Raw genomic sequence first — 72,089 nt, 5'->3', positions numbered from 1 at the left:
AGCTGCATTCCTTTGCCTACTGCCACAACATGGTCAGGCAAATATTGTAAATTACACACCCCACTCACAGTTCTGCATGCTACATTCAGGGAGTAGGGCACCTCACTCTCTCAATCATGGCTTCACCACACTATAAAGCATAGCTCCCAAATGTCCCTCATTTAAAGGAGCTCTTTAGTTTTCTGGACCAAATCCTTCTATTCCTCATTACTTCTCAGTAGGCCCATTTTTTTATTCTGAGCTATAGACCACCATAAAGAAATGCACGTTGAACTGATACAAATTTTATACTACACTAAACCTTTCATCCAACATAAATTTCATTGCATTTGTTGCTTCGAAAAGCAGATATAAAAAAGTAGTGGTGAAAAAGAGCAAAAGAGCACTTGTGAGTTTAACCAATCAATTTGCATGCATTTGCTCTTATATATCCCAGTAGCATGTGGCATGGCAGGGATATCTTTGTCTGTATATTTTGTGCTGTAAGATCTCCTTTTTTCTCATTTTAGAAAGTTGGAGGTAATGATTGAGTCTTGTGTGCAAAGGCATGTGACCCAGAAGCAGGTCAAACACAACCTAGAGACCATGCTTTTATGTTTTTAAAGGCAAAAATATATTGTATTTGAGATGTGCTTACAATGTTACTGTTACGCTCAGCGCTCCAGGCCCCCTGCTGGCCTCGAAGCGCTCACAGCGCACCGGGACTCTTAGATCTAAAGGACCAGTGCACAGGTGATTGGTACCTGGCCCAGACTGGTTATTAAGGGTTAAGGTTTGTGAAAGGCAGTGCTGACTTAATTAGGCTTCACCTGTGCACTGCTCATTAATACCTTCTCCTCACACAGCTTCCTGCCGGATCTTTGTGCCTTGTGCCTTGTGCCTCTGTGAAAGCGTTCCCTTCTGTGTTTGTTTGCTTTGCCTGTTGCCGAATCCTTGCTACCGACATCTCGCCTTTGAACCTCTGCCGCCTGCCCTGACCTCTGCTACGTCCGACTACGCTCTTGCCTACTCCCTGTGTACCACGCCATATCAGCTGCCAGAGAGATCGAGTTGTTACTAGGGGACACGACCTGGTAGTTACCGCCGCAGCAAATCCATCCCGCCTTGCGGCGGGCTCTGGTGAAGACCAGTAACTGCTTAGAACCGGTCCTCTAGTACAACCCGCGCCATCGTCTCTCTGGTCCAGAGGATCCACTACCAGTCCTGCCGGTTCATGACAGTAAGATCCGGCCATGGATCCCGCTGATGTTCCGTTGCCAAGCCTAGCGGACCTCACCACCGTTGTGGCCCAGCAAGGTCAACAGTTGGCTCAGCTGACCGCTATGTTTCAGCAGTTCCTGCCAACTCAGCAACAGCCAGCTCCTCCGTCAGCATCTGCTGCACCTCCCACACAAGCAGTTGCCACCAGGTCCAGAATCCGCTTGTCTCTGCCGGACAAGTACGATGGAGATCCTAAATTATGCCGAGGGTTCCTGTCTCAGTGCTCTCTTCACCTCGAGCTACTGTCTGACCAGTTTCCGTCTGAGCGAGCCAAGGTAGCCTTCATCCTCAGTCTGCTTTCCGGGAGGGCCCTGGCCTGGGCTACACCATTTTGGGACCGCGCTGATCCAGTCACCGCATCTGTCCAGAATTTTTGTCAGGAGTTTCGTAACGTATTCGAGGAACCTGCCCGAGTTACCTCCGCAGAGACTGCCTTGCTAAACTTGTCCCAAGGAACTTCTACCGTGGGTGATTATGCCATCCAGTTCCGTACCCTTGCCTCCGAGCTGAACTGGAACAATGAAGCTCTTTGTGCCACTTTTAAGAAGGGACTCAATAGTGACATTAAGGACGTCCTTGCTGCACGTGACCTGCCTACTACACTGAGTAACCTCATCTTGCTGGCCACCAGGATCGATAAACGTTTCTCCGAGAGACAAGAGGAACTCCATCTTGAAAAGGAAAGAGCTCGTCCTAAACGCTACCCTCGTCTGGCCCCTGTGTTCCAGCGTCCACCTCAACCTGTCTCTGGGTCTTCCATTGTGGAGGCCATGCAGGTGGACCGGTCTCGCCTGACCCCGCAAGAACGAAGCCGTCGTAGAGACGAGAACCTGTGTTTATACTGCGCTAGTACCGAGCACTTCCTTAAGGACTGTCCTCTTCGTCCCCAACGTTCGGGAAACGCTCGCACCTAGTCAATGTGGGAGAGGCATTACTAGGTGTGGATTCTTCCTCTCCACGTCTCATCATACCCGTGCAGTTGTTCCTGTCGTCCAAGTCCTTTTTTTCTGCTGCAGCCTTCTTGGACTCCGGCTCAGCCGGCAACTTCATTCACGCCTCCTTGGTCGACAAGTACCGAATTCCTATAATTCGTCTTCCCAAGCCGATCCTCATTTCTACGGTCAACGGGGAGAGACTCTCTGCTACGGTACAATACCGCACCCAGCCTCTGCGGATGGACATTGGGGTGTTTCACACAGAGACTCTGGAATTTTTTGTTCTTCCCTTTTGCTCTTCCGAACTCCTGCTGGGTCTACCGTGGTTGCAACGCCATTGTCCTGTCCTGAATTGGTCCACCGGTGAGATTTTGCGTTGGGGTTCCTCCTGCTCTGACCGGTGTCTCAAGCCTGCTCCTATCAAATGGGACCCACTAATTCCTCCGCCACCAGGTCTCCCCAAGACTTACCACCGTTTTGCGGATGTCTTCTGTAAAAAGCAAGCTGAGACTCTTCCTCCTCACCGGCCTTATGATTGTCCTATTGACCTATTACCTGGCTCTACTCCACCTCGAGGCAGAATTTATCCTCTCTCACCTCCAGAGACTCAGGCCATGTCAGACTATGTACGTGAGAACTTACAGAGAGGGTTTATTAGGAAGTCTTCTTCCCCTGCTGGAGCCGGTTTTTTCTTTGTGTCTAAAAAGGATGGTTCGCTCCGCCCCTGCATTGACTATAGAGGACTCAATAAAATTACCATTAAAAACCGTTACCCACTGCCTCTAATCTCTGAGTTGTTTGACCGTCTCCGAGGAGCCAAGATTTTCACCAAGCTGGATCTCCGCGGGGCCTACAACCTGATCCGCATTCGAAAGGGAGACGAGTGGAAGACTGCTTTTAACACCAGGGACGGTCATTTTGAATACTTAGTGATGCCCTTTGGGCTCTGTAACGCCCCTGCAGTCTTCCAGGAGTTAGTGAACGACATCTTCCGGGACCTTCTTTACACTTGTGTAGTAGTATACCTGGATGACATCCTTATTTTTTCCTCTAATTTGGAGCAACACCGAGTCCATGTCCAACAAGTTCTCACCCGTCTCAGGAGTAATCGCCTCTATGCCAAGATTGAGAAGTGTCTGTTTGAGCGTTCCTCCTTGCCCTTCCTGGGATATATCATCTCTGCCCAAGGACTTCAAATGGATCCTGCCAAGCTCTCAGCGGTTCTGGACTGGCCACGCCCCTCTGGCCTCCGAGCCATACAGAGGTTCCTGGGTTTCGCCAACTACTACAGACAATTTATTCCTCATTATTCCACCCTGGTGGCCCCCATCGTGGCCTTGACTAGAAAAGGTGCAAATCCCAAAACCTGGCCTCCTCATGCTGAAGAGGCCTTCCAATCCCTGAAAGCCGCCTTTGCTTCTGCACCTGTTCTGTCCCGGCCAGATTCTTCCAAGCCATTCTATCTGGAAGTGGATGCATCCTCAGTGGGAGCCGGAGCTGTGCTAACTCAGAAGTCATCCAGAGGCAAGACCATAACTTGTGGCTTCTTCTCTAAAACCTTTTCCTCCGCCGAGAAGAATTACTCTATTGGGGACAGAGAACTGCTGGCAATTAAATTAGCCTTGGAGGAATGGAGACATCTTCTCGAGGGTGCTCCTCACCCTGTGATCATCTTTACGGACCACAAGAACCTAGCCTACCTCCAGTCAGCTCAAAGACTAAATCCCCGCCAAGCCCGTTGGTCCATCTTCTTCGCCCGCTTCAATTTCCAGATTCATTTCTGCCCAGCTGCTAAGAACATCAGGGCGGATGCCCTTTCTCGCTCTTCAGATGTGGTGGGTGACATACCCACTCCTCAACACATTATCCCTCCAGAATGTCTCATCTCGGTTGCTCCTGTGGACCTGCGTCTTCTTCCTCCCGGCAAGACCTACATTCCTCCTCGTCAGCGGTTACAGATTCTCAAGTGGGGCCACGCTTCCCTTTTTGCCGGTCATCCTGGAATTAAAAAATCTCTTCAATTAATTTCCCAAAGATATTGGTGGCCCACTCTGGAGAGAGACGTCACAGAATTCGTCCAATCCTGTGTGATCTGCGCTCGTGACAAAACTCCTCGTCAGAAACCTGCGGGTCTTCTTCTGCCTCTTCCTGTTCCTGAGACCCCTTGGTCGCACATCGCCATGGACTTTATCACTGATCTTCCCTCCTCCCATGGTAAGACGGTCATCTGGGTCGTGGTGGATCGATTTTCAAAGATGGCCCACTTTGTGTCCCTGCCTGGTCTCCCGTCCGCGCCTCAGTTGGCCAAACAGTTTTTTCTACACATCTTCCGCCTCCACGGCCTTCCCAGACACATCGTCTCGGACCGTGGGGTGCAGTTTGTTTCCAGATTTTGGAGGGCTCTCTGTGGTCAGCTCGGAGTCAAGTTGGACTTTTCTTCCTCGTATCACCCTCAGTCCAATGGCCAAGTGGAACGGGTGAACCAGATTCTGGGAGATTATCTACGCCATTTTGTGTCCTCCCGTCAAGATGATTGGTCGGATTTACTCCCTTGGGCAGAGTTTTCTTACAATTTCAAGCAATCTTCTGCCTCCAATAAGTCCCCATTTTTTGTGGTCTATGGTCGTCATCCTCTGCCACCTCTGCCTCGGACCTCTGCTCCCTCTTCTGTACCAGCTGTAGAGGACCTCCTTCAGGACTTCTCTTCTATTTGGCGAGAGACCCACTCAGCCCTCCTCAAGGCCTCGGCCCGTATGAAGTTCCAGGCCGATAAAAGTCGCAGAGCTCCTCCGGAATTCAGTCCCGGTGACAAAGTGTGGCTCTCCTCGAAATTCATCAGATTTAAGGTCCCAAGTTACAAGTTGGGCCCTCGTTACTTGGGTCCCTTTAAAATCAAGAGCCGCATTAACCAGGTGTCCTACCAGCTCCATCTTCCACCCTCTCTCCGAATCCATAACTCTTTCCATGTCTCCCTTCTCAAACCTGCTGTCTTTAACCGCTTCTCTCCTAAACTTCTTTCTCCCACCCCTGTCGCTGGTACCTCTGATATTTTTTCGGTCAAAGAAGTCCTAGCGACCAAAGTCATCCAGGGGAAAAGATTTTTTTTGGTCGATTGGGAGGGCTGCGGCCCTGAGGAGAGATCTTGGGAGCCGGAGGAGAACATCCTGGACCGCAGCCTCATCCGCAAGTTCTTGGGTTCCAAAAAGAGGGGGAGACCAAAGGGGGGGGATACTGTTACGCTCAGCGCTCCAGGCCCCCTGCTGGCCTCGAAGCGCTCACAGCGCACCGGGACTCTTAGATCTAAAGGACCAGTGCACAGGTGATTGGTACCTGGCCCAGACTGGTTATTAAGGGTTAAGGTTTGTGAAAGGCAGTGCTGACTTAATTAGGCTTCACCTGTGCACTGCTCATTAATACCTTCTCCTCACACAGCTTCCTGCCGGATCTTTGTGCCTTGTGCCTTGTGCCTCTGTGAAAGCGTTCCCTTCTGTGTTTGTTTGCTTTGCCTGTTGCCGAATCCTTGCTACCGACATCTCGCCTTTGAACCTCTGCCGCCTGCCCTGACCTCTGCTACGTCCGACTACGCTCTTGCCTACTCCCTGTGTACCACGCCATATCAGCTGCCAGAGAGATCGAGTTGTTACTAGGGGACACGACCTGGTAGTTACTGCCGCAGCAAATCCATCCCGCCTTGCGGCGGGCTCTGGTGAAGACCAGTAACTGCTTAGAACCGGTCCTCTAGTACAACCCGCGCCATCGTCTCTCTGGTCCAGAGGATCCACTACCAGTCCTGCCGGTTCGTGACAGTTACTATGCTGTGCTTACCACATATCATATATTTATTATATGTTCAAATCTACTTCCTATTTACACTTATGCTGTAATGAAAGCAATACAAATACAGCAGAACAGGAAACGTTTCATTTACAAAATACAGCATGATGCACAGCAAGAACATCATCAATCAAAAGACACCATTGCTCCAATTAGCCAGTTTAAAAATTACCACTATATTATTAATTCATCAAAAATGTTCATAGATGCAGTTTAATAATAAAACACAATCATGTGTACAAACCATAAAAAGAACCCTACTTTTTCTATTTGTAGTATGGGTTTGTAATAATTATTGAATTACCAAGAACTTAGTATTAGTTGTAATCCTATTATTTATGATATGGTAATAACTTTTGTATATATATATGAAGCCCACGTCAGAGCCTCATCTAGGACATATTGGTGAATGTGCCAAGAACCTTGTGAGAAGATTGTCAACTCCAGGACTTACTGATGTTTCCAGAAGTTGAGGGGATCCCTGGATTGAATTTGAAGGTGTATTTATCCAGTTTATCCTCTGTACTCCACCTTTAACCAAAGCTAAGTACATTTATTTTATTGATATACTATCTGTGCATTGTTTAACCTCTTGCTGACTGCTGACATATACAGTATTTCACAAAAGGGAGTACACCCCTCACATTTTTGTAAATATTTTATTCTATCTTTTCATGTGACAACACTGAAGAAATTACACTTTGCTTTGCTACAATGTAAAGTAGTGAGTGTACAGCTTGTATAACAGTGTAAATTTGCCGTCCCCTCAAAATAACTCAACGCACAGCCAGTAATGTCTAAACCACAGGCAACAAAAGTGAGTACACCCCGTAAGTGAAAATGTTCAAAATGGGCCCAATTAGCCATTTTCCCTCCCGGTGTCATGTAACTTGTTAGTGTTACAAGGTCTCATGTGTGAATGGGGAGCAGGTGTGTTAAATTTGGTGTTATCGCTCTCACTCTTTCATAATGGTCACTGGAAGTTCAACATGGCACCTTATGGCAAAGAACTCTCTGAGGATCTGAAAAAAAAGAATGTTTGCTCTACATAAAGATGGCCTAGGCTATAGGAACATTGCCAAGACCCTGAAATTGAGCTGCAGAAGACCATACAGCTGTTAAACAGGACAGTGTCCACTCAGAACAGGCCTCGCCATGGTCATCCAAAGGGGTTGAGTGCATGTGCTCAGCGTCATATCCAGAGGTTGTCTATGGCAAATAGACATATGAGTGTTGCCAGCATTTCTGAAAAGGTTGAAGGGGTGGGGGGTCAGCCTATCAGTGCTCAGGCCTTACGCCGTACACTGAATCGAATTGGCCTGCATGGCTGTCATCCCAGAAAGAAGCCTCTTCTAAAGATGATGTACAATAAATCCCACAAACAGTTTGCGTAAGACAAGCAGACTAAGGACATGGATTACTGGAACCATGTCCTGTTGTCTGATTAGATCAAGATGAATGTATTTGGTTCAGATGGTGTCAAGCGTGTGTGGCGGCAACCAGGTGAGGCGTACAAAGACAAGTGTGTCTTGTCTATATTCAAGCATGGTGGTGGGAGTGTCATGGTATGGGGCTGCAAAAGTGCTGCCGGCACTGGGGAACTACAGTTCATTGAGGGAACCATGAATGCCAATATGTACTGTGAGTGACATACTGAAGCAGAACATGATCCCCTCCCTTCAGAGACTGCACCACAGGGCAGTATTCCAACATGATAACGACCCAAAAGCACAACCCCAAGATGACCACTGCCTTGCTAAAGAAGCTGAGGGTAAAGGTGGTGGACTGGCCAAGCATGTCTCCAGACCAAAACCCTATTGAGCATCTGTAGGGCATCCTCAAACAGAAGGTGGAGGAGCGCAAGGTCTCTAACATCCACCAGCTCTGTGATGTCATCATGGAGGAGTGGAAGAGGACTCCAGTAGCAACCTGTGAAGCTCTGGTGAACTCCATGCCCAAGAGGCTTAAAGCAGTGCTGAAAAATAATGGCGGCCATACAAATTATTGACCCATTGGCCCAATTTCAACATTTTTACTTAAGGGTGTACTCACTTTTGTTGCCAGTGGTTTAGGCATTATTGGCTGTGTGTTGAGTTATTTTGAGGGGACAGCAAATTTACACTGTTATATAAGCTGTACACTCACTACTTTACATTGTAGAAAAGTGTCATTTCTTCAGTGTTGTCACATGAAAAGATATAATAAAATATTTACAAAAATGTGAGGGGTGTACTCACTTTTGTGAGATACACTATATACTGCGGGGTGGCATCTCCTACAGGCAAAACCACGTACCTGTACGTGATCACCTCTTCCAGGTTTGTGGCACGCATGTGCTCCACCGGTAACCAGCTTCCACTGTGATTGGACACAGCAGGAGCCAAGCAGCGGGACCCAATCCCACTGATTGTTCCCGACAGAGGTAGAACACTGGTCTGCCTATGTAAACAAGGCAGATCACTGTTCTGTGACAGGGGAAGACAGAGATCCTGTGTTTATGCTAAGCAGGAACAGGGATCTCTGCCTTCCCACAGTACAAGCATCCTCCCACACACAGAAAGCCTTCCCTAGGGACACATTAAACCCTTTGATCACCCCTGATGCTAACCCCTTCCCTGCCAGTGTCATTAGTACAGCAACAGTGCATATTTTTTAGCACTGATCACCGTATTGGTGTCACTGGTCCCCAAAAAGTGTCACTTAGTGTCCGATTTGTCCGCCGCAATGTCACAGTCCTGCTATAAGCCAATGATTGCTTCCATTACTATTAAAAAAATAAATAAATAACAATTCCCTAAAAATATCCTATAGTTTTTAGACGCTATAACTTTTGCGCAAACCAATCAATATACACTTATTGGATTTTTTTTTTTTTACCAAAAACATGTAGCAGAATACATATTGGTCTAAACTGATGAAAAAATTAGATTTTTTAAAAAATTTTATTGGGTGTGATTTATAGCAGAATGTAAAAAATATATATTTTTTTTTTTTTTATTGTTGCTCTTTTTTTGTTTATAGTGCAAGTAATAAAAACCATAGAGGTGATCAAATGCCACCAAAAGAAAGCTCTATTTATGGGGAAAAAGGACATCCATTTTATTTAAGTACAGCGTCGCACAACAGCAATTGTCAGTTAAAATAACTCAGTGCCGTATCCCAAAAAATGGCCTGGTCATGAAGGGAGTAAACCTTCCGGAGCTGAAGTGGTTAACTTATTGCACTACATCCATAAATCTGAAAGGGTAAACATATGAATCTGCCAATAAATAAATGTAACAAGTGTGACAGTACGAGGCTATGTCACTGTGAAAATATAGCAAAATGTGACACAGGATTCACATTAGGGTCAATGGGATATTGCAGTCTAGTGTTTCTGGGCAGAGAAAACTGTGTATTTGGCTTTCTCTGGATTCTGAAATACTGGATCAGAACATTCAATCCTCTGACCAGGTTTTACTAGATGCCTGCAACCTGGCTGATAACAAAGGTGTGAAATATCATTATATACACATGTAGGAGCATATAGCTCAGAGGTCCCAGTTTGGAGACTGCTCCGAGTTTGGAGACCACTCCCAGTGGGGGAGACGAAAGGTCTCATTAAGGGGTCTGAAGGCCCAGCCAGCAGTCAAGAGACAAATTATCTCAGTTCAGATGTCAGGTCAGCTCTTATCATGAGGTCAGGAGAGAGCCAAGTATCCAGGGGAGACTGGTAAGAGGAGCAGCATTGTGCTGCAGTTGAAGCTGAGTGAGCTTATGAGCCAGGTGGCTCGGCGTTGTCCAGTATTTGTATTCTGGTCAAGCTGGAGAAGATCCCCTGCGTGGAAAACTTTATATTGGATTGTCATTTTGTTTTCTGCCATTTTAATTAAAGTAGGCTTCTGCCGCCATTAACCACTTGCTGACCGCCGCAAGTACATATACTGCGGCGGTCAGCCCCGGCCAGGCAAAGTGATGTACCGGTACCTCACTAGCCTTCGCCGCTCTGGTGCGCGCGCGCTCCCGAGGTCCCGCCGATGACACGGTTGGGTTCAGAACCGATCAGTCATCAGGTCCAGGCCAATCATTTTTGGCCTGGACCTGTTCATCGGTCCCGCCCAATCAAATTACACTCTAAGCCTGTGAAATGTAAACACAGGCTTAGAGTAGATGTGCCCTCCCCTCCCATCGTCCTTTTTGGATCCAGCGTGAGAGGAGAGCACATCTAACTGTGAGTACTGAATCAAACACACCCACACACAGGTATATAGGCACATTTAACCCCCGATCGCCCCCCAATTAACCCCTACAACCCCTGACACAACACACACTGTATACAGCATATAGCATTTTCCTATATACCTGTATAATTGTGATTTGTGGTCAGATGTAGCACTTGCGACCCCTCCCTTTGCCACTTAAATTACCCGCCACCCCACCAATAAAGATTTAACCCCCTGATCCCCCCCTGATCAACTCCAGTTAACCCCTACCCCGCTGTCACATTCAACACTAATACAAACGTAATATACGGTGTTTTTATATTTTTGTATTAGTGTGATTGTGATCAGAATTAGCGAAGGCGACTACGTTTCTGTCCCAAGAAGGTTAAGGGTCCCCGCCACCCCCCCCAATAAAGATATAAAGATTTAACCCCCTGACCCCCCCCCCCCTGATCACCCATAGACCCCCTGTCACAAAACACACCGTATACAGTATATAGCATTTTCCTATATACCCGTATAAGTGTGATTTGTGGTCAGGTGTAGCGCTTGCGCCCCCCCCCCCCCCTTTACCACACACACAAACACACACACGCACATACACTTCCATTACTAGTATAGTGTTTGAACAGATCAATATCTGATCTGATCAGAACTATACTAGCGCCCCCATAGTTTAGGGTTCCCAAAACGCGGTGTTTGCACGGTCAGCACTGATTCCTGCCAGCACCTGCGTTTAACCCTTTCACCCAGGCAAGTGTAGTAATCAATAGATTACTGTCACTTACAAAAAAACACAACACACAAAACTGCTGTGTTAGCAGAGTCAGGCCTGATCCCTTCTAGCATTAGCAGTTTTTTTGTAGCTCTTGAAATAGTCCTTGACAACCAGGTGCTTTTATTACCTGTGAGTCAACACCACTGTACAGGTAAATGTAGTTACCAAAATGTCCAAACGTTTGTACAGTGGTGAAGAGGCTTTTAATATACTGTTCGTGTCAGATGATAGCGATGGGGAAGCTACACTGGCAGAATCAGGGTCAGTATATGAACCAGATGACGGCAGCGGCTCCCTGACAGATAGCTCCGACGACAGATGGGTCCCTGTTAGACCCAGGCGTACCCGACGATGCAGTTGTTGAGATGCAGGAATCGCAGGGTGCTCGTATGGAGCAGAGTGTGGGTACTAGTGCTGCTCATCCTTCTGGCGACCTGGTAAGCGCCAGCGGCCTAGTACACCCTGGACCTAGTACAACCAGCACTGCAGTATCACCTGGTGACGTGGCGAGTCCCCTAAGTGCAGTTGAAGCTGGTGCGGTGGCTAGCACAAGTAGTGGCCTGCAGCCACCACGTATTCGTAGACAGGCCCGTAGAGCCCATAGTGCCCTCCCTGATGCGCTGGCATATCCTAATTGGCAACCCACTGATTCTACAGCGCCAGTACTTCCCCCATTCACTGCCCAACCTGGAATCCACATGGAGACAGCTGGTTTTGCACCCCTGAACTTTTTTGAGCTGTTCTTCACGGAAGATCTTTACAGATCTATTGTGATCAATCAAATTTATATGCACGACAATTCATTGCCGCCAACCCAAATTCGCCCCTTGCCAGACCATTCGGCTGGAAACCTATATCGGTTTCCCATTTTAAAATCTTTCTGGGCCTTTCCCTCCACATGGGCATAACTAAACAGAGTGAATTGCAGCTATATTGGTCCACTAGCCCAGTTCACCATATGCGCATGTACTCTGCCTCCATGTCCAGGGCGAGATATGAGCAAATTCTGCGATTTATGCATTTCAGCGACAATGAAATCTGTCGTCCTCGGGGAGACCCTGAATATGATCGGCTCCACAAAATTCGGCCCCTCATAGACCACTTCAATCAGCGGTTTGCAGCCTTGTTCACCCCTGAACAAGTTGTCTGCGTTGATGAGTCCCTGATTAAATTTACTGGCCGCCTTGCTATAAAACAGTACCTCCCCAGCAAGCGTGCCAAGTACGGGGTCAAGCTGTATAAATTGTGTAACAGGGCCACAGGTTATACAGTTAGTTTCCGGGTCTATGAGGGAAAAGATAGCTGTGCGGAGCCCCCGAACTGCCCAGACTCCATAGGGAGCAGCGGCAAAATTGTTTGGGACTTGGTGTCACCCTTATCCGGAAAGGGGTACCATTTGTACGTGGACAACTTTTACACAAGCGTGCCACTATTTAGTCACCTGCTTGAATTACAAATTGGCGCATGTGGCACCGTGCGACCTAATCGCCAGGGCTTCCCCCAACTGCTTGTAAATTCCCGTCTTAGTCGGGGGGCGAGAGCCTGCTTGAAAACGGACAAATTGCTTGCGGTGAAGTGGAAGGATACACGGGATGTTTATGTTCTGTCCTCCCTTCACGCAGACACAACGATCCAAATCCCTACGGCAACTGGCGTTATGGAGAAACCCCTCTTTGTCCACGAATATAACCTTAATATGGGAGGGGTGGACCTTAACGACCAGCTTTTGGCGCTGTATTTAGTTGCCCGTAAAGCCAGATGCTGGTACAAAAAAGTGTCTGTTTACCTTTACCAATTGGCTATTCTGAACGCCTTTGTCCTATACAGGGCGTCAGGACGAACTGGATCCTTCCGGGAATTCCAGGAAGCGATCATCCTTGCCTACCTGTACCCAGGAGGCATGCCTGCCCAACTTCCCCTTCCAAATGCAGTGAGCCGGCTGCATGAGAGACATTTTCCTTATGTCCTCCCGAGTACCCCTACCCAAAGACACCCCAAAGACGATGTCGTGTCTGTAGCAGGAGCGGATGCAGGCGTGACACGCGTTATTATTGTCCCAAATGTCCTGACCAACCTGGTCTCTGCATCAGGGAATGTTTCGAGCGCTACCATACACTAGTGAAGTTTTAGTGTAGGGTACAGCACGACACAGTGTAGGGCACACAAACACAGGGTCTCGAAAGATGTTGCATGTCCATCGACATTTTGAGAGACCCAAGCTGGAAGATCGCAGTCCCAAATCAAGGAACAACAGTTAGAAAGAAAAATAAAAGGATCCAAAAACTGTTGTTGTGTCAGTCATTTTATATGTTCTTCTACTCTTCCTACTGTACTTTTACTGTACTTTGTTTGTTTTTTCATTCTTTTGTGACCAGTTTCTCTTGCAGGTACTCGTCGGCTGCCACGGCATTGATTTTATATATTCTGACACAAACAGCGTTTGCGCTCAGCATATATGGATACCTTTGCTGGCAGCAGCTGTGGTGATTTTCTGATTTCAGCACTGCAGTTAAAATCCTATTTTGGTATACGTGGATAGTGTCGTGTATACCCATCATTAAATTCAGTGGGTGGTTGTTTGGGCGGTTAATGATGCGTAATACTACACATTATTCCTGTGCTGATTTCGGATAGGCTCTCTTTTTTTTCGTTCAGCCCACAGGCTGCATGAAAAAAAAAAAAAAAAAACTATATGCCAAACGAGGACCAGCAATGTACTGGTACGTTGCTGGACTTTGAGTGGTTATACCAGGATGATGCCTGCAGATTTAGATCTTGGTATCGTTTTTTACAGCCAGCAGTCTGCTTACATGTAAAAGCAATCCTAGAAGGTAATTGGCCGCTAGACTGCTTACATGCATGGGAGGGGACTCCCCCCCCCCCCCCCACCGCCGCCTTCCGCAGCCTTCCGCAGCCTTCCGTGGTTTTTCTCAGGCTCTCCTGTCCCACCGGTTAACCCGAGAGTGCAGCCAGTGGTTCAATTATCTAACCATAGAGCTAATTGGAGATGAGAATGGCTCCAATCATCTCTATGGCCTAAGATACCGGAAGCTACGAGCATTTCATGACTTCTGTTTCACCAGAAATAAATAGGGCCATTGGGAAATTGGGAAAGTATTTTATCACACCAATTTTGGTGTGGTCAGATGCGTTAAGGTCAGAGGAGAGATCTAGAGTCTAAAAGACCCCAATTTTTTAAAAAAGAGTACCTGTCACTACAGATTGCTATCATAGGGGATATTTAAATTCACTGTGATAACAATAAAAAATAATTTAAAAAAAAAATAAATGAAAGGAAAGGTGTCAAAATAAAATAGAAAAGCAAAATAAAAAAAATAAAAAATCAAGCCCCCCCCCCTGTCCCCCCATGCTTGCGCGCAATGGCACACGCAAGCGTTGGTCTAGTGACATATGTAAACCGCAATTGCAGCATGCATGTGAGGTATCGCCGCGAACGCCAGGTCGAGTGCAGTAATTCTTGCAGTAGACCTCCTCTGTAAGTCTAAAGTGGTAACCTGTAAAGACTTTTAAATGTTTTTAAAAATGTACGTACTTTGTTCCCGCTGCAGAGGCGTGCGCAATTTTTAAAGCATGTCATGTTTGGTATCTATGTACTCGGCATAAGATCATCTTTTAAATTTTACCAAACAAATTGGAATTATATAGTGTATTTGTGCAATAAATTTTAAAAACATGTATTTTTTTCGCAGAAATTGCGTTTGGAAAATCTGTGCGCAAATACCGTGTGAAAAAAATTTGCAACATCCACCATTTTATTCTATAGGGCCTCTGCTTTAAAGAAATATAATGTTTGGGGGTTCAAAGTAATTTTCTAGTAAAAAAAAAAAAAATAGTTTTTCATGTAAACAAAAAGTCACAGAAAAGGCTTGGTTTTCAAGTGGTTAGAAGAGTGGGTGATGTGTGGATAAGATTGAGCATAAAATGCCGGGACAGTTCAAACAGCCCCCAAATGACCCCTTTTTGAAAAGTAGACACCCAAAGCTATTTGCTTAGAGGCATGGTGAGTCCATGGAATATTTTATATTTTGCCACAAGTGTCGGGAAAATTATTATTTCTTTTTTTTTTTGGTTTTTTTACAGAAAGTTGTCACTAAATGATATATTGCTCACACATGCCATGGGTATATGTGAAAAGACACCCCAAAATACATTCTGCTGCTTCTTCTGAGTACAGGGATACCACATGTGTGAGACTTTTTGGCAGCCTAGCTGTGTACGCGACCCTGAAAACCAATCCACATCTTCAGATTTTCTAATGGCGTAAATTGCTGCTTTTACCCCTGACTACCTGTCACAGTTTCAGAGACCCTGAAATTTCAAGATAGCACAAACCCCCCCAAATTACCCCATTTTGCAAAGTAGACACTCCAAGCTATTGGCTGAGAAGCATGGTGAGTCCATGGAATAGTTTATGTTTTGCCACAAGTTTCGGGAAAATTATTTTTTTTTTTTTACACAAAGTTGTCAGGAAATTATATATTGCTCACACATGCCATGGGTATATGTGAAATGACACCCCAAAATACATTTTGCTGCTTCTCCTGAGTACAGGGATACCCCATGTGTGAGACTTTTTGGCAGTCTAGCCGCGTACAGGACCCAGAAAACCAATCCGCACCTTCTGGCTTTCTAAGGGCGTAAATTGTTGATCTCACTCCTTATTACCTATCACACCTTTGAAGTCCATAAAAAGCCAAGATGGCACAAAACCCCCCCAAATGACCCCATTTTGCAAATTAGACACTCCAATCTATTTGCTGAGAGGCATGGTGAGTATTTTGCAGCTCTCATTTTTTTTGGGAAAATGAAGAAAAAACAGGAAAATTCATTTTTTTCCCTCTTTTTTCAATTTCCAAAACTTTGTGACAAAAAGTGAGATCTGCAAAACACTCAACATGCCTCTCTGCAAATAGCTTAGGGTGTCTACTTTCCGAAAAGGGGTCATTTGGGGGGGGGGGGGGGGTTGTGCTGTCTTGGCATTTCATGGCTTCCGAAACTGTGATAGGTAGTCAGGAGTGAAATCAACAATTTACGCCCTTGGAAAGCCTGAAAGTGGGGGTTGGATTTCGGGGTCCTGTACTCGGATAGACTGCAAAAAAGTCTCACACATGGGGTATCCCTGTACCCAGGAGAAGCAGCAGAATGTATTTTGGGGTGTCATTTCACATATACCCATGGCATGTGTGAGCAATATATCATTTACTGCCAACTTTGTGTAAAAAAAAAAAAAAAAATATATATATATATATATATATATATATATATATATATATATATATATTTCCCGGAACTTGTGGCAAAATATAAAATATTCCATGGACTCACCATGCCTCTCAGAAAATTGCTTGGGGTGTCTACTTTCCAAAATGTTGTCATTTGGGGGGGTTTTGTGCTATCTTGGAATTTTAGGGCCTCCGAAACTGTGATAGGTAGTCAGGAGTGAAATCAACAATTTACGCCCTTGGAAAGCCTGAAAGATGGGATTGGTTTTCGGGGACCTGTACTCGGCTAGACTGCAAAAAAGTCTCACACAAAGGGTATCCCTGTACTCAGGAGAAGCAGCAGAATATATTTTGGGGTGTCATTTCACATATACCCATGGTATGTGTGAGCAATATATCATTTACTGACAACTTTGTGAAAAAAAAAAAAATATATATATATATATATATATATTTCCCGGAACTTGTGGCAAAATATAAAATATTCCATGGACTCACCATGCCTCTCAGCAAATAGCTTGGGGTGTCTACTTTCCAGAATGGGGTCATTTGGGGGGGGGGTTTATGCTATCTTGGAATTTTAGGGCCTCCGAAACTGTGACAGGTAGTGCAGAGGTGACATGCACAATTTACGCCATTAGAAAACCTGAGAGTGTTGATTGGTTTTCGCGGTCCTGTGCACAGCTAGGCTCCCAAAAAGTCTCACACATGGGGCATCCTCATACTCAGGAGAAGCGGCAGAATGTATTTTGGGGTGTCATTCCACATATACCCATGTCATGTGTGAGAAATGTATCTTTTAGTGACAATGTTGTGTAAAAAAAAAAAGAAAAAAAGAAATTGTAAAAAAAACTTGTGGCAAAATATAAAATATTCCATCGACTCACCGTGCCTCTCAGCAAACAGCTTGGGGTGTCTACTTTCCAAAATGGGGTCATTTGGGGGGGGGGGGGTTTGTGGTATCTTGACATTTCAGGGCCTCCTAAACCGTTATAGGTAGTGAGAAAATGCAATGAAAAATGTACGCCCTTTGAAATTCTGATGGTGGTGATTTGTTTCGGGCTCCCGTACACTGCTAGGCTCCCAAAAAGTCTCACATATGTGGTATCCCTGTACTCAAGAGAAGCCGCAGAATATACTTTGGGGTGTAATTACACATATACCCATGGCATGTGTGAGCAATATATCATTTCAATGACAACTTTGTGTAAAAAAAAAATGAAATATTCAATGAGCTCAACATTCCTCTCAGAACATTTCTTAGGATGTCTACTTTCCAAAAAGTGGTAGTTTGGGGGGGGGGGTTGTACTGCCCTGCCATTTTAGCACTTCATGAAATGAGATAGGCGGTCAGAAATTAAAGCTGCGTAAATTTCAGTATTTACACCATAGTTTGTAGACGCTATAACTTTTGCGCAAACCAATAAAAATACGTTCATTGAATTTTTTTTTGTCAAAGACATGTAGCTAAATATATTTTGGCCAAAACAAATGACATAAATTGAGTATATTGGATATTTTTTAAAAGAGAAAGTTAAAATTGTCATTTTTTTGCAAAATTTTCGCTCTTTTTTTATTAATATCGCAAAAAATAAAAAGCGCAGAGGTGATCAAATACCACCAAAAGAAAGCTCTGTTTGTGGAAAAAAAAGGACGTAAATTTGGTTTGGGTACCACATTGCATGACCGCACAATTGTCAGTTAAAGTCACGAAGTGCCAAGTTGAAAAAAGGGGTCTGGTCAGGTAAAAGGGGGTAAAATCTTCCGGGGCTTAAGTGGTTAAAGCAGTAGTAAACTGCAAAAAAAAAAAAAAGAATCTTCTCCCTGCAAATGAATGTCATAATCTCCTAGTATGCATCGCATACCAGGACATTATAAAAGACTTACCTGAAAACGAAGCCCCCCAGCGGCACACTGTCACTGCTGACAGGGCTTTTATCTTCACCCGGTCTTCCATCTGGATTCGTGGGTAGCCACTAGCCTAGCAGCATGGCCATCCATGGAGAGCGCAGTGCGCATGCGCCGGTGACATGACCTGTGCTGCTAAAGTAAATAGCTATTAAACCTTGCACGTTTGGGAGATATTAACAGTACCTACAGGTCAGCCTTACTGTAGGCTTACCTGTAGGTATACATTTTAAAAAAAGCCTTTACTACCATTTTAAAAATAGTTCCCAACTGCCTTGGTCTCAATGTATTAACGCATCTACTACGGAGCTAACTATCAAATGTGGCAGAAGGAATTTAATCCTTTGTTGGACTATTACATACGCAAGCCCAACATATTCTTGTTTATTAGGAAACAGGGTATCAAGAGCTGCTAATTTGTTATTTTTTTAATATAAAAATCTATTAAAACCTTGTATTCAGAGGAACATATAGTAATGGGGAAATGCTTCTAACATCTCTTGTGAAGTACAACCCTATCGAGAGTTATTCTGCAGACTCAGCCAGAGCTTAGGAAGATTTTGGGCCCAAGGATGTAAACATAAAGAAGGCCACCGCTGTCAATGAGTGGTCCGTATTCCTTCTCTGGATCAGTTGAAGACAAAGATTACAATGATACTAGATCTGTTTCTTTCTTTCTTTCTTTCTTTCTTTCTTTCTTTCTTTCTTTCTTTCTTTCTTTCTTTCTTTCTTTCTTTCTTTCTTTCTTTCTTTCTTTCTTTCTTTCTTTCTTTCTTTCTTTCTTTCTTTCTTTCTTTCTTTCTTTCTTTCTTTCCTCTATTAATAAAGATGGAGAGCAGATAAGTGTTCGGCCGCAGGCCGGTATTTGTGGGAGGAGCTAGCGGGCTATATAGCGCCGCCCCTCCGCTATGCCGGCCTGCTGCTGCGCTGTACGTCATTCGGCTGGTCAGGTGTGCTTTGGTGGTCACCTGACGTCGGCCGGATATCGCGGTATCGTGGACCGGACTTCCGGGCAGGACGCGAGAGTCACCGCTGCTGGCTCCGAGCCCCGCTGGTCCTGCGGCATCCCAGTTATTCCTTGCCTGTACTGGGGCAGCCTTCTCGGGCATCCGCCCCATCTTCTCTGCTTCCGGCCGCCGCCTGCTCGTCCAGCTGCCAGCCCTGCGTGGCTGCTTCTCCCCGCTGTTCAGCAGGGGATCAGGTACCTGTAGGGCATGGGGGGGGAAAGGGGGGGGGAAGTCTTCTGCACACACTGCCTGCCTCCTGTAGGCCACGGCTAATTCACAGGCTCTCTTGCACACACTGCCTGCCTCCTGTAGGCCACGGCTAATTCACAGGCCCTCTTGCACACACTGCCTGCCTCCCTGTAGGCCACGGCTGAACCACGCAGACTCTCTTGCACACACTGCCTGCCTCCCTGTAGGCCACGGCTAAACCACACAGGCTCTTTGCACACACTGCCTGCCTCCATGTAGGCCACGGCTATTCCACCTTCTGGCTCACGCACACGCTGCCTGCCTCCCTGTCAAGCCACGGCTACCCCCTTTTTAAGTATTTATGTTCTGTGCACTCACTGCCTCCTGCCAGCTTCGGTACCTCTGCCCACGTCCTCCTGCATTTTCGGTGCCCACCTTGTCACTTAGGTACCCTGCGTGGGGGGGGGGGGTTGGTGCTCGGGGGTTGGGGGGGGCCTCCTTGGCATGGCAGGGTTGTGTTGTTCCTGGTTCCATGTCATGTTCCGGTGGGGGGTATGGGTGACCCCCCCTTGACCGTTGCCTTTTCTCCTGCAGGTTCTCATCATGTCCTTCAATGCCGGCATCAGGTACTATGTCAGGTCCAGGTTCCTTTGTGTACCACACGGTTCCGGTTATCTAGTCTTCACAGACGCCGCTGGCGTCACCCATAGACACCGTTAGGCTACTTCTTCCCTTTCCTCCACTCACTTAGTCTTCGGTCTGGCTTGCGCCCGGTGGTTAGGCCCCCGCCGGTTGCTCTTCAGGCTCATTCCACTCTTCTGTGATCCACCTGGTGATGCATCGGTGCCTGGGCACCGTCACGGCTTCATCACCACTGTGCTACCGCACTTCATGTCGTTGTCCTCTTTGTTAGCACTGTCGTTGTTGCACTCCAACTGTGTTGTTCTTGTCTCGTATTGTCCCCCCCCCGCAGGGCAAGTTCATACTGGCTGTCAGGGTTCAGGTGCTGGCCCCTAGCCCCCCCCTTCATAGCCGGTCCCGCGAGGCCAACTCCCCATCTCGTCGGAGATTCCCCGCCCCTCGGGCCAAATCAAAGCTAGCGCCTCGCTCCACCCTTCTCATGGGTTTATAGCTAGGGCCTCACCTGTCACGGCCACTCGTTTTGATTCTGTACTGTCACCGAGAGGCCAACGTTCCCGCCACCACGTCAGTGGCTCATGCCCCTCGGCCAGAATCATAGGTAGAGCCTCTCATCAGCCGCTTGGCATCTAGCAGGGCCTCACCTGTCACGGGGTAGTTAAGTTCTTCGCCTTTGGGCTTTAGCTAGCCAGCCAGTGATTCTTCCAGCACGTCACGGTATTAATCGGACTTGGGCTTTTTGTTCTTTGTTTTCTTCAACAGCGGGCCTCAAGGAGCCATCCTGGAAGAAGGATCTTCATCCCCCTCCACGCCAGCCAGGCCCTGCACCCCCGCCAGATCTGGTACCCCCAGGGGTCGTCGGGTTCCATCCTCGCTGGGTTCATATGGGTCTTGGACTATTCCGAGAATTTCGGCGGTGCTACGCCAGAAGGGGATCCCGTTCCCAGCCACGGCAAGGAAAGCGGAACTTTTTAGGCTGATGACGGAACATCCAGAAGATCCGGGATTGGGCACAAGCTCTCAGGGTTGTACGTTAGCTATGCAAGGGACCTTGGACTCTATCCTGTCTTCCCTGCAGTCCATCGGAGACAGGCTGACTAAGCTGGAAGACGCCAGTCCAGCTCAGAGGGGTCCTCCTCCTCCCTTGCCGGTGTTGTCCCCAGTTCCCGCCAGTGATCAGGGTAGGCCCCCAGTTTCCCTTTTCCCCTCTTCTACGGTTTCTCCTATAATCACCCCGGCCCACATGGTCCCCCCAGCTCTCCGCAAGGATATCTTGGAAGGGAAGGATGTAAACTTGGTGGCTCTCCTTATCGCCTCCCAGGATATGGTGGAGAATAAAATCTATAATTACGGGGATTTGTCCGTTGTTATGAAGGCCAGGGACCCCAGGCTCAATAAGAAACTCACGATCCCAGAGTTTGTCCTGGCCTTCGGTATCTACAGGGACGTATTGTGTTCCGTATACCCACAGCGGCGGGAGGAGTTAGATCTTTACCTGCATAAAATCGTGGATCTAGGGCACAAGTACGGAGGTTTCACCTTCTTTGACTTTCACAAGTCAGTCTCGGCCAAGGCGGCAGCGGCCTTGGCTCAATTTAACGTACGGGTCGATTGGAGTCTTTTGGACACCGAGCTGTTCTGCAGGCACTTTGCAGGCTTGGCACCTCCCTCCTGTGCCACATGCTCCTCCACTTCACACTCTGCCAGCCTGTGTCCCGTGGAGGCGGAATCCTCCCCGGCCGGGGTTCCGGGGGCGGGGGGAGCTGGCAGGTCAGAACAGCGTGGCCTCAGGGATAAGCTGGGTCGTCCTATCGTTTTCCTAGGTAAGGCCCAGGTTTGTAACAATTTTAACGGGGGTGCATGCAGCTTCAGTGCCTGCAGGCTGCTCCACGTTTGTTCCATTTGTTTTAGGGCCCACACCAAATCCATGTGCCCGTCCAGGATCAACCCTAAACAATGACTAGCCGGGGTCAAGGTTGAGGTGTTGGAATTTTACCTGCAGGCTCATCCTTCTCCTCACCTGGTGGAGTATCTGGTTCAGGGGTTCTCGGGAGGGTTCCACACGGGGCTGGTGTCTCTTCCTTCTGGGACTTTGGAATGTCCCAACTTGCTGTCGGCCAGGGAGGATCCGCAGTCGGTGGACCTTTTGCTCGAGAAGGAAGTGCAGGAGGGGTTCATGTTAGGTCCCTTCCCGGCCCCCCCCTTCTCCTCCTGGCGTACCAACCCCATCGGGATCTCTACGAGCAAATATACTAATAAAAAACGTTTGATAATCGATATGTCGGCTCCTCATTCTTCCACCAACCCTAGCCTTAATTCCCTTATTCCATCAGCCGAGTTCTCTCTCCACTATACCACCGTGGACAACGCCATCCAGGCCATTCTAGGGGCAGGTAGGGCCGCTTGGCTTAGCAAGACGGATATCGCCAATGCCTTCAAGCTCCTGCCCATTCACCCCTCCTTATGGCATGTCCACGGTGTTAAGTGGAGGGAGAAATATTATTTTGCCATCAGGTTGACTTTTGGGTCCAAAAGCAGCCCGAGGATTTTCGATACATTCGCAGAGACTCTCTGCTGGCTCCTCCTGAACATATCCAGGTGCCCCACGGTGTTGCATTACTTGGACGATTTCCTATTGGTCGAGCGAAGTCAATGCACGCCGGTCAGTTTGAGGAGCACCATGGCCTTGTTTTCCACCTTGGGGGTCCCTCTGTCACCAGGCAAGACGGTCGGTCCTGTCACCAGGTTGGATTTCTTGGGGATTACCCTGGATTCCGTGTCCATGCAGTCTAGCCTCCCTCAGGACAAACTTAATCGCATTCGCGAGGTAGTTGGCAGGTTTTTGGAACTAGGGTCGTTTTCGAGGAAAGAGTTGCAGTCCTTGATCGGGTCATTGAACTTTGCCATGCGCATCATCCCCCAGGGCAGGTCCTTCATCTCCCGGTTGCTGCGGCTGTTGCCAGGTCTTCCGGAGGGCGTCATTTCCCACCTGGATCCTCCTGCCAGGGCGGACCTGGGTATGTGGGTTGAGTTCCTGGAAAGCTGGAACGGCATCTCCATGTTCATCCCGCCCATCTCCTCCCAGTCCCCCGTGTTTTGGACGGATGCGGCTGCCAATTCCGGGTTCGCGGCCATCTTTGGGGACTCATGGTTCAGGGCTAGTTGGCCGGCTGAATCACTTGCCTTACCAGCTTTCCAGGAAACCTCAGCTTTGTTTGAGTTATACCCTATTGTGGCGGCTGCTGTCACCTGGGGTAGGTGCTGGTCAGGGATGGCAGTCAAATGTTTTAGTGACAACATGGCGGCCTGTGACATTGTCAATAGGGGCCGGTCATCATCCCTGACCATCATGAGGCTGGTTCGCAGGCTGACCTTGATTGCTGCCACTCACCAGTTTTTTCTGTACTGTGAACATATCCCGGGCCACTCTAACTCAGCCGCTGATGCGCTTTCCCGGTCCAAATTGCAGGTGTTTTTCGCCCTTCACCCGACGGCCGACAGATGCCCCACGCGGACCCCAGAGTTCGAGGAACTGGTCCTGGACTAGCCCGGATCGTGGCGCATGGACGGGAGCTGGCCCGCATGGCTCTGTCAGCCAACACCAGGAAGGCCTACGACCGGGCCTGGTCAATCTTCCAAAGGTTCTTAGGGGAATTCGGGTTGGACGACCATTCGGTACAGACGATGGTCGCCTTTGCTGCCTTTTGCCACCTCCAGCTCAAATTGTCCGCCAGTACTGTCAAACTGTATCTGGCGGGTGTCCAACACTTTGTCCTAACGCACCAGCCGAACTCCTTACCTTTTCTCAGGGCATATCCCCTTAAGAGCCTCCTGAAGGGTATTGGCAAGGTGGATCGCCATACCTCGGTCAGGCGGTTGCCGATTGATGGGGAGAAATTCCGGGCTCTCTCCAACTTGCTGGACTCGGCCCCTTTTGAGCCACTTACTAATACGGTTGTGAAAGCTGCCATGTACCTAGCCTTCTACGGCTTTCTCAGGCCCGGGGAGTTTACGGTTACTTCCTCAGCAGAGGGGCGCTCTTGTCTCCACAAACGAGATCTGGTCAAGCGGGGGGATCATTATGTTTTGACGCTCCAGTGTACTAAGACCAGGCAGGTGGGCTGCCCCGTTACCATCCCGCTTTACCCATCAGGGAATCTTTGGTGTCCGGTCAAAGTGTTGGATGAGTTCATGGCCCAGTCCCGGCGCTCTCCCAGCCATGCTCCACTTTTTATGTTACTGGGCGTTCCCCTCACCACGTCCAAGTTCATTTTCTACATCCGAACTCTTTGTATCAGACTGGGTTGGGACCCTGCAGCGCACTCTGGTCACTCCTTCCGGATAGGTGCGGCTTCGGCTGCCTCCGGGAATAACACGCCAGGCCATATCATTAAAAGGCTTGGTCGGTGGGAGTCAGACGCCTTCCAGGTCTATATTCCTCACCCAGAGAAGGAGTTGAGACTGGCATTTCATAGGCTTGTGACTTAAGTTGTATTGAATAAAGTGTGTTGTTTTGCTTCCTCTTTTGCCCTCTTTATTTACAGGCTACCCCCCTTACGTCGGTTCAGGCACACCACACCGACTTTCCACACTAGGGACTCGACTTTAAGTGTTGACCACAAGTGTTCGGCCGCAGGCCGGTATTTGTGGGAGGAGCTAGCGGGCTATATAGCGCCGCCCCTCCGCTATGCCGGCCTGCTGCTGCGCTGTACGTCATCCCACCCTCCTTCACCCCTTTTTTTCTCAACCTCTTACCTTTGGGGTGCCCTCTTTATTTACAGGCTACCCCCCTTACGTCGGTTCAGGCACACCACACCGACTTTCCACACTAGGGACTCGACTTTAAGTGTTGACCACAACTTTCATAACTATCCCTTTTTGGTTGTGTTTTGTGGGCACAGGATTTTCCAATAGACACTTGAAGTGCCAGTTTTATGATCCTGTGATGCTCTGTACATTGCTGTCCATCAAATATTCCTTCATTCAAGGCCACTTACATGGTGATTTTCTGGGCACATTTTCTATAGCACCTCTAGATTCAAACATAAAAGGTTTCTTATCTCAGTGGACTGGAAGCATCCTCAGTGAGGCTTAATCAAGCATGAAATGAATAGATTACTAGGTGTTTTAAGAGCTTGTTCCCAGCACGAGGTGGGACAGAATCACACAGCATCTGCAGCCAGCATGAGTAGCAAAGATAAATGTTATTTAAATTGTCGTATAGCTCGCACCATCAGACCTGCCATCGGGATTCATGTACTTAGTGGTTTTACTACTGAATGGTTTTTGTATAACTCAGCAGTTAGGAAGCTCAACATGAGATAGAAAACAATAGTCAATACGATATTGCTAAAATCCACCCATGCACATTTGTCACGCCAGTTTTCCATGTTTGTCAACTGAAAATGGAGAATACTAACATTTGATTGTAGACTGGATTGAAATATATGAAACAAACTGAAGCTACTCCTAAAAATGTTTATACTGCTGTATTCCAGAGATGAACAAAATCTGACAATAGCTTCTTGTAGTTGCTGTTTGCTCTTTTAATAGTCGTGTTCTGGAAGCCTACTAAACCATGAAAGCAGTAAATATGATTAAAACTGACTAAGCTGCCTCTAGAATGGTTTTATTGGATTAATGTTAGGACCTCTAAATTGTGAACGGGGAGAAGGACTGAAGAGTTAATAGCAGATGTACCGGCATTTTCAGATCAGTTCCAATGAAATTGAGCGGAAACATTCAAAGGACGTAAGGCAAACAGGCCCGAAGCTCTCCAACTCAAATTCAAGGCTTGAAGACACCCAAGGGGAAGCTCTTCTATCTGATTAACGTCTCTGTGCGCTTGGCAGACCTCGACAATGCAAAAATGAGTCAGAGGAATGTGATCTCGCAGGATCTTAAGAAAGATCAGTGGCAGAACTAAAGGAGGGAACAGCAGTTCACCGAAGACACAAGGCAAAAAACTAGTAATATAAAAAGGATACATTCATTGACAGGAACATAGACTGGCAGGCAACACCCACTCCGGAAACCTTTACGCATGTTATAAGCAGAAGATCTAGTAAATACATATAGCTTGTTATACTTCCCAGATCTGCACCGTGGTGAAAAAGGTCACATACATAATGAATGCTTATTAGTTTGCAATAGTTTAGGTATTTGCATCATCTAAATGAGAATGACAGAAAATAGGAATCCATATGCAGAGTCCAGAAGTATGAAACTTTTCTTTTTTTTTTTTTATGAATTTTGAATTTTTAATATATGTCCTATATTGATATTCTCAGAATCTAATACTGTAATATCTGGAATCTTTAAAATATATTAATTAAAATCCAAATTAAATTCTGTTTTTACATATTAGTAAGCTGCAAGATGTTTAAAAAAAAAAAAGTGTTGTACTGTCTTATTGGTCATTAAAACAAAAATTATTAGTTTCTGGTTACTTTTCCTAAATATCTACTTGCCGACCAAGCTTTTTCTAGGGCTTTTTGTTTACAAGTTTAAATCAGTATTTTTTGCTAGAAAATTACTTATATACTTATATATTTTTTAGCAGAGACCCTAGAGAATAAAATAGTAATTGTTGAAAAATTTACGTCATTCTGTATTTGTGTAGTGGTTTTTCACACGCAATTTGTTTTGGAAAAAATAGTTTAAAGAGGAAGTAAACCCTCCTCAGGAAGTTGTACCTATAGGTAAGCCTATGATAAGGCTTACCTATAGGTACTGTAAATATCTCCTAAACATGTACCGTTTAGGAGATATTTACCTTTAATGCAGCCAGTGACGTCACTGGCGCATGCGCTCTGAAGGAACGGCTGATCGTGCCGTTCCTTCAGAGCCCCGTGCCGTGACCGTCGGCTCCCGCGCGCGTGCGCGGGAGTGACGTCACCGCGGCTCCGGCCAATCAGATGACCGGATGCCGCGATCCCGGAAGACGAGCGACATGTCATGTCGCCCGTCATACAGGTAAGAGAGCGGCACGGAGGGGGCTCGTTCTAAGGTAAGTATTTCATAATGAGCTAGTATGCGATGCATACTAGCTCATTATGTCTTTCTCTTGCAGGTTTTAAAAAAAAAAAATTTTTTAAACAAGTTTACAACCTCTTTAATACATTTTAATGCAAAAAAAACATAATATATAACCCAATTTTTTGGTAAATTATAAAAGATGATGTTACACAGGGTAAACAGATACCTAGCATGTAACGATTTAAAATTGCACACGCTCGTGTGAATAGCAGCAAACTACAATACTTAAAAAAATCTCCATCCTTTAAAACGTTTTTCAGGATACCTGTTTAGATTTACAGAGGAGATCTTGCACTAGAATTATTGCACTCTCTCTAACGTTCATTGCAACACCTCACATGGATGGTGTGAATGCGTACGTATACATTTGCTTCGGCGCATGAGCATAGAACTGTGATGGCGAACCTTGGCACCCCAGATGTTTTGGAACTACATTTCCTATGATGCTCATGCACTCTGCAGTGTAGCTGAGCGTCATGGGGAATGTAGTTCCCAAACATCTGTGGTGCCAAGGTTCGCCATCACTGGCATAGAGGAATAGGGGTGCTTTAAAATGTAACATTCCTTGTAATAGAAAAGGGGGTGACTGGTCCTCTTTATGGAGGGATCTGGGGTCAATAAGTCCTCAAATCTCTCCTCTACTTTTAAAAGCGAGAGATTGAAAGAAAACAGATCTTTTAGCTTTAAAAAAAAATAATTGTTCACTTCTGCCCTAGACTGAAAGTGACGTCATGATGTCGCTCCAGTCCTCTATGACCAAAGGGGCTATCAGAGATGATCTGGTCTCTGGGAACCTCTATGGCCAGCCCACAGAGGCTCATCCGACCCATCAGATTGTTTCTCCAGCAGCCTGGAAAAAACAGTAAGCCCGAGAAACACCGGCAAGCGGCGGGGGGCATTCCCTCCCGCTGCGTCTGAAAGCGATCCAGTGGCTAATTTCATGAGAAATCCAGTCGCCGTCTGAAATAAAAAAATACCGGGGTTATGGCTGAAACCACTTGCAAAGCGCAACGTGTATATATACGTTATGTGTTCAGCAAATAGATATTCTAGATACAGTATATGCATATATGCAAGTGTAGCCATTTTAGCTATGCTCATTCTGTGCAGTTGCATATAGATGGATTTTCATAGTTTTCACAGTATATCCATTTATTTAAATCATTATAACATGTATGGAAAGCACACTTTTAGGGCCGGTTTACACCAAAAAAAAAAAACATGTGATCCAGGTGCAGTGCAATTTCCGCCTATTCATTTTGCTACCTTACCGTTACTTAACTCATTCTCTTTGCTTTGTAAAAAACCACCTTGTAAGCTTCTTACTACTTGGCTACCAGACACTTTTACCCTATTCCTGCCCAGGCCAATTTTCAGCTTTCAACGCTGTCGCACTTTGAATGACAATTACTCGGTCATGCTACACTGTGCCCATATTGCATTTTATCTTTTTTTTCACACAAATGGAGCTTTCTTTTGGTGATATTTAAGCCTTTTTTTTTTTTAAACAAACACGTTATACTTACCTCCTCTGTGCAGAGGTTTTGCACAGAGCAGCCCAGATCCTTCACTTCTCGGGTTCCACGCTGGTGCTCTTGGCTCCTCCCTCCTGCCAGGTGCCCCCACAGCAAGCAGCCTGCTGTGGGGGCACCTAGACAGGCGCACTTCCGACCCGCTGCTCTGTGTGCCCATTCACACAAGTAGCTGCAGCTCTGCCCCACCCTCTCCATCTCCTGATTGGCTCACTGGCTGTGATTGCCAATGGCTCCCATTGCTGCCAAAAGCCAATCAGGAGCGCGAGTCCCCAGAGAGGCAAGGCTCTGATGGATATCCCTGGATCGGAGGGAGCTAAGCATTGGGGGGGGGGGGTTAAATAGTTTTGTCTACATAACTTCCACTCACTGGATATTTTCTCTTTTTCGGACCATTCTCTGTAAGCCCTAGAGATGATTGTATGTGAAAATCCCAGTAGATCAGCAGTTTTTGAAATACTCAGACCAGCTTGTCTGGCACCAACAACCATGCCACGTTCAAAGTCACTTAAATCCCCTTTCTTCCCCTTTCTGGTGCTCGGTTTGAACTTCAGCAAGTCGTCTTCACCACATCTAGATGTCTAAACACATTGAGTTGCTGCCATGTGATTGGCTGATTAGCAATTTGTGTTACCTTGAACAGGTGTACCTAATAAAGTGTCCAGTGAGTGTATTTTTTACATATATTTTCTTTATTCATTTATTCTATTTAGTACTAAAAAGCAAAAGTACTAAGAGATCAGATTCCACAGACTGCTGAATATTTCTAGGGAGGCAGGACTTGCCCTTTCTGAATGGCATTAATAGATAGACTATGTATTAAAGTGTTTTCAAAGGCTAAAGTTTTTTTTTTTTTTTACCCCCCAGCTCCCCCTAAATACTTACCTAAGCCAGATTTCAATCTAGCACTGTGCATGGACTGTCTCTCTTTACCAGACTCAGTAAGAACACCAGGAGGAGACATTGGCTCCTGCTGCTGTCAATCAAATACTGTGAGCAGAAAGCGGGGCCAATCTGCACTGTATTTGTCAATAGACGCACACAGTCCAGCTTGGAATCAATCCCGCTTGTCTGCCCCAATAGCAAGCTCTTTCTGTGGGAGCAGACACAGAAGAGGAGGAGGGGACAGTGCCATCAGGGGACCCCAGAAGAGGATCATGGTGAGGCAATCTGTGAAACTTTGCACAGAGCAGGTAAGTATACCATGTTTTTTTTTTTATTTTTTTTTTAAAACACAAGCCTTTACAATCATTTTAAATTGATATGTATGAAATAATTATTTACACAAACTGTTTAGTCATTTGCATGTTTATAAACTTGCAAATATGACCTTATAAAAGGTTCTGAATAATCTCTGAAAATGTGGATGCTGATTAGTCTGAGCAGGAGGAACACTGGAAATTAGGAATATGCCGTGCTGTGAGCTGTGCCTTGTTGGCAGAGCTGTGCTGGGAGACAAGCTGACCTGGCCCCCGGACACTGATAGACTTGGGGTGGGAAAAAGAGGGTCACTGGGGCGGAGAAGCCGAGGAGACACTACCGGCTGGGGGAGGGGATCTCACTATAACCTTCCTGGCTTCTGCGGATTTGCTTTTCCCTCGTCTTGGGTTACCTATCGCTGCCTGTGCCCAGGGGTGGCTCGGGAGGAGCAGATTCTGTTGGGGTTTTTACACATCAAAGATTCTTGATTCAGCACTGAACATTAACAAGGTTGTTATCACAAGGTGTCAACTATTGGTGAAGAGCGAAGTTCTGCCTGCAGTTCATCATCTTTTAAGATCCGTAAAATTGTTTAGTGCAACTACACACAGTGGTATACGGACACTGTTTGCTTGTGTGGAGTTTTGCAGCTTTTCACGCACTTGTTTTCAAGCACTCTCAATATAATGATTTTTATCTTCACCAAAGAACTTGCTGTTTTTGTTTTTATTTTCACCAAAGGACTTGCTGTTATATGTTATGTGTTCACATTATTCACCAATGTTTTAACTTAACCAATTTAGGTCCCACTATTTAAGGTTTAAACATTTCAGATTATGCACATTTGATTATATTGTTTGGTTTTTGCATTTGATTTATGATGTAGGGTTTTTTATGTTTGATGATTTATGGCACACTGATTGTATCTTACCATTACACATTTGTGGGACATTATTAGCAGTGCTACACCCACTCCCATTATTATTCTTTGTTAATTAAACTGAGCACACTAAAGCCCCGTACACACGTACCGATCGTCGGCCGAACGATCGGCCGTCTTTTGTCCAGGGCTGTCGTGTCTGTTGAAAAGTGCAAAAGACTGCACACAAATTTTGTCGGCCAACAACAGCCGACTGCAGAAGTGATGTCATGTGATGGTTAACTTTCCTTGTCTTTTTTCTTTTCTGAGCATGCCCAGTCTTGCAAATCTGCTGTCTGTCGGCCGAAATCTGTACTGACTGGCGAACAATCGGCCGTTCTGGTGTTGGCCAACAAAAATTTTAATGCCTGCACGACAGATTCTGTTCGGCCGAAAATGCGCTGTCGGAAGCATCATACTAACAAGCCTACAATCGGCCGATCGGTCGTCGGCCGAATCTTTGCGGCCGACAATCGGTACGTGTGTACGGGCCTGAAGGCCCCTTTCACACAGGCTTTCCGATCAGGTCCGCCTGTCAGTTTTTCAGGCGGACCTGATCGGGTGCTCCATGCACCTCTATGGAGCAGTGGATGTCAGCGGTGACATGTCTGTTGACACTTGCTGCTATCCGATCTGATCCTGTCTGTGAAATCCAAGCAGATGGTAACCCTATTTTTCATCTGTCTGGAGGATCAGATCGGGTAGGATCGGATGAAAATGAACAGGCAGTCCGTTTTCATCTGATCTCCCATAGGAGAGAGTGGGGCTCTGACAGGTCTGTCTCTGCACAGTGAGCGGAGACGGACCTGTCATCTGCCTGCAAAACAGAGTCCACCGGGCGTAAAGCCCATGTGGAAGGACCCTAAAAAACAACATAAAAAAATGACCAGCAGACTGCATTCTGCTTACCAAATCTAAGCACTCAAAGTGTGCTCTCTATAACTGATCCAGTTGTGGTGAGATAGCTTTAACTTACAGTCTCAGTAACTCGAATCTTGCAGATCATAGAAAGCTTTAATCCAAAAACTTCTGTAGAACATAACAGATGAACATTAGGGATGATCGAACGGTTCGGGTCCACCATCGGTTCGGCCCGAACATTGGGTGTTCGAGGTTCGGCCGAATTTAGAACTTTTTGCCCAAAAAGTTCGGAATTCGGCAACCAGAACCGCCCAAAATGCAATGCTTCAGGAAATGGGCTTTAAAAGCCAGTGATTGGACCAGAACCATTAGCAAAAGCCAATTGAGGGGGCAGGAGAATGCTAGGAATGTGATTGGAGTGACTAGGGGGTCCCTAGACCAATCATTAGTGAATACGCCCCCCAGTATATAAGATCGCCCCCGCCATATTCCCAGCATTGTTATACTGGACATGGAAGAGAGTGGAAGCAGTTCTGTTAATTTTACTTTAAAAGTGTCATTTAGCTATTTTTAGTGTGAGGAAAGGGATATCTAGTGTGGTTAGAGTGCTCCTTTACACTTAAGTTAGCTTCAAAAATTTAGTTTCTGTAGGGAAAGTGTTAAGTGTCAGGGGACCGTAGTGTAGTGTAGGGTTAACTGACAGTGACTGCTATGGCAGGGTGACAAAACCCTTCCATAGCAGGGTGACCGCTATAGAGAAATGATCATTTCTCTGAGTTGCTTCGGGACAGGCATGTGGCTTCTCACCAGCAAGCATTTTTTATGCTGCAGGGGCTGCCACTGCCAGTGCTTTTTTGAGGACATGTTTGATGTCAGACATGACATCTGAATATGTGTATAGGGGGAATATATAGACATATATGTCTGAATATATACCCCTAGACATATATAGGTGTGATAGTAGCAGAAATAAATGCTTGCGCTAATGAAATCATTTACAGTAATATATTTCTGCTACTATCACACCTATATATGTCTAGGGGTATATATTCAGACATATATGCCTATATATACCCCCTATACACATGTTCAGATGTTTTGCCTGCCTCAAAAGAACCCCAAAAAATGCCAAAAAAACGCTAGCGTCAAAAAAAAAAGATGCCCAGGTGTGTTTTTGCTGGCATTTTTTGGGGGGGTTTTGGAGGCAGGCAAAACATCAGAACTTGTGCACAGTACCACTATACACAAGTTCAGATGTTTTGCCTGCCTCAAAAGAACCCCAAAAAATGCCAAAAAAACGCTAGCGTCAAAAAAAAAAATGCCCAGGTGTGTTTTTGCTGGCATTTTTTGGGGGGTTTTGGAGGCAGGCAAAACATCAGAACTTGTGCACAGTACCACTATACACAAGTTCAGATGTTTTTCCTGACTGCAAAGAACCCAAAAAAATGCCTGCTATTAAACCGGCAAGGTGTTACAGCAGAGAAGCCATATTCCTGTGCTTAAAGTTTTCTAATACAAACAATCTTTTTTTTTATGGTTCTGGACATGCTACAGAGCTGAAACTTCACAGGTACACCTTTTAGACCCCCCAGACACAAAATCACACAAAAAAAAGTTCTTAAAAATTGTCATTTTTGATAAAAAAGCCAATTATTGAAAAATTTAAAAAAAAAAAAAAAAAAAGAGATTTTTTGATTTTTACTTTGGATTTAGTATCTGGGGGGGTCTAAAAAGTGTACATGTGAAGTTTCAGCTCTGTAGCATGTCCAGAACCCCCCAAAAATTAGCATTTTCTTATAATTTTTATTAGAACAGGAATACGGCTTCTCTACGGCGCTTTTTCTTGCATTTATCGGGCATTTTTGGAGGCAGGCATGACTTTTTTTGGATTTAGTGTCTGGGGGGTCTAAAAAGTGTACCTGTGAAGTTTCAGCTCTGTAGCATGTCCAGAACCAGAAAAAAGATCATTTTTCAGTAGAGCAGGGATGGTGGGACCCCTCTTTTACACTTATATGATCTTTTTTTGGGGTTCTGGACATGCTACAGAGCTGAAACTTCACAGGTACACCTTTTAGACCCCCCCAGACACAAAATCACACAAAAAAAGTTCTTAAAAATTGTCATTTTTGATAAAAAAAAGCCAATTATTGAAAAATTAAAAAAAAAAAAAAAAAAAAAAAGAGATTTTTTGATTTTTACTTTGGATTTAGTATCTGGGGGGTCTAAAAAGTGTACATGTGAAGTTTCAGCTCTGTAGCATGTCCAGAACCATAAAAAAAAAGATTGTTTGTATTAGAAAACTTTAAGCACAGGAATATGGCTTCTCTGCTGTAACACCTTGCCGGTTTAATAGCAGGCATTTTTTTGGGTTCTTTGCAGTCAGGAAAAACATCTGAACTTGTGTATAGTGGTACTGTGCACAAGTTCTGATGTTTTGCCTGCCTCCAAAATTCCCCAAAAAATGCCAGCAAAAACACACCTGGGCATTTTTTTTTTTGACGCTAGCGTTTTTTTTGGCATTTTTTGGGGTTCTTTTGAGGCAGGCAAAACATCTGAACTTGTGTATAGTGGTATTGTGCACAAGTTCTGATGTTTTGCCTGCCTCCAAAACCCCCCAAAAAATGCCAGCAAAAACACACCTGGGCATTTTTTTTTTTTTGACGCTAGCGTTTTTTTGGCATTTTTTGGGGTTCTTTTGAGGCAGGCAAAACATCTGAACATGTGTATAGGGTGTATATATAGGCATATATGTCTGAATATATACCCCTAGACATATATAGGTGTGATAGTAGCAGAAATATATTACTGTAAATGATTTCATTAGCGCAAGCATTTATTTCTGCTACTATCACACCTATATATGTCTAGGGGTATATATTCAGACATATATGTCTATATATCCCCCCTATACACATGTTCAGATGTTTTGCCTGCCTCAAAAGAACCCCAAAAAATGCCAAAAAAACGCTAGCGTCAAAAAAAAAAAATGCCCAGGTGTGTTTTTGCTGGCATTTTTTGGAGGGTTTTGGAGGCAGGCAAAACATCAGAACTTGTGCACAGTACCACTATACACAAGTTCAGATGTTTTTCCTGACTGCAAAGAACCCAAAAAAATGCCTGCTATTAAACCGGCAAGGTGTTACAGCAGAGAAGCCATATTCCTGTGCTTAAAGTTTTCTAATACAAACGATCTTTTTTTTCTGGTTCTGGACATGCTACAGACCTGAAACTTCACATGTACACTTTTTAGACCCCCCAGATACTAAATCCAAAGTAAAAATCAAAAAATCTCTTTTTTTTTTTTTTTTTTTAATTTTTCAATAATTGGCTTTTTTATCAAAAATGACAATTTTTAAGAACTTTTTTTTGTGTGATTTTGTGTCTGGGGGGTCTAAAAGGTGTACCTGTGAAGTTTCAGCTCTGTAGCATGTCCAGAACCAGAAAAAAAGATCATATAGGTGTTAAAGTTAAAGGAGGGTCCCGACCCACATCCCTGTTCTACTGAAAAATTATCTTTTTTTTTTTTTTCATGGTTCTGGACATGCTACAGAGCTGAAACTTCACATGCACACCTTTTAGACCCCCCAGATACTAAATCCAAAGTAAAAATCAAAAAAAATCTCTTTTTTTTTTTTTTTTTTTTAATTTTTCAATAATAATCTTTTTTATCAAAAATGACAATTTTTAAGAACTTTTTTTTGTGTGATTAATAGTTAATGGGGCATGACCCAGAACCCTAGGCACTTTTTAGGGGCATTTATTGGGTTTTAGGGCTTAAAAATTGTGTTTTTTGATTACAGAAGTTCGGGTCCCATTGATTTCAATGGGGTTCTGAAATCCGGGCCGAACTTTCGTGAAGTTCGGGTGTTCTGGTCGAACCAAACTTTTCAAAAGTTCGATCATCCCTAATGAACATCAGATCAAAAAATCATAGTGTGTTAAGCTCTAGCAGAATACAGTACATGTGAAGAATGGAGGCTAAAGCATTAAGAAGATGGGTGGGACTGAATATACAGAGCATTCCCTAAATACAGAGTGGGACAGGGACAAAATTATTAAAGGCAAACAAACAGAGTAGGTATATGTAACAAGACAAACACTAAAATACGTATACAACTTACCTAAAGCTGATTAAGTGTTAGGGCCCATTCACACCAGTAACTGCACATACCTTTTTGATTGCATGTTTACATGCATTTGAAGCACACTTGACGTGCGCCTGCATGCGTTTTGCTCTGCATTTGCAGTGCATTTTTCTATACATTTTTGAGCTTGGCTTTCTTGGCTTAAAGGGGCGTGGTGCGATGCATCTGAAGCTGGTTAGTAGCACATTACCTGTATTTGTGGTGTAGAAAAATGCAGCATGCTCTACTTTTTTTAACTGCACTGAACTGCACTACAATGAAGTGCATTGTGCCCATAGGATTATCTTGATTTTGGGCTGTTTCTGCAGTTGGAGTGCAGTTTAAAATGCATCCAACTGCAGCCAACTGTATCCAACTGCTTTCGATGTAAATGGGACCTTAAAGTGGCAGTTCTCAAATCCCCACTTTTTATCAAAATAAGAATATAAGTGGTATAGGATGACAATTATGAATCTCATTTAGGTCGAAATGGAATCTTTTCAAAGTTTTTCCATTATAAGTAAACTGGCTGTAAGGAGTAAAGAGTTTGCATAGCACTGGTGGGAGGAGTTTTGGAGCACAATTTGTTTGCTGTGTGGGCACCTTTTCATTATCACTTGATGCAATTGGAAGATTCTTTTACACTTTGGAACTTTCACTTTAGTATTTTGCACTTTCTGTGTTATTGTTTGTATATTTTTATATAAGATTTTTGTGTTATGTTATCACACTATTTAAAGGGGCAACACACCCTTTGTAAATCATAGAATTTAGTAAATTTTGTAAATGTTTGTAAGTTTCACATCTTGCATTTAGATTGTTAGAGTGCCGCTGTCGTATACACTGTACGCTAAGCACAGGGTTTTTTTTCTTAGCGTTTAATGCTGTAGTCTTTATTACAACTTGGATACCATCCATTGCTTGTATGATGTCATCCATCGCTTGCTTGAAGTTAAATACTGTTGTCTTCATTTCCCTGTGGATGAGTCCCGTTTTTGTACTAAATTTGACCTGTTTTCTGCTGTAGTTTCTGTGAAAGGGCTGGTTTATCTTGGTTGCATTTACAAAGGAAGACTTTTTACTAATAGTGGCAACTGTTTTGATTTATCACTTGAATCAGATCAGCATCAAATGCTGTGCTAATATCCTGCACATCTTTGGAGTGACACATTTTTGCATTTCTGCACTTGTGACATATCAACATTTTGCAGCATACTCCTGTCACGTGGGACCTTCCACATCTGCCACATGTGTTTTGAACAATTCTTGTTTTGCCTGAGTCTAGCAGTGCCTATCGTAGAACAGGTGTTTCTCTGCTTAGTTTATGCCTTTACCTTAGTGCCCCAAGAGTCTATGCAATATTGGTTAATTTGCTTCTGTTGAGACCAACGCTTTTACTGCTTAACTTCTTTTGTATTACAGGGTTTTGTTTCAAATACTCTTCTATCACAAATTATTTCATCTGTATGAGTGAATGCACACTCTCAAGCTGTGGGGTTTCAGGTCTGTCACAAGCTGTTCATTGATACTTTGCACTCCTATATAGAATTTCTATCTTGCCATCATGTCATATAATCACTGTATTTACTATAAGCACTGAGCTGCATGACGTCCACTGCATACCTGTTTTATAAATGTCCCCGACTTCCTCTCCAACTCACAACAGCAAATAATAAACATTTTTATTTTTCCCTATTTGCTTTGATTTTGGATGATAAGATCAGAATGTTGTAAAAAAAGAAAGAAAGAATGTTGTGTCAACTCTTCATATTCCTCTGAAAGGTTTACACTTTGCTAGTTCATGCTGGTTAGTTCTATCAATCACAGTCCAACTTCTATATTAAGGCATTAAGGAAACTGGCCACAGGAGACAAGCCGTGTATTCAGTATGAATCTGGAAGTCAAATCAACCTAACAATGTCAGCATAACATTATGCACGGAGTCCTATAGTGTTTAACATTTATGGTATAGCAGTTGGTAGTGCAACATGTGGCTTAAGGGCTTGTTCAACCCGCCGCTGCATTTCATTTCTGGCCAGACCAGCACAGTGTTTGTGCTCTAATACCAGCACATCGCACCATTCACTTTTTTTTTTTTAACAAACTTTATTGAAATTTTACTGTGGGGTTTATTTACTAAAGCTAGAGAGGGCAAAATTAGCCACAATTCTGCAGAGGAACTAATCAGCATTCAGGTTTTATTGCTAAAGCTTAAATAAACAAGCTGAGGTTAGAAGCTGATTAATTTCTCTTTTCCCTCTCTAGCTTTAGTAAATAAACCCCACAGGGACATTTCAAAGAGTTCTATTGGCTGGCATATAGTGACCCGCACTGTGCTGGAAAAAAATACTGCATGCTATATATTTTAAGTGCACACTGCCCACACACAACCACAATGTAGTGGTGTGAACCAGCCTCACCAGAGACAAGGCATTTTGCCTTGTCTTGCGATGGGGAAGCAGTGGGACTGTGTTGGAATAGACGCCCAACGTATTCCCACCACATTCAGTGTGAATGGACCCTTAAGCATATCTCTTAAAACTGACAAAATGCTCCCTTGCAGTGGGATGCTCTACACCCCTACTGTCCTCAGTGTTCCTCAAGTCAATTGCAGTGCTATGTGTTCTATATTGCACTTGATGACATCAGAGTACCTGCAACTGCCAGAGCTTAGGGGAGAAGAGGCTGTGGAGCAGTCTTAACCTCCCTGGGGGTATGATTCTGTCAGGAATTCTGTTCCAAAAGCGGTACAATTCTTTTCATGGAAATTTGGCGTTATGTATTATAGGCCTACAATTCTTAGTAATTACTGACTTAAACCTGACCAAAACAAGACTCTAGTAGACATCCCAGATGTGATAAATTTGAAACACAAACAAGTGAATTATAATCGAATCAATAATATTATTTTATTATTTAATATATAATATATATAATAAAATTATATTATTGATTAGATTATAATTCATGTGTTATATATTATATATATATATGTGTGTATATAGATATATATATATATATATGTGTGTGTGTGTATATATATATATATATATATATATATAACGCATGAATTATAATCGAATCAATAATATAATTTTATATATATATATATATGCATATATATATATATATATATATATGCATATATATATATATATATATATATGCATATATATATATATATATATATATATATATATATATATATATATATATATATATATATATATATATATATGCATATATATATATATATATATATATATATATATATATATATATATATATATATATATATATATATATATGCATATATATATATATATGCATATATATATATGCATATATATAATATAAAATGTGTTATGTGTTTTGTGCAACGTTTTTTTTTTTTTTTTTGACTTTCCCTCCCTAGTTCCGCTCCCATGCAGCATTGCTGCTGCAGGGAACGGAACTAGGAAGTCCTCCTACCGACAGACGAGCGGCGGAGATCTCACTGGCGGTCACAGCAATGAGAGCTCATCGCTGGATCGCCAGGATAAGGTAAGAGACGCTCCGCTGCGCTGTCTGCACGCTCTGCCCATTGACCCCGAGCGTGACTCGGGGATACCGCTAATAGCAGAAAATTCCTACCCCGAGTCACGCTCGGGGATACCGCTAAGGCGGTTAAAGCTCAGAGGGAGTAGGGGATCAAGTAAGTAAAATAGATTTTGCCATCCCCTAGACCTCAAAAAGCATTTAACCATTGCAGTACAGGGACAACCCTATTGCAAATGAGCAATTTTCCTTTCCCTGGAGTTCAGCATTATAAAAACGCTGCAGGAAGAGTGAGACAATATAATTTTGCTACTACTTCTTACACTACTGCTACCAACAAGCTTCAAAGTCAAAATAAACTTTCTTTATTGTATTTTCCTTCATCTTTCTAATTTGACTGGCTATACAAATGGTTACATAACAAACTGTGGAAGCCAACCACATTCTCAAAGTAAGCAGCAGAACCAGAAATAATTTCTAAGGGAGCATTAAAAACATATAGCGGTGCTAAAGAATTCCACTTAAAGAAATTCTGTTGTGGGAAAAAAAAAACAGAATCACTAAAACTAAGAAACCTGCAGTAGCCTCCAAGACCTTGCAGTTATGACTGACTATCAGGACATTCCGAGAGGTAAGGGCACCGGTACTTCTTAATAGAGCCATTACTAGCCATTCCACCATGATTCCTTGAACACTCCTACTGGCCAGAGTGCCAGTTCATATTAGAGATGAGTCAATATGAATGAGTGGAGAAACACTTATCCGCAAAATGCAAAACTAACCTTACATGTCAAAGCTTTGACTGTCAGCATTGGTCTAGCTGTAGCAGAGGGCAAACCTCCCAAACAGAAATATACTCAAAATAAAAAATGCTGACAGAAGCTCTAACCCTTCTTGACTCTTTCCAGAAAGGTTTTTGCTTCCATTCTACCTCAACCATCAAAGTCTAACTACACTGCTAATTACAGATACTTGTCGTTTGCAATATTTTAATATTGTCGCCCATTTAATGGATTTTAGTGGGCTACGTCTTTGAGTAATATTTCACATAAACAATTTCCCAATGTTATCAAGTGATCAAGAAAAGCAGTGAACACTAAGTCTAAGCTAGAGAGCTAATTAGCACATAATGTGACAGCAGTTTAGTCTATGTTAAAAGCAGTGGTTAAGGAACCTACATCATTTTTGCCAAATATATCCAGACTGAAGACGTGAGAAAAGCTTTAAGAGAAATCTATTTACATGAGAAGGAAAGATGATGAATAGACAGCAACTAAGAGAAGGAGAAAAACAAGGTATGAGCCAGAGATTTGTTATTTCTTGTCTTAAGATAATTGCTTGTGAATTCAGTAGGGTAAAGCTGTAATTCCTTTGATATCTTACAATTATATTCAAATAGAAAAGGGACAAGGCTGTAAATTGAGCTTGTTCATGAAGGTTTAGTGTTAAAATATGTTGTTTCACTAGTTAACGTCAAATTTCACCCTAAAGGGGAATTTCTGCTCTATGCCCTCCCCCCCACCTCTTCTTTTGAAACTTTTTTGAGTGGGGAAGCGGGTACTTGGTTTTGACAGGTACTCGCTCCCACTTCTGGTTGGATCACCTAGAGGACTCCGATGTGAAGGAGAACCCTGAGGATGCTGATGTATGGGGGAGCTCTGTGATGTGCAACAGAAGGTATATGTTGTTACTTTGTTGGCCACTTGGGGCCATTTATCTTTTATGGAGAGCTACCGTTTATACCTTTGGGACTCATTGAAGCTAATTGTGCATTCATTATTGTGTTCCTGTTGGTTGATTTTAACCTGCCAATATATTTTGTGATACCTTTATGACTTTAAACCTCCAACTTAGTATGTTAATCTTTTATAGAGCTGTGAGCCTCAATTTTGTGTGCCTGCTGAGGTTTACAGAAAAGTATACTTGTGGTGTTAGTAAGGTTAAGGTCTCACACAGGGCTGGACAAGAGCAGAGGACCAAAATCTGTGGCTCCTGCAGGGGAAGGGCTACAGATGTAAGGGGGGAACTCCTGTGTAAAGGGGGCTCTGGTGACCAGAGACCCCTTTACATCAGAGTTTCCCTTCACACCAACGTTTTCCTTTACATCATGTTATGCAGTATTCCTCTTTACATAAGAGTCCGCACTGTTCCCCTTTACATTAAGATCTGCAGAGTTCCCCCTTGTACTGTGGACTCTGATTTAAGGGGGGCACTCTGGTGTATGGGGAAACAGGGGGGTGTAAGAAGGGAATCCTGGACCCCTGATATATAGGGGATAGGAATGCTAGGGACTTTAAAAAAATTTGAACAAAGGGTTCATCCTGACTGCTGCACTCTATATGTTGTTTCGTATGTTTCTTACTCCTGGCCCCTGAACTCTATACATCATGTTGTATATTACATAGTTCTGACCAAGGTGTTCAGTGTCCCAATAGTTGCTGGTTTTATTGAAGTTCCTCTTTAAAGTAGCAACAGTCAGACAAAATGACATCCTTTTTGTGTGCATGAAAGCATATGCGTTGGAAATGTTTAATCTTTAAAAAATGATCCTTTGTCCTGAGGTTTGTGTTTGTGAGGCTAACAGTTGTGGTACAGTAATTAGAAATAGTGAGTACAGTGTATATATCGACTAGGCACAGCTTCTGTTTAATAATACCCCTTTAATCCCCTTCCACTCATAGCCAAAATTTGGCCATACATACCGATCGATGAAGTGTGTATGCACGCAGCATAACCTATTTTTCTGTTTTATCCGAGGGTGCCCCAGGCCTTTCATAATCCTAGTCATGCTTACATTTTGTCACTCTGTTTTAAGTTTTTAATTCTAAAGCCAGCAGATTACTTGTTATGAGTATTGTTAATGTTTACTGTACCCTGACTAAATGTATATTATCTTAATTTATAATAGGAGTTTCTGTCAATTTTTATGATGTCAGTGAAAATTTGCTCAGTTAATATATTTTCCATGTTTTACTAGTAAAGAAAGGAGAGGGGGGAGGGGAGTTGGCAACCCTGGCTGCTAGGCCATTCACAACGCCCAGCATGGCTCGCAAGTAAGCAGGCTGTAAGGCTGCAAGGATTCACAGCCGACTTCCCACAGTAACATGGTGATACCAGGGACTCAAAGAGCAGCAAAGTACCAGCCCAGTATGGACGTTGCTGAATCCTTGGACAGGTCAGTGTCCTTTTTATAAAAGTCAGCAGCTACAGTATTTATAGCTGCTGACTTTTCATTTTTTTTTTCAAACCGAGTGAATAACATCTTTAACAACCAGAATAATGTACTTTAGGTTGTGCATTTATACCGGTTGTCTGTAAACTTCAAAATGGTACATCTGCCACTTTAAAGTGACATTAAACAAAATCCTTATTCTCCAAAAATAAACCATACACATCCACTTCTTAATGGCTCTATAATCTCTTTTAAATAACCCTTTCTTACTGTGTTTTTTTCCCTTGAAACATTCCCTGTGAGATCCCGAACCTCTCAAATTTCCCCTTCACTTCCATTTGTTTGCATGGGCAATGCACATTAGTTGTGGCCATGTGCTCTGCTCTATACACCGCACAAATTCCACAGTCCATACTTAGTTTCTAGTAGATCTCAGAAGTGAGCGAGAGAGAGAGAGAGAGAGTAGTCCCTACATATGGCCACCATCAAACAGGAAGTTAGCATAAAAAAAAATGAATTCATAGATTTAGAAGATGAGAGCAATAGAAGGTACTTTCTTTTGTTTGATTTAAGAACAGTGGCGGCTGGTGCTCAAAAATTTTGGGGGGGCGCAAAAAGAAAAATGTAATAGGTATTGCTTCGAGCCAAAAAATGCAGTAAAAAATTGCGTGACTTTGACGTCATGGTACAGGCATGGCACAGGTGATGGTATAGGCATGGCATAGGTAATGGTACAGGAGATGGTATAGGCATGGCACAGATATGGTATAGGCATGTCACAGGTCATGGTACAGGAGATGGTATATGCCCCCTTTCAATGCAGAGACCAGCGTACATGCCCCCTTTCAATACAGAGACCAGCGTACATGCCCCCTTTCAATGCAGAGACCAGCGTGTGTGCCCCCTTTATTGCAGAGATCAGCGTGCGTGCCCCCTTCAATGCAATGAACACTGTGCTGTGCCCCCTTCAATGCAATAAACACTGTGCTGTGTCCCCTTCAATGCAATGAACACTGTGCTGTGCCCCCTTCAATGCAATGAACACTGTGCTGTGACCCCTTCAATGCAATAAACACTGTGCTGTGCCCCCTTCAATGCAATAAACACTGTGCTGTGACCCCTTCAATGCAATAAACACTGTGCTGTGACCCCTTCAATGCAATGAACAATGTGCTGTGACCCCTTCAATGCAATAAACACTGTGCTGTGACCCCTTCAATGCAATAAACACTGTGCTGTGCCCCCTTCAATGCAATAAACACTGTGCTGTGCCCCCTTCAATGCAATGAACACTGTGCTGTGCCCCCACAATGCAGAGTTCAGCGTGCGTGCCCCCTTCAATGCAACTGTGCTGTGCCCCCTTCAATGCAATGAACACTGTTCCGTGCCCCCATCAATGCAGAGTTCAGCGTGCGAGCCCCTTTCAATGCAGAGCGCCACAGCATTGTCCCCAATCACTGCAGAGCGCCACAGCATTGTCCCCAATGATTGCAGAGTGCCACAGCATTGTACCCCAATGATTGCAGAGTGCCCACAGCATTGTACCCCAATGATTGCAGAGTGCCACAGCATTGTACCCCAATGATTGCAGAGTGCCCACAGTATTGTACCCCAATGATTGCAGAGTGCCACAGAATTGTACCCCAATGATTGCAGAGTGCCACAGAATTGTACCCCAATGATTGCAGAGTGCCCACAGCATTGTACCCCAATGATTGCAGAGTGCCACAGCATTGTACCCCAATGATTGCAGAGTGCCACAGAATTGTACCCCAATGATTGCAGAGTGCCACAGTATTGTACCCCAATGATTGCAGAGTGCCCACAGCATTGTACCCCAATGATTGCAGAGTGCCACAGAATTGTACCCCAATGATTGCAGAGTGCCACAGAATTGTACCCCAATGATTGCAGAGTGCCACAGCATTGTACCCCAATGATTGCAGAGTGCCACAGAATTGTACCCCAATGATTGTAGAGTGCCCACAGCATTGTACCCCAATGATTGCAGAGTGCCACAGAATTGTACCCCAATGATTGCAGAGTGCCACAGCATCGTACCCCAATGATTGCAGAGTGCCCACAGCATTGTCCCCCAATCAATTGCAGAGTGCCACAGAATTGTACCCCAATGATTGCAGAGTGCCACAGCCTTCAATGCAATAAACACTGTGCTGTGACCCCTTCAATGCAATAAACACTGTGCTGTGCCCCCTTCAATGCAATAAACACTGTGCTGTGCCCCTTTCAATGCAATGAACACTGTGCTGTGCCCCCACAATGCAGAGTTCAGCGTGCATGCCCCCTTCAATGCAACTGTGCTGTGCCCCCTTCAATGCAATGAACACTGTTCCGTGCCCCCATCAATGTAGAGTTCAGCGTGCGAGCCCCTTTCAATGCAGAGCGCCACAGCATTGTCCCCAATCACTGCAGAGCGCCACAGCATTGTCCCCAATGATTGCAGAGTGCCACAGCATTGTACCCCAATGATTGCAGAGTGCCCACACATTGTACCCCAATGATTGCAGAGTGCCACAGCATTGTACCCCAATGATTGCAGAGTGCCCACAGTATTGTACCCCAATGATTGCAGAGTGCCACAGAATTGTACCCCAATCACTGCAGAGCGCCACAGCATTGTCCCCAATGATTGCAGAGTGCCACAGCATTGTACCCCAATGATTGCAGAGTGCCCACAGCATTGTACCCCAATGATTGCAGAGTGCCACAGAATTGTACCCCAATGATTGCAGAGTGCCACAGCATTGTACCCCAATGATTGCAGAGTGCCCACAGCATTGTACCCCAATGATTGCAGAGTGCCACAGAATTGTACCCCAATGATTGCAGAGTGCCACAGAATTGTACCCCAATGATTGCAGAGTGCCACAGCATTGTACCCCAATGATTGCAGAGTGCCACAGAATTGTACCCCAATGATTGTAGAGTGCCCACAGCATTGTACCCCAATGATTGCAGAGTGCCACAGAATTGTACCCCAATGATTGCAGAGTGCCACAGCATCGTACCCCAATGATTGCAGAGTGCCCACAGCATTGTCCCCCAATCAATTGCAGAGACCAGCGTGCGTGCTCCTTTCAATTTAATGCACTTATCTGGCGGCGGCGGGTTCTCCCCTCCTCGATCCAGTTCGTCCTCTTCTGCGGCGGCGGCAGCGGAGGGAAGGTGAGCGGCTTCTCCCTCGTCCTCTGAGCAGCGGTGACGGTGAGTGACTGATGCACGCACCGGCACCGCCCCCATTGTGACGTCGCGATCGGATGTCCTGGATGATGATTGGTCCAGGCTGGTGACTGGACCAATCACAGCCAGGACATCATGAAGGTGGGGGTGGCCAAGCGCTCTTTCCTGCGCCCAGGTTACGCCCCCAGAAGGCAGCCAATCGGCGCCTTTCTGGGTCGTAAACCCCACCCCCGCTTTAGCCACCACATAGGACGGTCAATTTTTTTTCCCTAAATTTATTGTTCTTTTTTGTCATTTTTTTTCCTTTTTTAAGGGGGGCGGCGCCCTGGCGCCCCCTATGCACGGGCCGCCACTGTTTAAGAACACACACTTGAATAGATATTTTTTTAAACCAGAGTTTAGTGTCACTTTATACCACTTTTCGAATCAGGGTCATGCCCAACTAAACTTTACCTAAACCTGTCTAGCTAATCCCCCAACTTATTTAAAAAATAACCTAAATGGTTTAAATAATTTCATAAATCCATGGTCATATTATGCTCCAAGTCCTTAGTCCAGAGTGGGAGAGTTTTTCTTTGGGTGTCCATACCCCTGCTTGGTGACGTGGACCCTTCCCATTGGATGTCCATCAGAGGCTTGTCACAGGTCTTGAAGACTTCAGTGGCAGTGTGATGAGATCATAGTGAGGGGCAGCAAAAGATAGATCAGAGATCAGAGAGCCCGGATTGCAAAGATAGATCAATGGTCTTCACATCCAGGAGAAGCAATGCAGAGGTTTATGTGATGGCAAAGTAAGGTGAATAAAAAAAAGTCTTTAGGGCTCATTCAGATGTGTGGCAGCCCTTGCCACCCCTCTGAAAAGTGATCCACCATAATCACATTGCCACTGAAGTCTTCAAGATCTGTGAGAACCCACTGATAAACAGCTGATGGGAGGTGTCAACTTAACCAGGCAGGGCGGTTGACAGCTGATTGCCCACTGAACTCAACATGGGGTTTCAGTTTTGCTATGAGGCAAAGCACCGCAGCTGTAGCATGTGTACAGCCATGAGCAGCTGCATGTCCTTGCTAGGTGGTCAAGAGACCATAAAACCTCAGCTCAATGGCTGAGGCTGCCCACATGTCTGAACAAGCTCTTAGAGGTGTATGTTTTTTGTATATGCATGTACTTTCTCTTTTATTCTGTTTTTTCTTTGGATTAAATATAGAGATTGGCAAATGATCCTCTATAAGAAGCAACCTTTCAATCTGTAGTCACTTTGCCTCCCTTCTTACCAACTGTATATGTGATATCAGTTACAGAGGAAGAGCATTGTTTTTATTGAGTATAGACATCTTTCCTTTACAGGGTTTACTTTTTATGTCCATATTTGGTCCTTTTCTGGAACAGGATATATTTAAGTTGGTGATAAAGAAAAATTCTATAAACAAGGCAACCACCACAGGAGGCTAGGACACCACTTCGGCCTTGCTTCCCACTTCAGATCGGGGAACATCAAACTGTAAAAAGAAAACAGCTCTTTGAGCTCTGAGGAAGAGGGTACAGCCCTTTAAATGAGTAAGCTACGCCGATGTGGATAAACACGTCTACAGCATTGGGACATAACTGGATTGTGTTACATGCATTTTATACTGTACTTTTGTGAGTGCATTGCAATTTGTTTTATTTATAAATAAAAGGTCTGAAGGTAATACACTAGGCCGGTAAACTCTTCGGCAGAGTACAATCATCCCCAGAACTCAGGATAGTAATGGGGTTCTACATCACATAATTTGATCACAACACTCAAATGCTGGACCTTTCCTGCATAACTCTGCACAAAGTAAATAAAAAAAATCTGTAAGGAAAAAATGCATCAAATATACTTACCTTTCCCTTGCTTCCACCTGCGATGTCTATGGAAGGATAAGGTCATCCTCGTTCAGTCAAGATTCTGGGGAATCTCACAAGAGCACACTCTTGAACTGTGTCATCTTGCAAGATTTAGGCTACTCAGCATTCTCTGGGAAATCGACAGAAGGAAGATAACACCCCCTAAGCAGTACTGGGGCTGGGTAGTAGTGGGAGCAAAGTAAAACAGCAGACATTGCTTGTGTAGCACCTTCTATTGTGCTAGAATAGGTAGTGTTAGGGTTTTTATTTGTTAGAGTAGGTAAAATATTTTGTCTTGTGTTTTAATCAGGTTTTAGTGATCCAAGGAGGTCTGGTATGACTCATCAGGCAGCATCTCTAATACATCCCCCTACTTCTAGAACTAGCTGGAAACTTCCATAAGAATGGGAGGGGAAGTGAGGCAGAGCCGCCTGGAGTATTCGTGAGGACCCTGACCAATCCCCAACAGATGGGTTGGTAGGGGTCAGGCCCCCTCAAATACTTGGGGTCAGCCCAGCTGGGCAGGAATATTTGGGTGGAAGTTGGAGATGGAGTGCTAGGAAGCTTTCAGTGGCCCTTGAGAGTGCCCCCTGGTCTGGGGGTGGGGATTACCTCAGGTCTGGGAGCTCAGGTGCAGGAGAGCTCCTCTGATTGCCCAAGGAGGAATCCTGTCCAGTGGCACAGGAGCAGGTGTGAGGACAGCAGGAGCCAGAGAGCACATCTGGGAGATCTCCAAGGAGAAGAAAGCCAGGTGGGCTGGTGAGTGTTACAGTCAGGGGGGGACTGAGAGGCAGCCTGAGAGGACTGGGTGAGAACCGTCTGAGATGGATGCAGAGTCAGTCTGGGAGGACTGTGTAAGAGTAGTCAGGAGGGCTAGAGAAAGGAGCATCTGCAGCCAGGTGGGCTGGTAGTGCCTGAAGAGGTGATACTTTGATCAGTAGCCACAGAAGGACAACTGGGCACTAGGACTTTGTTACACTACCAAGGGGCTTGTGGTCCCTGCCTGTAAAGGGCATTTGCTGCCAATCTGACTGAGCCCTATTGTCAGATCACCCAACAGTGTGCCAGCTGGTCCTGGGATTTGTAATGCTTCAGGCAAGTGTTGTGCTGGAGGAAGCTGAGGAGTGTGAAAAGTCTGTACAGAAGAAGTTGTCCCTGGAAAAGTTCTGCTGAAGTCAAATGGGCATTCCATAATACCCTTAACCCCACCCAAGTTCAATACCCGGAATAAAATACAGAGAATAAAGCTGCAAGGACTGTTTCCTGACTCCAGAGTGCTGTGGAAAATTCTGTGTGCCTGGCTGTGCAGGATGAGGGATCCCTTATTCACCAGCAGCTCCTGCCGGGGGTAGCTCTACACTTGTACTGCAACGTCCACTTTACCAAGACTACAGAGTGTCTGAGTTGTGACAGAGTACTTCCCTTCAGCTCTGTATTGTAGCCTCTCAGTTTAATGGAAAGGCATCTCAGGAGGAAGACTGTGCTATAAAGAAGAACACTTCTTATACACCTTGCATTTCAGAAGGCTAACATTGTACATCTTTTTTTATAATAAAAGGCAGTTATGCACTGTTGATGTGGCTTCTTGGCTCTATTCCTTAGTTGCCTCAAGGCTACAAGACTGTATATTTTTCTGTTTGGAAGAAAGATACTAATTTACACTTATTAACACAATGATTGCACCAGAACTCCTAAGTGAATTCCCTTCTATTGTATGAATCTTAATTATTTAAATATATTCAGTTTTGTAATGCATTTAGTATGTATCATATTGTCTCTCTGTACGTGTTTATTGCTGTGGCATGGTAAAATGTACATATTTTATTTCTTTATTTATAATTATGATGGTATGTGGAAAGCTTAAGCCTGGAACTCAAAGCGGAACTACACCTAAAAACAGAGATTCGCCTTTTCCTCCATCTTCCCCCTCCTCTTCTTCTTCTAGTATTGCAGGTTTTGTTTTTCTCTTCAGGTAGTGGGCACCTTTTTTTTGCCGGGGACCTGCTACCACTTCTGCTCAGATTGCCTAGGTGATCCGAACGTAAGTCTGCCCCCCCCCCCTCTCTGCCTGCAACCTTCAGAGATGCTTCACAGGTCCAGGAGGTCACAGGGGCATTGAGAAAGCACAGCGTTACTCGCACATGTGCAGTGGGAAAAAGGTTGTGAAGCAGCAGGAAGTCACAGCCAGCTTTTCTCATTCAAGGTAGGAACACTAGAGTACCCAAAGACCAGTAAAGAACCAGCATGGGGAGAACAGTGTTGGATCCCTGAACTGGTAGGTGCATGTTTATTAAAAGTACGCTACAGTATTTGTTTATGTGGACTTTAAATTTTTTTTTTTTTTTTTTTTCTAGAGGTCTGAAGAGCTTTGACAGCTATGAAAAAGAAAAACTGGTCCGGCAGCCGAGCGAGGAGGACGCAGGCACTGAGGGCTCCGTGACAGAGCCATCCATCCACCTCCATCCAGCTCATTAAAGTCCCCCATCGGGCTCCATATCCACTGGGGTGGCTCCCCGTATGCATCTGCACCTGCCCAGCCGCTTATTGACACCCGGGGGGCCCGCCGCCTACCTCTGCAGCATTGAGGCCTACCTGCCGGCTGAAGCCGCGGTCTTTCCTGCCGGAGGCCGCGATCCGCGAGTCGGAGCCCCGGCGCATCCACGATCCATCCTGCCTAGGGCTATCCCCTCCGGGTCTCCTGCAGCCCCATCCGCAGCCCGTGGACCATAGGCAGGGAAGGCAGGCCGGATTGCCGATCGGCGGGACCCGCGGCCTAACCGCGAACCGGATCCCCGGACTTGCGCAGGCCGCATCTGTGGGGGGGTGTCCCATCAGGCCCTCGGCCATCCTGAATTCCTCTTTTGTGACCTCCGCAGCACCCCCCCACCGCCACCACTGTGCAGGGAGGACATTTGCCAGCACTCCCAGACAGGGCCCACAGCAGCCGGCTGCCATCTTTACTAGGCCCCAACGCCTTCCATTGCTTCGGGGCTCTCTCTGTGGACTCACTGCACCTAGTACAGCCTCTACCCCCAAACCAGTCAGCATAGACTTCCTCCTCCCCGCTGCCGCACTTAATTCCCAGTCCATTGCTAATGGGCCCTATACTGGATGAACTATCACCTGCCCAGCAACGCTGACTAGTTCCGCTATCACTATCCTTTGAGGGGGCGCATGTGAGGGACTCAGTGAGATTGCCATGTCTGCCTGAGCTCCGCTCTGACGCGTGACACCCCGCCGCCTGCATCGGTGACCAGCCGCCTCACACCTAACTTGAAAACCCCTCTCAGCCTACCTCAAACACCCTCCACCCCACCATGGTGTCAGGGGGCGCCAAATCTAAGCTCAAAAGCCGTAACATCCGCAATGTCCTGGTGAGGGCCTCCACCAAAATGGCATCACCGTTAGCCTCCAGCTCGGGCTCCGGCACCTCCAGGACTCCCAGGTTTGCCCTACCCCACCCTGACGAAGGTGAGTCTGATACGGACTTTCCGCTTACACAGGGGGTCGGTACCTATGGTCCCCCACAGTCTGAACTCCTCCAACACTTTGAGCACATTCTCCAGAAGGCACTGAAGCACACCTCAGAACAGATCACAGATAAGCTCACTAGGGAGATCAGGGAGCTAGGCCAACGTACCTCGGATCTGGAAATTAAAGCCGACGAACTTGAAGTATGCATCTCTAATCACTCTGAAGACTTGGAAGCCCTACGAGAAGAAAATCAGGCCCTGCAGGCCCAATTGGAGGATCAGGAAAATAGGGCCAGACGCTCTAACATCAGGATCCGGGGGATACCTGAAACCGTGGTGGATCTGCAGTCCACCATCACGGCACTCTTTCAGGAGCTCTCACCCTCTATCCCCATTGAACGCCTGGAAATGGATCGTGTTCACCGAGCCCTGGCCCCACGCAAACCCGAGGGTCCACCCAGGGACATTATAGCAAAACTACACTTCTATAGAACCAAGGAGCAGCTCATGCAGGCCGCCAGACGCAAGGGCGTCCTTCAATTTCAAGGCTATGACTACCAACTTTTCACGGATCTCTGCAAAGCCACGATCTCTAAACACAGAGAATTTAAACCCCTGCTGCAAACCCTCCAGCAGAATCACATCGTATATTCTTGGGGTTTTCCTTTTTCGGTACGAGTTACCCATCAAGATCGCAAGCATACCTGCAAAACTACTGCTGAGCTACAGTGTCTTCTTCAGGAGCTGCACCTGCTTCCACCTTCACCACCATCCACTCCTGCACCCCCTCCGCAGCGCAGACGCTCTGCATCGCGCTCTCCGCAGAAACCTGCCACCTCCACTTCAACTATCCCTAAGAGGAGCCGACTTCTTTCCCCGATACCAACTTCTGCTGACTCTATGGACTGAAAGTCCCACACTGTGCTACCTCTTGGATCCCCTACTCTACCTGCCATGTTCGAGTTTTGCGGGCACTAGCCCCACCTGAGGCTCCTCCTCCTGCTTGCCGAACTTACTTGACTTGTTTTGAGTTAGGCCCTTTTTTACTGCTACCTGCTTGCTATTGAAAGTATCCCCTGGTCACCACCACACATCTTGTCTACTAGCAATATTTAATGGCGGTTGTGTCACCTGTCGGTTGCCACTGCTGCCTCCTTTTCACCTCCGGAACCCTCCCTTTTGGAGACTTCCAGAGGTGGCTCGTCTCCCTCAGTGCGGTCAGTTAATCTCTGCACTGACGGAAAGGTTTTGTGTTTTTTTTTTTTTGTCTTCCCTCCCCCTGACCTCACTCCTCTCCCTGTCTACTCCAAAGTCTTGTTTGTCCCCTTCCCTTCCCTCCCGGTGCTTCTCCGTGATCCTCTTTCCTCTGTCTTTCCCTTCCCCTCCCTTTGCTCGCCGGGGGGTTCCGACTCCCTTATCCACGTTTTCTGAGTGTGGCTATTCTCTCCCTACTGACCCATGGCCGCCCTGAACATTTTGACCCTTAATGTACAGGATCTTAATTCCCCACAGAAGCACCGCAAGGCCTTCCGTTCGCTAGCCTCGCTGGATGTGCATGTTGCCTGTTTGCAGGAAACTCACTTTTCTGCCTCACATACCCCTAACTACCTAACTGCTTCTTTTCCTCAGTTTTTTACAGCCTCTGCCACTGTCAAGAAGAGGGGGGTATTGATAGCGTTTCATCGGACTGCTCCATTCACGCTTCATACATCTATTGCGGACCCTGAGGGTAGGTACCTTATACTTGTTGGCACTTTACTGGACACAGACGTGACCCTGGCATCGTACTATGCACCCAACTCCAAACCAAACTCCTTTCTTTCTCATTTTCTTCAAATTGTTGACCATCATAAGAAAGGTACGACTATTCTTTGTGGGGACTCTAACCAGGTCCTCTATCCTTTTTTGGACCGATCTCCTCTGGCACCCTCTCACTCCCCGCATCGACTCACCTTTCAGCATCTACTCCAAACTCATTCCTTAGTCGATACTTGGCGTGAACACAACCCATCCAGGAGACAATACACTTTTTATTCTAATCCTCACAAAACCTCCTCGCGTATAGACCATATCCTCACTTCCTTGGCGACTTCTCCCTCTCTCTTGGCATCTTCTATTTTACCAATTCCCTGGTCTGACCACCAGGCAGTCGTTTCTTCTTTCGATTCCCTCATCCCTAAACAACATACTTTCTCCTGGTCTTTGAACAATACCCTTCTCACTCACCCTGCCCATCGACTTGAAGTAGCAGCTGCACTAAAAGACTATATCACTCACAATGACACCACTGACGTTACTCCACTCACGATTTGGGAAGCCCACAAATCTGTACTCAGAGGCACCCTCATCAGCTTAGCTTCCCGACGTAAGAAGGAACGCCGCCGAACCTATCAAGTCCTAGACTCCGCTTTTACCCAGGCCCATGACTGCTTCCAAGCTCACCCCACCCCTGAAAATAAGAAAATTCTTGACAAGGCCACTCTGGAACTAGACCTCTTCCTGACTGATTCAGCCAAAAAACAGATCGGACGCTCCCAACATAAGTTTTATACTAAAGCGAATAAACCTGACACCTTCCTTGCCCTTTCTCTTCGCAATGCCACTGTCACCCGAAAACCGATCCGATTGAAAACTTCCCCCACAACCTACACTAGCAACCCCGTCAAAATTCTTGAAACCTTTCGCCAACAACTCACCAAACTATACTCCCAGTCTCAGCCCCCGACTGACTCCCAAGTCTCCGAGTTTTTCTCTGACATTACCCTGCCCACTCTATCTGATTCTCAACGCGAAGCCCTGGAACAGCCTATCACAGATCTGGAAATTAGTAATGCGATCAAAGGCCTTAGGCTTAACAAACGGCCTGGCCCTGATGGTTTCACCGCATCCTACTACAAACATTTTTCTGACCTCCTAACCCCCATGCTCTCTAAGGCTTACAACTCTATACTTAAAGGCCACTCCTTTGGCCTGGATTCCCTCAAAGCAGCCATCTCCATGATACCTAAACCACAAGCTGATGACTCCTCCTGGTCCAATTACCGCCCAATCTCTCTTCTTAACATTGACATAAAAGTGATGACCAAGATACTGTCTACACGCCTTAACCCGATCATAGGATCGCTGATCCATAAAGACCAAACAGGCTTCATCCCTTGCCGGCAAGCTGGAGACAATGTGCGCAGGGCCATACATCTTACCTATCTTGCCCGTCGTCGTAACATCCCTGCATGCTTTGTCTCCCTCGATATCAGAAAGGCATTTGACACTCTGACTTGGTCTTACTTACAAACTGTACTGCACAGATGGGGTTTTGGTCCTCACTTTCTTTCCTGGATCTCCTCGCTATATTCTTCCCCGTCAGCGTTTGTCCGTTATGCTGGTTTTCAATCTTCTACTTTCCCTATCAAATCCGGTACCAGACAAGGCTGCCCCCTATCCCCTCTCCTCTTTGCACTCGCAATTGAACCACTAGCCCTCAAAATCCGCGCCAATCCTGATATCAAAGGCCTTGAACTGGGTGGTCATCACCACAAACTATGTCTGTTCGCAGACGATATCCTCTTGTTCCTCACGTCCCCTCTCACCTCTGCCCCTAATCTTCTTCGCACCCTGACACAGTTCGCGAAAATCTCGGGCCTAGTTGTTAACCCCACTAAATCAAAAGCGCTCAATGTCTCCTTACCCCCCCCCTCTCCTCTCCCACCTACAAACGGTACTCCCCTTTTCCTGGGCGACCGGCTACCTGCCCTATCTAGGAATTAAGTTGACAGCAGACCCCCGGGAGCTTTTTACAGCCAACTATCAACCCATGCTACTTCACCTTACGAAATTGATGAACTCCTGGTCTTCCCTGCCTCTTGCCTGGCTGGAACGCATCACCGTTACCAAAATGGCTATCCTGCCTAAAATCTTGTATCTCTTTCGAGTGCTACCTATTGGTGTCCCCTCTTACTACCTCCGTCAAATCCAACGACGAACTTTCTCCTATGTCTGGGGTAAGACCAGACCTAGAGTTTCACGCCGAATCCTCCATCTTCACAAACTACAAGGCGGTTTGGGTCTCCCACAATACGCCAAGTACTATCAGGCGGCCCAATTAGCTCAGCTGACTAAATGGCATGCTGCTCATGAAATCCCCCTATGGGTGTCCCTCGAAGCGGTCGAATGCGATCCCCTCTCTGTTGCTAATTTAATATGGCTGACACCGTCGGACCGTCGGTCTGTTTCGAATCCTATCCTATGTCATTCCCTGCGTCTTTGGGATACCCTTAAATTTAAGTATCAGCTCCAATTCCCCCATAACCCCCTGCTTTCATTTCTACACAACCCATCCTTCCCCCCAGCCTGGGAAGCCCCATCGGCATTCCGTAATTGGGTGACCGCTGGCCTTCTCAGAGCACATTCCATGATCACGTTCAACTCCTTTAAGCCTTTTCCAATGCTTTGTGAATCTCACAATATACCGAACTCGGAAATCTTTCGCTACCTACAAATTAAGCACTTCCTGGCCAAATGTATCCACACTGACTCTTCCTTACCCAACAAGACTTCTTTTGAACACACTTGCCTCCATGACCCACATGCCCGGGGCCTCATATCCTCGTTATACACCAGACTCACTGACTCCCCCGACCGTACTCCTCCCGCTTATACTACTAAGTGGGAACAGGATCTTGGGTCCGCCATAGATGTTGAAGATTGGTCCAAAATCTGGCAATCAACGAAGACGGCCTCACAAAATATTGTAGCCTCGGAAACAAACTACAAAGTGCTGATGCGGTGGTATTTAGTACCCGCACGCATTGCAAAATTTTCACCCTCCTACTCCGCAACATGCTTTCGAGGTTGCCTGGAGCCAGGCACACACTTGCACATTTGGTGGACTTGCCCATTGGTGCAAAAGTTTTGGCAGGCCATCTTCCATATTCTCTCCACCCTGATGGACGTTCCGATCTCGTCTGACCCTCTACTGGCTCTCTTGAATGTAAAACCGGATAATGTGTCCAAATTTCGCCACAAGCTGTTCCTACAGGTCACAACAGCGGCTAAACAAACCATTGCCAAAGCGTGGAAATCCCCACACTTGCCGTTGACTGAAGTGAAACACCGAATCACCAACGCTATGATCCACGCCAAAATCGATGCTGTTTTGACGGATACAGTCGAGAAATATGATAGAATCTGGCAACCTTGGGTTGACAATTTTCTTCCCCCCAATTTTGATAGCTCCCTACTGCTGCCCTGAACCAAACCTGGGGACCCAAAACCCCCACTCCTTATGTACTGGCCCCCCCGGCGATCCTTTTTTCTTCCCCCTCATTCTACCCCTTCCCCTTTTCTCCTTGTCCCCTCTTGTTACCCCCTTCTCCCTGTCCCCCCCACGCCCTGCTTCCTTCCTTCTGCATACATATGTTGTAGCTCCTACAACGTCTGAGTTTGTTCTACCTTGTCATTTTAACTACAGTTTACAGGTTACCCGTTCGACTTGTTCCCTCATTCTGGCTTACTGTAGCCTATGTTTTCCCTGTTTGGTAGATACCCGTGAGGATCCTCTCATCCCCCTGCCTTTTCCCACACGATACGGTAGACTTGGGTACTGTTCCCTTTTAGTTTAACAATTGGTTGGTTTTGCCTCCCCAACTAGGCACAGTGTGATCCCTATATGGGGTGCCGGTGGGTTGGTAATGCCAATCACTACTCTCTCGTGACAACCCATTTACCACCCCTTGTCTACTAACCCTCACGATTTGCTGTAGTTACAGTTATTGGTCATGCTCTGTTACCGAGCTTTGATTACATTACCTTGCATTATTCTGTATGTCAAACGTTGTTACTCACTTGCATTATTTAATAAAATACTTGAAACGGAAAAAGAAAAACTACAGTAAAGTTCTTACAACATGTAAGCTTTACTGACTATTATTAGTTAGCGTGGCTTTGCTTCTTTAGATTATATCTATAATAATGCTGAGACGCACAGCAGGTAATACAGCCCGAACTGACCAGGCTGGATCCCAAAACTGCAGATAGCAAAAACATTTTGCATAGCTCCCAACAGGAATAGGCCAGGAGCTGAGGCACAGCCTAGGCAGAAGGCCTGCATGACTGGGGTTTGGACTTACAGGCCATAGAGCGAAGGGTTAATTAAGTTCAGGGGTTTTAAGTAAATAAAGGACTTACCTTATTGGTGGAGGTCAGGGTGGGGCAGGGTGTGGTCTCAAGGGGGTCTTCTGGGGGAGTATTGATTGTAGCTTCATTCCAGCAAGGGACAGCGCAGAGTGAGAATCTCTCCTGTGAAAAGAGACGCAGATTAAAAGATGGAAGACTTGGAAAGCATGTTGGTCAGCGTTAGGGCAGCTGCGTTGGCTAATGGGCATCAGTGGCTACGTGCCCAGATGCCAGAGGTGCTTCAGGGGTCGGGTCGGGCTACTGCTGTGCCCGTGCCCTGCAGAGTGCGCGCCAGGCGGTCAAGGCCCCCTGAGCGCTTGAGTCCGGAGGTGACCCCTAGGGGTGGTCGCCGCATTGGGAGCCCCATCCGGGACCCTTCAGCCCCTGCGGCAAAGAGGATGCCTGCCTCTTCTCCCTGGGGGGCTGGGAGGAATCCCCGTCACCGGCGGGCCCCTGGAGGGAGAGCGAGGTCGGTGTCACGCTCCCCTCCCCCCTCTCATCGTGGAAGTGCGGTTGCGGCCTGCTCCGCTGGCGGTCGGCCAGCTGGGAGCAGAGCTCGGCGTGGGAGGAGTTCGGCATCGGGTTGCGGCCTTGCTGCCATGGCGGCCGGGACTTCCAGGGGCAGAAGCGGAGGTACCTCTCGTGGAGCTGGCGGCGTCTCTTCCGGGGACCAGGAGCGGAATGCAGCAGCTGCTTTCCAGGTGCAGAGCACCCAGCGGGTGTTGCGGAGGAGAAGAGTGGCGGGAGATCGCAGCGGCGCTGAGGATGACGTCATCGGCCAGCGCCGGGAGCTCCCTCTGCTGGCCGGCGGTGGCGCTGCAGCGGACGATCACTCGGAAGGGGAGCTGACCGGGTCTGAAGATGGTGAGCTGTCGGCGGGTCAAGATGTCCAGCTGGAGGATCGGGGTCAGCTGCAGGGATCTGGATCAGCGGCTGTGCGGCCGGGGGCCTCGGGACAGCCTGGTAAGTTTGCCTCTGGCAGCTCTCTTGATGTCTCTGCTTCTGTGCCGTCTGGGGTATCTGTGTTGGGGGTTTCCGGGCGCCTTGGGGGGGGTTCCCGGGGTGGTTGGGGTCCCTGTCGGGAGGGCCCCCTTGTGCTTGGGGGTGCTCCCGCTGTGGGGGGGAAGGGCTTGTGGCTAACGTCCTGCAAGCCTTTGTGTCCGGCTTCAGCGCGGTGCTGTCGCGCTGTGGGACTGGTGGGTCCCCGGCGTTGGCGGGTTCCCCGGTGTCGGCATGGACCGGGGGGGGGAATCTTTTGGGGACGGCGGTGGGGGGGCCAAGTGGGCCCTCCCCGCCGCCCGTGCTTCCAGGAGCGGCGACTGGCTCAGTGTCCGTTCCGGCGGGCGGCGGGCAGGTTTCGAGGTCGGTCCCCCCCCCCGTGGCGCCGTCTGTGGCTGAACCAAAGAAGACGGCGGGGGATGGTGACGGCGTGCGTCTGGCAGATGCGGCGCGCTGTGAGGTTTACGTGTGTTTTGAGGGCCCCTTGGGTGCTCATCTCAAGCCGGAAGTGAAGGAACGCATCTGGAAGGGTGAGTATGTGGAGATATTCTCTTTGCTCCCCCTGGAAAAATTTAACCTGGATAAGGTTAAGCCGGATGAGAGCAAGAAGGAGGAAGAAGAGAAGCGGCGTTACCGCCTGATTCCGCTGACTTTCGGGAATTGGCTGCAGGCTTTTAACATTCTAGCCAGCGTCATAGGGGAAAAGTCTCCTGAGAGTTGTTCGCCGCTTTTTTGTTACCTCGATTCTATCGGGGAGGCGATGCGAGTGTATGGGGGCGTGGCCTGGTTGCGGTACGACAAGCAGTTCCGGCAACGGAAGGTGGTTCGCCCGGAGTTGCGTTGGGACCACAAGGATATCAGCCTGTGGATGAAACTTATGACGCAGGCGCGGGGCTCTAGCGCCCCCTTTTCCGGAGGGGCCGGGGGTGGCGTTTCCACCTCTTCACCGTCGGCCTCTAAGCGCAAGGGGTTCTGCTGGCAGTTCAACGAGGGGACCTGCAAGTTTGGGGGGGGGGTGAGGGCCCCCCATCATTTTGTGCGGCTGTCCCCGGACCACAGGGCGGATCTTTTGGTGTGGCGTTCGTTCTTGGAGCTGTACAATGGTCGGTCGCTCTGGATGGACGGCATGGTGTCTCAAGGTGAGTTGTATCTGTTCACGGATGCGGCTGGGTCAGTTGGTTACGGGGCGTTCTTTCGGGGGCAGTGGAGTGCGGGGGTTTGGCCGACCTCGTGGCAAGAGACCGTGTTGCTGGGCAATCTGGTGCTTCTTGAGTTGTTCCCAATCGTGTTGGCGGTGGAACTGTGGGGGGAGGCTTTGCGGAACCGGTGGGTCCGCTTCCATTGCGACAATATGGGGGTGGTCCAGGCCATCAATAATACGTCGGCCTCCTCCCCCCCGGTGGTGCGTTTTCTCCGGCATTTGGTCTTGCGTTGTCTGTGTTTGAACTGTTATGTTTGTGCGGTGCATGTGCCAGGTGTGGAGAATACGGTGGCTGACGCTCTGTCTCGTTTTCAGTGGGAGAAGTTTCGCGTCTTGGCACCGGAAGCGGAGCGGAACGGGCTACCCTGTCCGGAACACTTGTGGAGCATCGCCTTCGCTTGATACCTGGGTTGGTCAGGAACTCGGTGTGCCCGTCCACGTGGTCGGCTTATGAGAAGGTTTGGCGTGAGTGGCACGGGCTGGTGAGTGACCTTGGGGGCTGCTTCATGGATGAGGATCGCTTGGGTGCCGTGTTGTGTTTTCTCGAGCTGCATGTGGAAAGGGGTACGTCCGTGTCGGTTTTGAGCAAGAAGTTGGCGGGTCTGGCGTTTCTTTTCCAGTTATCGGGGGTTCGGGATGTGACCAAGGATTTTGTGGTGTGAAGGGCGGTACGGGGCTTCAAGCGGGGTAAGGCGGCCTCGGACTCTCGCCGCCCGGTCTCCTTTGCGATGTTGGGGGCCATCGTGGGATATTTAGGTGGGGTCTGTTCCTCACCATTTGAAGCAACGCTCTTTCGTACGGCTTTCACGTTGGCCTTCTTCGGGGCTTTTAGGGTGGGTGAGTTGGTGTGTCAGTCCCGAAAGAGGGGTGGTGGTCTGGATGTCTTGGATGTATCTTTCAGGGGGGCCGGGGTGTCCTTGCTGGTCCGTCGGCCAACTTTTCCTCGCATTCCTTCCGCATTGGGGCGGCTACGGAGGCGGCTCGATGGGGTCTGGATGACCGAGTGGTTCAGAAGATTGGCCGTTGGGAGTCGGGGCGGTTCCGGCTGTATGTCCGCCCACATTTGATGTGAGACCGGATGTATCGTTGGTGCTGGGTGTCCTTCCCGGGGTGTCCTGGGGGGTCTTGTCTCTTTCGTGTTGTCTTCTTTTGTGTGTATGTGGGCCCCCTTGGGTTCCTTGTGGTTTCTCTTTCCGTCCTGTTCGTTGTTCTGTCTGTGGGAGTAGTTCCCTTGGTGGCTGTTGTCCTCTCTTGTTTTTTGCAGGTTCTGAATGCTTGGTGTGGATCCTGGGGCACTCTTACGTGTTCTGGGGGACAAAACGGGCGGATGTTCGTCCAGAAGGTCGCCAGTTGGGTTTTTTCAGGAGGGAGGCCAGGGTGAAATGGATTGGGGTCCCGGGCATGTTGTGGTCCCGAGTGTTGCCTGAGGTGCACCGCTGCTCCAGGCTGGATCGGCCTCCTGACGTGCTCCTGTTGCATGTGGGGGGGAATGACCTTGGGCTTCGCTCCATGAGGGAGCTTATCCGGGACATTAAATTTGACTTCCTGCGTTTGCGCACCCTCTTTCCCGACACGGTGGTGGTGTGGTCGGACATAGTGTGTGATTTGTGGTCCGGAATGGGGGCTTGGTGGTTCGGCATGTAGAGCTGGAGCGGGATGTGGGCTTGTTTTTACGAGGGGATGGTGTCCACCTTAATGCGGTGGGCATCGATTTATGGTGCTTGGGTTTGCAGGAGGGCTTACGCAGAGCAGTGCGGGTGTGGGGGGGGACGCCCAGGTGTAAGGTTTCCCACTGGGCGTCTGTGGCAGAGGTCTCTGGGTTTTTGAGGGCAGGGGATTGGTAAGCTGTTTGGAGAGCGAGGGTCTGGGCCCATCGTTGGTATGGGTGTACCTGCCCTAAGAAGTGGTGGTGTTAATAATCAAAGTTGGAAACTGGCTGTATCGGTTGGAGGAGTTACAAGTGTTTGTCCCCGAGTCGGTGAAATTGCGTCTGGGGGCCTATGGTGACACTAAGGTGGTGACAGATACAGCCGGTTTGTCATTTTAAGGGTGCCTTCTAAAATCTGGAGACCTATTGGGAGAGCAGGTAGTTTGTTGTCAGGCTGGTTTTGGATGTTTTATATTTAAAATGGTGTAATAAAAATGTGGTTATTGTTATTTATGTTTGTTAATAAATAGGCTGCCTTGGCCGTTCTAAACCATACAAGGTGTGTGTGTTCATTTATTGGGACACAGGGAGGTGTGTGGGTTGTTGGTGCAGGCTCGGGCAGCCGATTCATTGGGCAATACCCCAGTCATGTCCCTGATTTGGAACATAGTCCCACTGTGCTTCTTTCCTCCTCATAGGTGCCTCATTTTGGTGTGATCTATATAGTTGTATATCAAATGCACTTATTATCCTTCAAAAAGTGTTTCCCAGTGCTAAACTTTTCATTCAATTTCTAAATTGCTGCATTTGTAAATTTAAAAAAGCCCAAAAAAAAAAAAAAAAAGAATAGTAGTGGTAAAAAAGCATTTGTGTGTTTCAAACTTTTAGCAATAGGTTTCCCTCATTCCCATCTAAAAAAAAAGTTGGGAGATATGCTTTTGTTCCTATTGTATAATTTCACATATCTTCCTATCACTTAATTTAGTTAACAATGTGGAACCCTTGGCAGAGGCACACTCTGGACTACAGCTGCACAGACAAGACTGTCACTAACAGTGTCACACATGCTGGCAGCTGCAGCCACTATTTTTCAGGACTGTGTGCAGGCACAGAGAGAGCAGAGGAAAGCCCTGCCCTCCAGCTGGGAAAACAAAGGCTGTGCAGCCTGGGAAGGGACCAAGCCTGCTGAAAGGAGCAAGGACTTATGGGAGGTGTAGTCCCCAGAGAGACTGTACTTGGTGCTACAGAGTCTTTAAAAAAAAACAACAGTTCCCAGGTTTACCAGAGCTCTGTAGAGGAGTAAGTGGGAGGACATCGCAAGGCACGCATTGTGCAGAAGGCTGTTGATAGGATGATTTGCTGCAGGGTCAGGGACACAGAGAGGAAGAGCTTCTTCTGGTCTGTGGAAACAGCCCTGTCTAGTCTGGTGTTGTCACCTGGTCATGGAGAGGACATCACAGCAGCTAGCATCCCTGAGCTTTGGGCAGGGAGAGGGAAGATACAAGTTGACATCATATGTTTCAGTGAGAGACCACTGGCCATACCCGTGCACACTATTTAAAGGAACAGTATTGTCGCTTGGGACACCATTTAGGAACTTACAACCTTGTTTGTGGGACCCACATATGAGTGCTCCAATATCGAATGTTAAATTGTTTATTACTTTTCCATCCTTTGTTTATTATTTTACTGTGTGCTGTCCAAATAAATATTTTCCCCTCTCCCCCTGTCAGGCTAGGTTCACATCTATGCAGGTTGCAGTGGATGCACTTTTCTGTTCATGTAGTGCGAATTTGATACAACTTTGATGCAACTTTACACTCTCTGGCACTCAAGTAGCATTAAAGTAGCATCAAAGTCGCATCATAGTAGTGCAGGAACCCTTGTGTCCAAAGTCACGTGTTAGGATTAGGGTTAAGGGCAAGGATTAGGGTTAAGGGCAAGGGTTAAGGGCTAGGGTCAGGGTTAAATGTTAAAGTTAGGGCTAAGGGCTAAGAGCTAGGGTAAGGGTTAGGGTTATCATTAGTGTTAAGGGTTAGGATTAAGGGCTAGGGTTAGGGCTAAGGGCTAGAGTTAGATATAGGGTTAGAGTTAGGGTTAGCAGTAATGTTAGGGTTAGCTAACCCTAACAATTACCATTAACCCTAAGGATTACCGCTAACCCCAACTCTAATGATTATCCTTACCCCTAACTCTAACCATAACATTTAACCCTAAACCTAACTCTAGCCCTTAACCCTAAACCTAACCCTTAACCCTAACCCTAGCCTTTAACCCTAACAAGTGACTTTGGACACATAAAGGTTCCTGCACTACTTTGATGCTACTTGAGTGTATAAAGTTGCATCAATGTCGCATCACAGTTGCACTAAATGAACAAAACTGTTATACTTACTTATTAGGAAAAAAAACTGAAAAAAGGTGAAACGCATCAAAAAACACAACACTTGCATTTTTGGTACAGGTCCATTGAAGTCTATTACACACAAAAAGACAACCTGCTGAGGGAAAAAAGTCCCTGACCTTTTCATAAAATGCAGTAGCTGAAAAATGCATAGATGTGAACAAGTCTCATAAGAAACCATGTTAAATGGACCGTAGTGTGTTTCTGAAAAATGCGCTAAAAATGCATAGGTGTGAACCTAGCCTCAGAGGGTGTAGCGTTGCCATGAAGAACATCCAGAGTCAGGCGACTCAAACATCAATGGCTCTTTTGGGGGTAAGCACTACAAATATAGTTATTAACAGATGCACTATAATCTCAAAAACCAGGGGGACACAATCTGCTAAAAATATTTTCTGGAGTGGAACTAATATGCACCTTTCAAAACAAATGTAGAACAATTATGCAAATTAACACATTTACAAGGTGACGTTTTTTATCCGAGGCAAGACTACAGTGATGTAGATCAGGATTGGACACTGCAGAAATTGCTTTAAATTTTTTAAATTGCTAAAGTATTGACAACAGGAGGTAGATCACTGGATTTTGTGTATGCTAGTTAAATCTCTAATATTTTCAAAAAGAGCAGCCAATGGGCTACACAGAGACTGCTTTGAAACAAAATGCACAATAGTGCTCTCTGCCTGGACACAGTTACTCAACATGACTGTGCCTATAATGCATTTAATATAAAAATGTCATATTAATCCAGACAATGACAAGCTCAGCAAAAAACATGTTATTTTATCTAATTAGTGAAAAGCTGCATGTGCAAGCTTCTTTTGTATGTGACAGATTATTTAAATACATCAAAGAACAATCTGTAAATCACAATGAAACATAACTAATTAACATTTACATTTTTGTAATATGTCCCCAGATGTTGGACTATGGAAATCATCAGTGCTCTTTGCACTCCTTTAACAATAAATCAGCACAATAGTGGTCCAGTCAGCCAAAGCAGAGAGCCTCTCAGCTATATGGTGCCTCTAGTGATCTGAGACTCTAGATGTGTTATGTGAAAATAATATGCAAAGATGTATCAGCAGATTAAAAAAAACTGTTAAAAACTCAGTATATTAGATACCATTACACTTCTATCCTATGTATGGTAGAAGATGAAAAGTACAAACTGAAAAACATGACAAACATTAACGTATATGTAAACCCTCCCCTGGTAAAACAACCCATTCAGTTTAAATTAGAAATGAAAGTAAACAGGAGCTGAACCTGTTTAGGTTTGCGCCAGAACTTTTGAACATCGCAAAAGTTCGGAACCGAATAACGAACCCCATTGAAGTCTTTGGGACCCGGACTGGAAAAATCAAAAGTGCCTATTTCGAAGGCTTATATGCAACTAATTGGGCATACAGTGGTTATGGGTTCCAGGTACTGCCCTGAGGGACATGTACCAATGAAAAAAGTTTGTAAAAAAACATAACTTCTAAATGAGCAGTGATTTACTGATGCTTAAAGTGAAACAATAAAAGTAAAAAATTCCTTTAACCACTTGCTGCCAAATCACTTACATGTACATCATTGGCTTCAAGTGGTTGTACTGGAGTGATGCCTGCAGGCATCATCCCCATACCATTTTTTAGAGCTGACGGTCAGCTTTCTAGTAATGACAACAGATGTGGCTAAGCAACTGCTTGACTTTTATTATAAGCAGTGAGAAAGAGCGCCCCCCGCCACTTTCCGCCACTCACCCGTGCTTTCCCGTCCCACTGGGAGACCCGAGCGACCAGCCAGCAGCCAGAATCAGCTTTGATCGGGTCCCGGATGTAGTAACTAGGAAGCGACATCACAATGTCACTTGCAGTTTACTCTGGAGCCAATGGCGCCAGTTTTCAAAAATCTAAAGTATTCAAAAATGCCGCCCGGCGGTTTTTAACACTTTCAAGTGCAGAAGAATGGTTTAGGGTCTTACAGACCCCAGATTTCGCCATAAAGAGTACCTGCCAATGCCTATTACTTTCACAAGGGATGTTTACATTCCTTGTGACAGGAATAAAAGTGATAAAAAGAAATTAAAGGACCAGTGTAAAAATACACTCAAACGCATACGTAAGTTGCGCCTGCAAATGTAAACAGTATTCAAACCACACATGTGAGGCATGGCCGCGATTTTTAGAGCGAGAGCAATAATTCTAGTACTTGACATCCTCTGTAACTCTAAACAAGTAGCCTTTAAAAATGTTTTAAATGTTGCCTATGGAGATTTTTAAGCACTGTAGTTTGTCGTCATTCCACAAGTGAGCAATTTTAAAGCATGACATGTTAGGTATTTATTTACTCAATGTAACATCATCTTTCACATTGTTTAAAAAAAAAAAATTTGGCTTACTTTACTGTTTTTTTTTAATTGCGTTTGAACGACCGCTGTGCAAATACAGCGCAAAATATAAAAAGGAATAGGGGTGATGGCGCTGCCTATATAATTTAGATATAATAGAAATGTAATAAACTGTGATACAAAGTGCCTTAAACTAAAAACAATAATGTGTAATATTCAAACAGTAATATATTCCGTAAAAACTTCAATTAAGTACAAGTGCAAGGTATAAAGGTGCCTGCAAAAAGATTGGAAAGTGACTGGTGCAATAATTATATGAGCAATAAATAATATTTAACATTAATGTGCTAAAAAATATGGTGCTATATAAAGTGAGCTGTTCCACTCATACCACGTGTTGATATGGGGAATAAAAAAGTGCCAACAGAGCCAAAATAGAAAAAAGTTATTTTTTAAAATACAGCTTGCAATGTCCAATAAGGAAAGATCCAGTAGAAAAGTCTATATCATGTGCGGTGACTTCAAAAGCAATAAAGGTGACAGCACTCGGAACAAACCGACACTCAGGTGAAAAGGTGACCCCGTGGTGGGTGGTAAGGTGCTGGGATTCCTTTGGTAAAATTGCACACTTACCAGAGACACCCACCCCACACAGGGGTATAGAGCGGGTGTTTTATATGGGTCTGGCAACCTAGCGGTATCCTCCTATCCCTGGATGGAGGGCGTGTGCCGAGGATCAGGCTGGTCCTGGTGTGGATGTACCCTAGGATGGTCTCCTGTGTGCCTTCCTGCCTAGGTGTGTTCCGAGGGATCCACTCAGCTCCACTCCCGATATTTAAACCTTAATGCACACAGTGAGCTTAGAGCTTCTCCTCGAAAGCCAAATGTTTCCACATTAACCAAATCAGAGAAATCTTGTAGCTTGGATGTGTGATGTTTCAAAGTCAGGCCTTCAAAATTATGTTCTTCAACTCCATAGCCATTATCCGAGACTTCTATGAGTTCTGCTCCATACTCCTTCAGTTTTATATCTATGCAGGTAGCACCAGCATCTACACTGTTCTCGAGAAGTTCTTTCACAGCAGTTGCAAGGCTCAGCACTACCTGACCAGAACAAATCTGATGGACAGACTCACTGTGTGCATTAAGGTTTAAATATCGGGAGTGGAGCTGAGTGGATCCCTCGGAACACACCTAGGCAGGAAGGCACACAGGAGACCATCCTAGGGTACATCCACACCAGGACCAGCCTGATCCTCGGCACACGCCCTCCATCCAGGGATAGGAGGATACCGCTAGGTTGCCAGACCCATATAAAACACCCGCTCTATACCCCTGTGTGGGGTGGGTGTCTCTGGTAAGTGTGCAATTTTACCAAAGGAATCCCAGCACCTTACCACCCACCACGGGGTCACCTTTTCACCTGAGTGTCGGTTTGTTCCGAGTGCTGTCACCTTTATTGCTTTTGAAGTCACCGCACATGATATAGACTTTTCTACTGGATCTTTCCTTATTGGACATTGCAAGCTGTATTTTAAAAAATAACTTTTTTCTATTTTGGCTCTGTTGGCACTTTTTTATTCCCCATATCAACACGTGGTATGAGTGGAACAGCTCACTTTATATAGCACCATATTTTTTAGCACATTAATGTTAAATATTATTTATTGCTCATATAATTATTGCACCAGTCACTTTCCAATCTTTTTGTAGGCACCTTTATACCTTGCACTTGTACTTAATTGAAGTTTTTACGGAATATATTACTGTTTGAATATTACACATTATTGTTTTTAGTTTAAGGCACTTTGTATCACAGTTTATTACATTTCTATTATATCTAAATTATATAGGCAGCGCCATCACCCCTATTCCTTTTTATCCAGTGCATAGTCTCCGGACTATCATCCAGGGAGGCTGCAGCCTATTTTTAGATACATCTATATATATATTTTATACATTTACTACATATTTTTTATCTATTTATTTATACACATTTTTTTCACTTATTTATTCACTTATCTATCCATTTAGTCCATAGCGCGGAAGTTTTTATTTTTCTTACAGCGCAAAATATTGCAACTGCCACCATTTTATTCTCTAGGGTCTCTGATTAGAAAAAATATATAATGTTTACTGGGTTCTAAGTAATTTTCCAACAAAAAATAGTCTGGTCTTTAAGTGGTCAAATATAGTGCCTTGGGGGTCTGCTTAGTCTGCCTATAAAGTGACACATCTGTACCGTGTATAGAGCCTGCTGCAACAATAATGACATTTATAAAGCAAAAAAAAAATGAAATTTTCCATTAAAGCTTTCTTTATGATAGGGACACAATTTAGTGCACTCGGAGAAGATTAGAGATTATTTTGATGAGTTCTGGTGTCTCTTTCGCAGACTTTGGATAGAAGTAACAGGTGTTGTAAATTTGGCTTTTTGGTGTTGGTGGTGCCTTCACAGCGTAACCATATAGAGGGACCCTTGATGGCAGCAAGTATTGGCCTTGCTGTCAAAAATTAAAATGATATGCCCCGGCCAAGCAGTGGTGTAAAAATTGGTCTTAAGGTGTCAGTGGTGCCTTCACACGGTAACACTATAGAGCAGTAATGGCAAACCTTGGCACCCCAGATGTTTTGGAACTACATTTCCCATGATGCTCAACTACACTGCAGAGTGCATGATCATTATGGGAAATGTAGTTCCAAAACATCTGGGGTGCCAAGGTTCGCCATCACTGCTATAGAGGTATGAAAGCAAAAATTGGCCTTTACTGTCAAAAATTGAAATGATATGCACCTATCAAGCAGGTGTGGAAAAATTGGTCTTTGGCTGTCGGTGGTGCCTTCACACCATAACCCTATAGATGTACTCTTGTCAAAAATTGCAATGATATATACCTGTCAAACAGCTGCAGAAAAAGTGGTCCTTGGGTGTTAATTGTGCCCATGAAACCTAGACCAAAAAATATCATCCAGATAAGATCAACTACTTACAAAGCTAGGTAGTCTTGACAGTCTTTCAGAGATTCAAGATCCAGAAAGCACTTAATCAGCGACATTGGTATCAGGGGCTTAATAGCTGCTGCTAATCCAGGACTGATTTATTTTGATAAATTTCCAGACACACTCTCTTCTCTGTCACGAAACCTCCGGCAGCAATGAATGCCTGTTTGGAAAGCATGCTGGATGCAGGGCAGCTCAGCAGCTCAATTGCATACTGGACAAGTTCTGGCCAGTGGTTATTCTCATGACCCAGTAACCCAATAGCTCGTCTACTGGAAAGCGCTCAATATCTGTTTTCGCCCCCTAGATAATTTCACACCATATGATGCAGACGCTGCCAATGGGGTGCAGAAGCTGACAGCCTTGGGTGGCAAGGACTAAAAAATATGTTGAAATGCATCACTGAGGCAGCCCCCTTCTCCACCACCCTTCCCTTGACCAACAGAAGCCTTAAAAAAAGGTTTCCATGAGACTGTAACCTACCAGAGGCATTATATAAACTCCTCTTTAAGGTGTCCTCAAGAGATTTCATTTTCTGCTCCCTCTGTGGGGACGGGATGAGTTTCGAGACTTATCCATTGCAACAGTGGTCAAGGAGGGTTTCCAACCAATAGTGATCCTTCTTCTTGATGCCAAGTATTCTCAGGTCCTTTTGCGGGCTTTGAAGAATGAGGAAGCCAATGCACTACAAGTTTGTTGAGGCATGAGAAGCAGACTCCTCGGGGTCACTGAGGATTACAGTATCTGGAACTGCTTCCTCTCAGCCATGTACTACTCCCAAGGGTTGTGGGGTTGAAAACCCATCTGCTAAGATGGCTAGACCCAGAAAGACCCTCAATGAGGGAATGGTTCAAAAGAGTGGAATACATATACAACATGGAGTATCTATGTAGCAGGTAAGAGGATAAGATAGAAAATGTACTGGAATCTGGGAAAAGTTGATATACTTTAAGAAAACCAGTAAATATGTGAGCTAAAGAGAGAAGGAGAGGGGGGTAGGGAGAAAGAAGAGAAGAGGGAGGCACAGGAATGGAAGGGAGGTGGGGAGAGGAAGGAGGGGTAATAGCAAATATAAAAATAAAAAAAGAAAACCATCTGTTAATGGTTGACGTGTATCTCCTCTGCTTTAATCCCTCCAAAACTGCCAGAATCCTCCTCCTTCTGTGTGTTCTATGGCATTCCAAGATTGGTGTCTGCATAAAGCAGGCCTTGAGAGATAGGAAAGTCCTCCTCTTCCTCCGGCTGCCCTGCCCCGAGTGCCCTGTTCATAATACCATGCAGAGTCTGCTCCAGCAGGAACACAATAGGGATTGTGTCTTTTTGGGGGAGAAAGATGGCCACCAAGTTGGAGGAGCTTTTAAACTAGGAGACGGGGGGGAGGGCTCAGAAGTAGAGTCAGTTAGGAGGGAACAAAGGACTGAAGACAGTTGTAGGGTCAGCAGCGACAGTAGGTCCACAACGTCAATCGGTAGGTCTGTGCGGGAGAACCACAGACCAAACAGGAATAAACATAACCACCAATCAGGTTTAACTTCCGTAAAACTAAGAGGGGTATATGCTAATGCCAGGAGCCTAGCTAAAAAAAGGGATGAGTTGGAAATGTTAGTACATGAGGAGGACATAGACCTAGTGGGAATAACGGAGACTTGGTTCGACCCCTCACATGACTGGCTGGCAAATATCCAAGGGTATTCAGTGTACTGGAAGGACAGGGTAGGAAAAAGAGGGGGAGGGGTATGTCTCTACGTCAAGAATAATGTAAAGGTGATTGAGAGGAGTGACATTACGGAAGGGATGAGTATGGAGTTAGAATCCGTATGGGTAGAACTCCATAGGCAAGGAGAAAAGGGAAAAGTAATTGTGGGGGTTTGCTATAGGCCACCTAAACAAGGGGAGGAGATAGAGCAGGAATTTTTAGCACTTTTGGGTAAAGTGGCAAAGCTAGGATCAGTCATCATATTGGGGGACTTCAATTATCCCGACATTGACTGGGGAGAGGGGACTACACACTCACATAAGGGCCGTCTATTCACGGAAACCTTACAGGATAATTACATGTCACAGTTGGTGGATTCTCCTTCTAGAGAAAACGCAATCCTGGATCTATTGATCACTAATGACCCAGACCTAATCTCAGAGGTGGGAGTCCAGGACTACCTGGGCTCTAGCAATCACAGGATGATCACATTTAGCGTAAATAACAATATAGCAAGGCAAGTGGGGAACATAAGAACCCTTAACTTCAGAAGGGCAGACTTTCCAAAATTGTACTCGTTGATGGAAAGGGTAAACTGGGACCGAATCCTGGGATCCCTGACCACAGAGGAAAAATGGGAATGCTTTAGGAACATATTAAGCAAAGGCATCTTGCAGTGCATTCCTATGGGAAATAAATTTAGAAGAGACAAAGCCAAACCTGGCTGGCTAAACCGTAGAGTTAAAAAACTTATTAGGGGAAAAAAATTGGCCTTCAGGAAATATAAATCAGAAGGCACAGTATTGGCTTTCGACCAATACAAGGAGGCAAATAGGAAGTGTAAACACGAAATCAAGATGGCTAAAATAGAATTTGAGAGACAAATAGCAGAGGATAGTAAAAAAAAACCCAAAGAAATTCTTTAAGTATATCAACAGCAAAAAAACTAGGGCAGAGCATATTGCACACATAATTAGCGATGATGGGAGAATGGTTACAGAGGACACTGAAAAAGCAACCGTGCTGAATGCTTTTTTCTCGTCAGTCTTTACACAGGAAACGGAGGGGTACACTGACCATGACTGTATGGTTAGTAGTAATACACAGGACTTGCCACTATGGCTAACAGAGGGTGAAATCAGGGAAAGGCTGGATAAACTTAACACAAACAAATCACCAGGCCCGGATGGCGTACATCCGAGAGTACTCAAGGAACTCAGTAAGGTTATATCCAGACCACTGTTCCTGATCTTTGCGGACAGTATTAGGACAGGAGATGTACCAGGGGAGTGGAGGAAAGCAAACGTGATTCCGATATTCAAAAAGGGTCAGAGGCATATACCGGGAAATTATAGGCCTGTCAGTCTGACATTAGTAGTATGTAAACTTCTGGAGGGGATGATAAGGGACTATATCGTAGAGTTTGCTAAGGACAACAGCATCTTCAGTAGTAACCAGCACGGGTTTACAAATGGGCGTTCTTGTCAAACCAATCTCTTAACATTCTACGAGGAGGTGAGCTGTGAGCTAGATAGGGGCAGACCAGTGGATGTGGTGTACCTAGATTTTGCTAAGGCGTTTGATACAGTTCCCCATAAGCGCTTAATTTATAAAATAAGGTCTGCAGGTATCGACAGCAGGGTTTGCTCTTGGATACGGAACTGGCTAAAAGGGCGTTGTCCAAAGGGTGGTAATAAACAGCGCATACTC

This window comes from Pelophylax lessonae, assembly GCF_965119305.1.
Source record: "Pelophylax lessonae genome assembly, chromosome: 2".
Classification (NCBI taxonomy): domain Eukaryota; kingdom Metazoa; phylum Chordata; class Amphibia; order Anura; family Ranidae; genus Pelophylax; species Pelophylax lessonae.
Note: the sequence above shows the minus strand (reverse complement) of the source record.